This window comes from Parasteatoda tepidariorum, chromosome 10, assembly GCF_982258835.1.
Source record: "Parasteatoda tepidariorum strain Cologne lab strain chromosome 10, Ptep-v5.0, whole genome shotgun sequence".
NCBI classification, from domain to species: Eukaryota; Metazoa; Arthropoda; class Arachnida; order Araneae; family Theridiidae; genus Parasteatoda; species Parasteatoda tepidariorum.
This window is the reverse complement of record NC_141764.1, coordinates 69,794,414-69,866,502: the sequence shown is the minus strand read 5'-3', so window position 1 is coordinate 69,866,502 and position 72,089 is coordinate 69,794,414. Positions and strand designations below refer to the sequence as shown.

The window sequence follows — 72,089 nt, the reverse complement described above, 5'->3', positions numbered from 1 at the left end:
TCAGTGGTAGACGGATCATGGGTTAGAGTTCTCTTGCCGGCAGGCTAACTAAGGAAGGTTTTCGAGGCTTTTCTCTCCATGTAACGCAAATGCGGATTAGTCACATCAAAACGTCCTCTACGAAGGCAAAATTTCTCCCAATACTTGATCCAGGAGTTTCCTTGTCTTCTGGATTGGGTTCAAAATTGCAAGACTACTGAGTTGAACATCGGTAGTCGTAAATCCAAATTTGGTACTGCTTTGGAAATTTCGATTTAGGGCGAATTTAATTTTGACATTAAATGGCGATATAAATCTTGCGTCTAGGGACCGCCATAAAATTATTGAAATTTGTATCGTCATCCGAAATAAAACTCCAGTTAAAATTTGAGAGTGCCAAGCTAGTTCAAAATCTTGATTCTCGATGAATTCCCTTGTCCATAAATTTTGTCAGGAAACGATTGAAATTTATATCACCAGACACGGCATGTTTTTGGCTTTAGTGGGGATTGAGAACTCTAGCTAGTTTAAAAATGATCGAAATTCGGATTGACAAATTCTGCTTATAGTGGTTAGAAAATGCCTGAAACAGGTTGCGTCATTAGACACTGAGAACCACTGGAGATGAAAGCGCTCTGGCTAGTCAGAAACAAGTAGAAATTTAGACAGCAAGATTCCCTCCTCTCAGGCACGAAAGCGAGTTAACAAAAACGCAGTGAAAAGTTAATAACTTTAGTTAAAAGTATTAGTTAGATTATTTAATTAGTTTTAGTCAAGATTTGCCTATTTTCAGCAACGAAAGAATTTAATATTTCTTTTTAAAAGTCAACTTTAATAATTCTTAACCGTAAATTACATTTCTTAGTCAGCAAGGTCGCCAAGATAGCGTGAAAAAAGATAATTTTTGATTTTATCGTCATTACACAATCGATTAATCTCTCTGGTAGGGGCGTTCTTCAAACATTATCAACTAAAAATAGAGTCTTTCTTTTTGACGCATCTCCCGACGCGCTGAGTTATCAGTTGTTTTAACTGCATAGCTAATGAAATATTCGGCGTTAAGGCTCAAAGGGTTATTTAAATAAGTCGATTATGTTATAGAAAAATATTCAAAATGTCAGGAAAAATGTTTGGTAAACGATAGTGTAGTTTAAATTTTTTCATTATTCACTTCTCATTTATGCCTTTTACTTCGCTCAGAAAATTTATTTGTGTGTGTTATGTAGATAAAACTATTATCATGAAACAATAACTAGTATATGTTAGTTATTATTAGTTATCATTTCATGATTCAGTTATTGTTTTATTATATTACAATACAGAAAAGAAAAAAGCATATATTTAAAGAAAAGATATCACCGAATTAACCTTTCTGCTTTATATCAGTTAAATTACTCCCATTTTGGGCCGGGTGGCTCATGGAGGTTAAGGCTCTACAGTTTCGTCACTAGGGGCATGGTTTTGGCAATGTGGTCAGCATTGCTCATCAGTCACTTTTTCTTTCCCCACAAACTTATATTCGGATCTTTTTGCGATTCTTCTACATTGTGCAATCTGAAGCTCTGATAGTTTGATTGTCTTTTTAGCTTCAAGCCACCCCCGAGGATAGAACCACTGTCCTTCACAGTGACAGTTTAGTGCCTTAACCACTTTGCCATCGTGACTCTGAGCTACTCAATTTTATTTCGTTCCCCTTGTGATTTTTAAATAATTGTCTCCTGTTTTTGTTAAGAATTTTTAAATAACGCTTTAGAATATATAAAGATCAATTACAACCTACTTTTATCACAGTAGTCATGACTTAATTTTAATGTCGAAAGTTCGAAGTGACATATATTCCACTATATAGAATTTTCCATTCATATCAATGCTAAAATTTTATCTTTAATTGATATTTCCCCCCCCCCCAAATTTTGACTACTTCAAAGTGTGCTAAGGATCAAATCATAAAAAATATTTACTGCTTACAAAATTTACTAAAATATTTCCTTTTAAAATAGGAAATATTATAAATAGCCTAAACTAAGCTAATTTAGTTCGCGAATTTCTAAATCGTAACAATAATACTATCCGATTTGTAGATCATCCCTAAAATTAAGTCATTTCAAGTTGTATTTATTTCTTGTTAAATACTTAAGTTATATAACAATATAGTGTTGTAGTATTTATTGCTAATTTTGAATCAATGCCTGTTTTCGTTAATTCGAATTTTCGTATAGTTCGTACGACCTTTTTAAATCTGAAGTACTACTAAGAATCCACTGTTTCGGAATCAATCTGTTTGGAATCAATCATCCCTAAAATTAAGTCATTTCAAGTCATATTTATTTCTTATTAAATACTTAAGTTACATGCAATGTAGCGCTGTAGTATTCATAGCTAATTTTGAATCAATGTCTGTTTTCGTGAATTCGAATTTTGTACAATTCGTACGTCCCTTTTAAATCAGAAATACCATGGTTTTAGGAAAGAACTTTTTCCTTCTGGAGAACGGCGCACGACACTGTCCCTAAATATGTAATTTTGATTCTGACAAATTGGCCAAGGTTGTTAACCAATTGAAAATTTAGTTACCCATATAGAGGCACGAAATCATCGTTTGTTATACGACATGTCAGTTGAAAAAGGGAGAATACATCGCTGCAGCTAAATTCAGCCACTATTTATTATAATTTCCACCCTCATTTTCTCTTTTTTTAACACACTCCAATTTAGGCCACGGCCAATTCCCATGATATGCAAACATGCAGTGTTTGACCGATATATTCCAAAAAAAGAAGAAATAAAACAAAAATATTAAAAGAAATTCCAAAGACTCTCGTTATTTTTTTTCTCTCCTTCCATCATGGCGGTCGATGATCTTGGAGATCTAACGCTCACGTGACCTCCGCAGGTGTTCCGTCTTCGACCTGACGATAAAAGTTGTGGAACTCGTTGCTTTTTGAGGGATGAGTTTCGAATTATGAGTGATGGAGAGAAAAAAAATTGCACTTTGATGTGGAATATGCCGGCAAGTGAAGAAAATGCGTACTTTAAGAATGTGGACTTGATTAAACTTTAGAAGATTCTGGGAATGTTAATCATGACCTTTGAAAAATTTAGTTTAATGGTGTGTTAGAGATTGTAGAATTTGCTTTCATTTCAAAAGCAACTACACAATCTTCGATAATGAAAAAAAAATTATTGGTTATTGTTTAGGTATTTTATGTGAAGTCGTTTTTCAGAAATTGAACCATTTTCTAGTTAATTTTCAAGCTGAGTGTCTTCTCAATTATAATTTATTAATATTTTTATTAAGAGATAAGGTGTCAAATTTAAAACGTAATACTTAACATGAGTCTTGAATAATAATGATAATAAAACACCTGGAAATGAAACGTAAGCAAGAATTTAAATCAATGCGCAGTTGAGAATTTAAATGATTATGTGTTGATACAATTTATATTAAAATACTAACATTATAATAGGTAATATTTAACACAAAATATAGTGCTAATTTAAGGTGCGTACGTACGTACTTTATTTACGTCGCACTAGAGCTGCACAATGGGCTATTGGCGACTGTCTGGGAAACATCCCTGAGGATGATCTGAAGACATGCCATTGCAATTTTGATCCTCTGCAGAGGGGATGGCTCCCCTGCTTTGGTAGCCCGATGACCTGCGTGCGAAGTCAAGCAATTTATGGTAGAACAGTTTAACGAAGACCGATACCGCACACCCTCTATCCCTACACAGGCCAATCAAAGTGGTCGCCCATCCACTTACTGGCAGCAAGTGATGGCTGGACTTCAGTGCTCTACTGGGAATCGTGTCTTTAATACCAATTCTCTGCGGGACAGTGCTAATTTAAACAACAAAAATTAATTTAGCAGTGAAGTTACGGATTAGATCAATCCAAATCGCATTCCTTTAGACTTTTTTTAAACTACCTTGACGCAATATCTCTATTCTCTGGACACAGGCTTATAGGAATTCGAGAGAGGTTACGGGTTCGATTCTGCTTAAGAAGTAGCTGACATTTTCTAAATCTCCACTGGCGCGATTTCGGGTGGAAGTTCTGTCATTGTTCTCGTGGGAAACTATAAAAAATTTTATTAATAACCTAATAGCATTACGTCAACTAGAGATAGTTCGCAATATTATACCTTTTAAACTATTGATTTTAACACTAAACCAGTGATCGGAGAAACTAAGTTATTTTTGTGGTTTATTACAACTAAAAGTACTTTGTTATAAATGTTGTTGTTGTTTATTTACGTCGCACTAGAGCTGCACAATGAGCTATTGGCGACGGTCTGGGAAACATCCCTGATGATGATCCGAAGACATGCCATCACAAATTTTAATCCTCTGCAGAGGGGATGGCACCCCCGCTTCGGTAGCCCGACGACCTGCACGTGAAGTCGAGCACTTTACGGTAGAACAGTTTAACGAGGACCAGTACCGCACATCCTCGGTCCCTACGCAGACTGGTCCAAGTGGTCACCCACCCGCACACTGACCGCAGTCAGTGATGCAATAGCATTACGTCAAATAGAGATATTTCGCATTGTATAACTATAAATTTTAATACTAAACCAGTGATCGAAGAAACTACATTATTTTTGTAGTTTATTACAACTAAAACTACTTCGTTATAAATGTAGTTAACTACTACTATAAATGCCTTTTTAAATGTAATGACTACAAGCTACTTTCAAAATGTAGTTACTACTTTGGAGACTAACTTTGCTGGAGAAATTAATTTACACCTAGGTTCAAAATAGTTTTGAATAAAAAATTGGATTATATAAAACATAAGGAATTATTCAGAAATATTTATGTATATTTACAAGAGCCAATTTGTTATTAAAACAAATTTTTTTTTTAATTTGTTCACTTTGCCTTTAACTTTCCATACCTTTCTCGACGGCGAATATTTAAATTAGGAAATGCTTGGAAATTATCAAAGATTTGCAATTTCGTTAAGTATTTAATGTCCTTTTATTTCCTCTAAGAAATTAAGTACATCGAAAATATGTTCGCTTCCTTTGAAATTACATATATGTTTCACCGACGTTGATTCACATGTGAAAGTCTGAACAAAGTGATAAATTATCTATTAGTTGAAATGTCTAGCTTGAATATCAGTTATACGTAATTCTCAATACGCAATTCTCAAAATGCAATTCTTGTTAACGCCAGAGTCTGACTAAGGCAGGGGCATACGGGGCTGTTGCCATCTGACATTAAAATTGCAAAATATCAGTCATTTTAAAATACGATTAACCTAAATTACATCATCGAATAGGTGGCAGACGAACACCCTGAATAACTTTTGAACTAATGAACGGATCTTCGTTCTACGACTCAATCTTAATGACTCAAGGGGGTGATTTCGAATAAGTGCAGAGGATATTTTAAGTTACGAAATCAGAGACAAAAACATACTTTCTCTGAATAAACATACCTTTTTTCTGTCAAACAATATTTTTAACTTAAAGCAAAAATCAAGACATTTTTTTTTCTTTCCCTCTAAAAGATATAAAATTATATGTTTTGCAGAATAGCTTAAAACTGCAAACCAAATCGTGATATTTTTTGTTCTATTTCCCTCCAAGTGATATAGAATTATATGTTTTGCAAAGTAATTTAAAACTGCAATATTTTTTAACTTAAAGCACCAAATCGTGATATTTTTTGCTCTATTTCCCTCAAAGTGATATACAATTATATGTTTTGCAAAGTAATTTAAAACTGCAATATTTTTAACTTAAAGCACCAAATCGTGACATTTTTTGCTCTATTTCCCTCAAAGTGATATAGAATTATATGTTTTGTAAAGTAATTTAAAACTGCAATATTTTTAACTTAAAGCACCAAATCGTGATATTTTTTGTTCTATTTCCCTCCAAGTGATATAGAATTATATGTTTTGCAAAGTAATTTAAAACTGCAATATTTTTAACTTAAAGCACCAAATCGTGATATTTTTTGTTCTATTTCCCTCCAAGTGATATAGAATTATATGTTTTGCAAAGTAATTTAAAACTGCAATATTTTTTAACTTACAGCACCAAATCGTGACAATTTTTGCTCTATTTCCCTCTAAAAGATATAGAATGTTTTTCAATAACAATATTGTGACTCGTTTTGTATGTAGCTTTAGATTCTGAGAAATGTCCTTGGTATACATCTACTAGCATCACCTGCATTGTTTGTTTTCCATTATGTATTATCTTTTCATCTATATATTCTAAGATAACTTTTTTAAAAAAATATGCAATACACTAACATTGAAACAAAACAAAGGATTTCGTATCATCTTTTATTCTCTTTTTATCGTTTGGCTTTAAATATCAAGCAGTTTTATATCAGGAGAATAGTTTAGAAAGCGTATGTTTCATTTTATTACCATTTTCTAGCTGTATAATCACAATCTTCTTGGTAATTTTTGCGGACCACCTTTACGGTTATTATCTTGCCAGATACCGCCGAAGCGAAACAATACTCTATCGTTCCGCTTTTCTCCCCCCCCCCTTCTCTTTAATGCTATGTGATAGGCCTCAGTATTGTTTGAGAACTACGGGAAAGAAGATCAATGCCCCTGATTGGCAACACTATACGATTATTACCTGATTTTCAATGGCCTTTAAAGTTAAATAATGATATGCGGAACGAATTGGATGCTATAACAGGTTAATTCAGTGGCTTGAATGATCTAATTTATTTGCTGACCATAATAATGGTTTATTAAGTTTTACTTTACCAACAATTGTGCTTGTTTAAAAAAAAAGTATTTTGATTACCATGAAATTGTGAATATATTTTATAAAATACGAATACAAAAATTGGCTGAAATTAAAAACTCTTTGATTCAGGTTGTTTACCTTTAAGGATTTTGTGTAATAAACACTACATTCACTGTTTCTATAAAAAAATATGTTAAAAGTAGCGTAAAAATTTTGTTTACTTTACGAACCATTGGCGGAAAATAATTTGTAACAAAATTTATGTTACACTTACTAAGAGAAAAATTATTATTAATATTATTTTAGAATGACAAAAACACTACAAAGTATTGGTGATGGAGCCGTGGTGAATCAGAGGATAGAGCGTTTGCCTTCTTATGAGGTGAACCTGGTTCAAATCCCGGAAATGGCTGTTTGATTTGAATTCGGCCCTCGATTCGCACCGAGCACAATGCTGACGTCAAATATCCTCAGTAGTAGGCGGATTATGGGTTAGAGTTCCCTTGCCATCAGGTTAACCGTCGGAGGTTTTCCTATCCATGCTGTTAGTGCAGCTGCAAATGCGGGTTAGTGCCATTAAAAATAAGTCCTCCACGAAGACAAATTTCTCCCAATACTTGATCCAGGATTTTCCTTGTCTTCTGTCTGGTGTGGGTTGAAAATTATATATATATATATATATATATATATATATATATATATATATATATATATATATATATATATATATATATATATATATATATATATATATATATATATATATATGTATATATATATATATATATATATATATATAGGTGATCATTTATTTATTTTTATAGTAATTTCTTTTTTATTTTCAAATGTTTTCCAATTCTATACGTTTAAATTAATAACTTTGTCTTTGTTGTATGAAATGTTAAAACATTTTAGGGGAAAAAATCCTAAAATAACAGGACTAAATCCTAAATCCAGCATTTTTAAAAAGTGTAAAGTGCGAATATTTATTTCAGATAATTTTTGTTGAAAATACTGTGAATCTAGTGTTTTTATTTACTCTAACCTTTCCAGAACCTCCAATCTCATGATGAGATTGATCTACAACATACACATCTTAATTATTTATTATTACTCATTAGCTATTAAGAAAAATGAATTATTTAAGAAAATCTGAACCCAACTAAAATATAAACTTTCACTTTCCAACGCATGCGCTCTGGCTTAGCGTGATATGATTTTTTTCTTCTTTTTTTTAAAAGTCTGCTGTTAAGAATAATAACAGCTCAAAGAAAAAAATAAAACTTGAGATTAGAACTGAATTTATGGTGATAAGATAAAAGAAATAATGATGGGATGACCATGCATAAAGTGTCATCGCTGTTAATTGGAGACAGTTCCAAGAAATCTGGAGTTTTATAAAAGTAATATTCAGTACTATTGTTTAGTTTTTAATAAAAGAAAATACACGTTTTATTATAAGTTAAAAAAAATTGTAAAGCCTAAAAATTTCGTAAATGATATAGATCTTTGAAGAATTAAAGTTAAAATGTTTCCTTATAAACAATAGAAACTCCATCAGTTATAATCTTTGAAAATTGTTTTTTTTTCTTCAAATTTAATCACTGCTTAGCTTTTGTTTTATAAATTATAATTGAAGACCTTATTTATGTATTAGACTAAAGAGTAGGTTTTATCTTCATGTTCATACAAGTCATTCATATCTTATTTTAAAACTAATGCACCTCTGGCTCGTTTCTGTTGTTTTTTAAATATTTATTAAAACTACTTTTTTTAACTTTAAATATTGATTTACTGTGACCTTGCATTATCTTTCCCAACGACTGTACAAATTTGCAGCAGGTTAAATAGGAAAAGCAATACAGTCATAAGACTTTAAGACACTATTCAATTAAGGCCTTCACAAAACTAAAATATGCAATACATATTTTAATACTTAACTAAAACTGCTCAATGCTAGGTAGAAAAAAACAATACCGTCATTAGACTTAAAATGATTAGAAAAATGAACTAAGATTGAGATTGCCCACTATTTAAAGAAGGCTTTCATAAAAGTAAAATATGCTCTACATATTTTATTTTTATTGAGTAGGGGAGAGTGGGGTCAATTGTAACAGGGTACGATTGTAACAGAGCAAAAATTCCGAGTGTCGGGTTCTAGATGATTTGGTTCCTAGGTGGCGCAGAAGGTGCATTTAACAAGTCTACATGTACACCCCTGATGGCAACCATTTTTATGTACTTTTGAAAGAGTTACATCGCAAAAGATATTTTCATGCCACGCAAGTACTTTTTTTGGTATTAGAATACTATATTATAACAAAGTAATTTTGTTTAAACAAATAAAAATTAGTAACCGAATATGTAAGTGGACACCTTAATTAACATTTCAATAAAAAAAAGATTAGTTTTGATAATTAATTAGCATTGTTTTTAACAAATGAAGCTGAAATGGTGTCTTGGGGACAATTGTAACAATAAGTAAAGGGACGATTGTAGCAGTTGAAAATAAATAATCGTATGTTTACAAACCATTACTTAACTCTTTAAGAACCACCAATAGTTTCCTATAGCATTTATATTATGTTGCATGTGCATTATTTTATTTGTCACCTTTCACAGCATAAATTATAATTTTTAACCCCTTAAAGTTAAAAGTTTAACCCTTTAGGTCTCTGTTCATTATTATTTTTACTCCTAAAATATCACTACTATTTTGATCAATAAAAAAATATATCACAACTATGATAATATGTATAATTAACTATGTTTTAGTTGAATTTATGAACTGTTACAATTGACCCCGTAAGTGGGGACACTTGTAACAAGTGCACGACTGTCAAAAATTGTTAATAACTAATGTATAATAATATTTAAAATACGGTATTTATTTTTCTTCTAGTAGAGGATAGTCTACTTTGCACGTCTGTCAATAAATACTAATAATATATTGGATTTTTTGTTAGTTAAAAATAGTTAAGTAAAAAATTTTACAACTGACCCCACTCTCCCCTATAAATGGGTAACTTCTGTCTTTATACATTTTTGCATTTTTTGAATACCTTTACGTTTTTTTTTCTTTTTTTGCATTGGAATTTGATTTTCTTCTATTGTACTTAATGTTTAAAATATTACTTTAAATTAATTATTGATGGAATTTGATTTTTAAAACAGCATGAAAAAAAAATCCTTCATGCTGTGTTTAATTATTGTTTTACAATCAATTATTAATATTATATTAATTTACTTCGTTTGATACTGCAGCAATCGTATAAGAGTAACTTGATAACAATAACATAACTTAAATAATCCAGCTTGTTAAATTATTCTAAGCTAACATCCCCATTTCATATGAAGTTGCATGTTTAGAATATAATCTGCCCATATCAATATAGTACTTCCGTTCGAATGAAAGATAAATTTTGAAAAAGGATATCCTTTGACGGATCACGACATAAATATGCCAGTAGGCAAGAAAAAAGAAGAAAAATAAAGAGAATAAAAAGCAATAGAAACTTTCTGAAATTCGATTTCTTTACAATTCAGACTTTTGAGCGAACGCAATGACTCTCCATCAGACAATTCTGAAAAGTTTCCGATTGTTTACTCAGTAATTCGTAATTCAATATTTATCAAGAATCTGGCAACCATTTTACGTTTTTCTGACGTCATTTTGACAAGTAGTTTCAAAGTCACGTTTCGGGGTCTCGTAAAAGGATAAAGATTGAGTTAAATGATAACTGTGACTACTTCACAATCACCTCCATGTTCATCATGGAATTCATTAAAAACGGTGTAGTCATGATAGTGAACTTGCGAGGTGGGATTTTCCTGCGATTGGTCATTTGTCTGAATGAAGCGATGAGTCAGAATTACACCTCGTCATTCTTTTAAAACTTATTTTTTAAAGAATTTTTTAAGAATTCATAAGCAAAAAAATATTTCATTCAATTTTTTTTAAATTTGTATTTTACTACTTCAGTTTTAGGTTTTTTCTCTTTGATATAATCTGACCTATTCAAATAATCTGTTACAATTTATACAATCGTATTGATTAATATTTTTTATTTTTTTAATAAAATGCGATAGCCTACTTAAATAATCTGTCTAAATTTTGCAACTTCATTTTTAACTTTTTTTTCGATTATGAGCTTACTCAAATAATCTAAATTTTATGACCTTTTTTTTGTAACCTTTCAGTGTGCGCGCGTGTGATAAAGTGCACTCAAATTACCAGTCAAATATTTGTGACATTGTTTATTTATTTATGCTTTTTTGGCATGACAGTATGCCTACTAAACTAATGCCTATATATGCCTACTAAACTTTAAATTTTATACGATAAAGTACCTACTCAAATGACCAAAATTTTTTTTTGTTACTTCATTTATTTTTGGTATAATGAATCGCTTATAAATAATCTGTCTAGTTTTTACAACTTTTATTTTTTTGCATAATAATGTGCACAGTCAATTCAATAAATCCATCTTAAATTTACTACTTTATTTTCAACTCTATTTTCAATTTTTTTACACAATTTTTTATTCAACAGTTTATTTAAATTTTAAAAAATTTTTGAACTTTTTTTCTATACAATAATCTTATTGAAATAAACCATCACAATTTTGTAACTTGCAGTTTTTAATTTTTAATCTTTTTTTTTTCCTTCTTTTATTTGCAAATGTGTTTATAAACAGTGAGCTGAGCCAACTCAATAATTCCGTCTTATTTACAGCTTTATTTTAAATTTTTTTTCCTGAAAAATAATTTGTTTGTTAATCACAGTTTGTTTAAATATTGAAATTTTATTTTTGCTTTTTTCTTTGATAAAGCTCATTCTAAAACTATACGTCTCAATTTTAAAACCACATTTTAAACTTTTTCCTGTATAATAGTGGATTTACTCAAACAGTTACACACCAAAATATTAGATTGCTGCACAATTTATCAACTTTTTCGTTTATTTGTAAAATAGTTTTAATTACGCTCTGCATCTATTTTTCAGTCTGCCAATTACAAAATTATAAACACTTCATTGTGGAAGTTTTCAATAGAATAAACAATCTTTGTAACCAGTTAGATAAAAAACAAAAGTATTTATGCTAATTTCAAAACACCTTTCCACTTTTTAAAAAAAGTATTATCCTTTAGAAAATTAAATTTTACTTTATGTAAAATCGATGGTATGCTAATTTTAAGGCAGAATTCAAAATCGGAAAAAGAGTTAGTTTGTCGTTTCTTAATGTAATACTTTCACGCGCTTTAACCTTTCTTGATTTGTGCCTTCGAATATTTGATTAAAAAACTCCTTTTTATCCTTCTCATAATTAAAAGGATACTTCAGTTATTTCTGCGCATACTGTGTATTCAATGCAATTTCTTCAAAGAAAAAAAAAACTGTCAAAATACTTCATATAAAATAATTCCTTTGAAAAAAATAAAAATCTTGAGAATGTAATCTTATCGTAAAACTAACAGATAATTTTGGTTCAATTTTAACAGTTCGTTTTCAACAGTTCCGCCTCTTGAGTGAAATTCATTGCCAATATCATTGATAATGTTTTGTTTTTCTTTTTTATTAAAGAAACCATCATAGAAGTGTTTCATATTTTTATCAAATCTTCACACTTATTTGTATAATGATACGTTCGACAAACTTATGATATATATCTTATCCGTTGGGTAACGACACATTCAGACGTTTCATTAGGGTTGTCTAAAAATAAAAGAGGATAGAATGTATTCAGCATAGAGTTGTTGGTCAGTTTGCCGTGTAAACTGACCAACAACTTTAGTGAATATAATATCCCCCCCCCTTTAAATTGAACATTGTAACCAAACATGGCTACGTCGTGCAATAATATTGAATAAATTTGACGAAATCAGACAGCACGTGTAATACCTGGTTGTTGTCAATGCCCATATTATTTGAAATGTCCCATCTTCTAATACAGTAGTTCCCAAATGGCAGTGTTGCCAGATGCCGATAACCGTTTACCCCCAGCTAGCGTTGTAAAATCCCCTAAAAATTTAAAGAAAACCTCAAAATTTTTAACTTAATGTATAAGTATTAAAAAGTAGTACAAAAGTTAAATAATGTACAGAAAACGTTGCTTTAATATTTTTTAATATTTTATTATCAACAAATTAATAATGTGCAGCTAATTAAAAAAAAGGATGAACAATTGTACTATTAATTTACTTTTAAACTGCTTTTCGTGTTCCCAATCTTTCTTGTACTTTTGTACGCACTTCTTTTTTTCTTTATCCTTTTGCATTATTTTTAAACCATGCACATTAAAAATTTTAAATAATTTGAATTCAAATTCACCAAACGTACAGGTTGATCGAGCAAAGTAATAACTTACTACATTCAGCAAAGGGGTTAAGTTCTAAAATTAAATCTTAATCTTTTTGTTTTGGTTTAACATATTGATTTTCATATTACCATCTCACACATTCAGTTATAAAATTTGATATTAGAACGTAACCAAAATGAAACTAGTAAAATTCGCAAATAACCCTAAAACAAACCCCTAAAAACATATTCCCCTAAAATACCCACTGAAGATAAAAAATCCCCCTAAGTTTAGGGGGAAAACCCCTAATCTGGCAACACTGCCAAATGGTTCCGTGAAGAATTAAAGGGATTCTGAGAGTTATATATTTTTTTTAACCCGTAATTATTTTGGAACTTTTAATTACGGATAAATTTAATTGATAAACCATTATTTATTTAATATTTATGTTGCTTTTATGAAATTTTTCTATGTGAAATGCCGCCTAAAAAGAATGACGTTTTTGTAAAAAAGGAATATATGCATAATTTTTTTATTAATATATTGAATAAATTAGGAAAAAGTCCTACATTTAAAACAGTTTCATTCGTATTTACCACTGGGATTTTCAAATCAAAATAGAATAACTAAATTCTCTAATAAAGAAATATGCTTCCTTAATAACCATTTTCAACGTTTATAGCAGTTCTTTTTAGTTTTCATTTCAAAGAAAACCATAATTCGGTTCATTTTATTCGTTTTAAGTCTGTGTATATTCTTCAAAAACAATTTCAATACTAGATTAGATGAAGCTCCAGGAGTGTGAATTTAACTATAGGACATAAAATCTAAGTTAAGATTAGTAAGGATAAAACGATGAAAAAAATTCATTCGCCTTATTAAATAATCTTAAAATTATCTTTATATACTTTTTATTTTATAAAGTTGGGGTTCCGCCGTAAAAAGTTTGATAATTTAAGGAATTCTGGAAAAAATTGGGAACCATTGTTCTAATGTTAATAATTCTAATGTATTCTATAAAATATATTTCGAGAATGAGTGACTTAAATTTGACGCGTTTTATTTATCAAATATCGTCTGCATTTAAATAATAAAAAAATTCTTCTTTTTTTTCGCTACGGATGAAGATTGGAATCGATTTTGTCCAAAAAAAATATTGGCTGCAGTTGCTCAAGTTTGCTAGATAATTTTTAGATATTACTCATACGCAAGCAATATAAAAATTAGACACGTGAAAGTAAATAAAAGATGAAAAATCTTGTTACCACTGAAAGAAGAAATGATAGAAACAACAATCACTTTAATAAGTGTTTAATGAATCACTACAGAATGAATCACCACATTTTCAGTTCTTCAAACTCTCTTCTGGGAGCTAATACAAATAATATCAGCTTTTTCTATCAATTGAAAATTCTGAAAGAAAAAAAAACAATAAATTTGTTTGGTGTATGAATAAGTTTTCTAGAGTATTTTTAATAATAAAAGGCAAAATTTTGGGGGATGCATTAAACAATAATAATAATAATAACAAATGAAACTATGAACTGAATAAAGAACTAAAATTTTATTTATAGGTCTAAAAATAGGTTCATTAAATATGCACTGATTAATGCAGATACGGGATTGTCGTAATTACCGTCCTAATTTATATAATATTTTTTTTCTTCGTTTCTGTGTCTTCAGACAAACATAATTTGCGGCTCCTAATGATTTTACTGTATACTTTAATGGATTTCATATTATTTTAACCGCTGCGTTTTTCTATTTCATAACGGCAAAAAAATGAATAATACTCATTAATTAAATTATGTCAAACAATTTGATATAATTCTAGTGTTAACTATGCTTGATGTGTATGTAATTACTGATTTGGTCTGTTGAGACAACATATTTAATTTAGTGGTAAAAACTTGTTTTGTTACTGTAAAAACCAATGTTTACCGTTTGTTTGTTTGCAGGAAAATCCGTACCAGTTACGGATTTTCATCGTAATATTTATGAAAAAAAGTTGTTATTGCATAGTAAAAAACCGTTGAGGCTACGGATTTACTTAGTGAATGTTACGATTTTGCAAAACTAACCCAGCGGCCATTCCAAAATCTTAAATTATACTTTGTGAAGTAACTATGCGCAGTGAAAAAGTGAGAATTCTATTTAAATTAACTTTTCTAACATAAATTATCTGTAGCACAGAAAGAAAAAAATTTTTTTTCGAGCAAATTACTTTCAAATTTCACGTAATTCTTTTTGTATTAACTACAAAAACATAAAAATTTATATCGAAGTAATATTGTAGAGGACACAGAGACGCTTAAAATATTTACGAATGGTCTCAGAAAAACAGAACTAAATGTTTAAATAAAAATAAATTTGCAGCTTTGTTGCAGATAATATTTCTAAATCAATTCAGCTACATTAAATTTTTAGAAATAATTTATTTTGAATAACTGAATTGGAACAAAATTGGCAAATGAGTATTGGTATGAGCAATAATTCAACAATAACAATTTACAATAATAGAAAAAAAATGGTATTTATTATTGCTTTATTTGTTTGTTTATTTTTATCTATTTGTTTTTGTTTATTTATTATTATTCATTTACTGATTTTTATTTAATTTTATTTTTTCATTTATTTTTTATATTCATGCTATAAAATCTGCTTTAAAAATGGGAAGTACAATTTCACAATTAAAAATTATTTGAACATTTCAGTTATAAGTAAAAAAAAACACAAATTTTCTTTTGCCACTAATTTAGCAGAATTTAGACAGCTTCTTTAACCCGATAAAAGTCAGAAGAATAAAACTAGCAAAAATGCATTTCTCTTCAGATTAAGTTAAACGGTTGACTTACAACAATCGTAATGTTATGCGTTTTCTGACATATTTTCTTGACTAAAACAATATCGATTTAAACATATTTTACGGAAGAAACTAAATCAACCTGAAAAGACCAAATAAAATATATTTAAAAATATAAGCAGCTCTTTAGGTTCTGTAAACAAATAATACTCGCAGTAATTCTATGAGAGAAGGCGTAGAAAAATATAAAAATGTATAATTTGATAAAATCTGGTACATTTTGTAAGAATCTGTTTAGTCCTGGCTCAAATGAACACTTTTTGTTGTTTAGGGAAATATGTATAAAACAAACGAGGCGTTAATTTTTAGTTAAGAGAAGTCGGGTATTTAAAAAAAAAGGATGTAGATTTCAGACTACATAATTGTTGGCATAGACTACATGAATTAGGACTACATAAATTAATGTTCAAAAAAAATTTTTAAGTTTTGATTAGATCTACAATAACTTTTTTTATTTGTTATGTTACTTTTGTTATGAAAAATTATGTTGCTCCTAAGTTTTAGTCTCTTTTTTTGTTAGGTTTAAAGTCAAATTTTTTTAACAAACTATTTATCATTTTAAATTTCAACTTCTTTAAATTTCCCTCTGAATAGTAGACTTTTTCAATCGTTACTCCGAGTTTATTTAGAGTCCAGTTCTATATAATTTGGTTTAAGATGTTCGAGTATTCAAAGTTAAATTTAGAGTTATACAGTCAAACCCCGTTATAGTGAACATGGTTTATAGTGAACTCCCGTATATAGTGAACGAAATGTTCGCTCCCGTGCCTTGCTATACACATATAATATCATTTTTTGTGGATATAGTGAGAGGAAATTGGATATTATAAACTTTTTTCTGTCTTCGACTGATTTTTTTTCTTCATTTTTTGGTATTTTTGAAATTTCTAAATAAAATACATTTACCAGTTTTTAAAACCATCTATTGTTTGGAATGTTGCCATAAGTATTTTTTCTTATTTGCTTCTTCTATCTCAGTTTCCCATCCCTAAATAAAGGCCATCCCTAAATTTTTTGTACGCAAGACGAAGAGTAATGAATAATAAAAGTTAACACATTTTTTGTTACTACATATTCTTTTCTAATAATTTTTGTATTTCTTTTTATTGGTCAGTTATTTAAATAATGTAATAAAAAGGAGCAGTTCGGAAAACTTAGTTAAAATTGTTCGCAGTATGGATATAGTGAACTCCCGGTTATAGTGAACCGAAATTTCCTGTCCCTTGAAGGTTCACTATAGCGGGGTTTGACTGTATTATTATAATTATAGTTCTAGGAGGAAAAACAACACCAAAGTTGTCGATCTTAATATGAGTTGGTATAAAATACTCAACTCTTTTACACATCGCATAGGTTAATTTGTGAGAACTCATCAATTTTTCAAACTGCAACATGGCAAGATTGCCACATAATCTATTTGAAAGGCACCATTTAGAGATCATTTAACCTTTAGAAAATTAGACGTAATTTTTAATGTATCACGAACTTAGAGTTTAAGAAATCCTTGTGTAATCAGTTGTGATAGAATTATACGATTTCCGAGAATATTACGTCTGGAGTTGGAGAAAATACTTCTAGAAAATAGTGAATGTTATGATTTCCTCTGAAATTATTTTCATGAGTTTCATGAATCATCTGATTCTTTGAATAGACACAACATCAATTCGTATTTTCTATTCATATTTTTATAAACTATCTGGTCCTGCTCCCTGCTCGCTCCGCTCATCAATTCACATAATGACTGAAATTATTATTTTTTATTACATTGCTGATTGTTACATTTAAATTGAAAAGTATTCAGTTTGAAGTTATTAAAAGGCTTTATTGCATTTACACACATTTGGTTTTACGGTTTCAGTTCCCGATAAAAATTTAAACCTAATCATATTGCAATTTCCTTTAGAATTTTGTTTTTTAAATTCTTACTATTAGTAACTTAAAAAAAAGTTTTTTTCAAATGATTTTTGCAAAGAGATTATTCAGAAATAGAGCAAATAGCCTAATAATAATTTGCAACTTATTATTTTAATTGTAGTTGTCGACATGAATCAATTTCACACAAAACTTGTGATAAAAATATATTGAAAAATGACTCATAAATTCAGATACCGATTTGAGTATGTTTATCATTAAATATCGCTTGATAAAATAATGTGGTAGGATTACTTAATAATAAACTAAAATCGCTCTTAGTTTTAAGTCTTTAATTTGGAATAATTATCAAAATAAAAAACGTAGTAATAGAGGAGACTAATATGAACAGGTAAAAAATAAATATTTTCTAGTAAATACCTTTAAATTAAGGATAAAGAAATCTTTGAATCATACCAAATGAATTTCTGGCCAGTAAAAATGCGCCTATAACGATCGAACTACACATAAAAGGTCGCAATTTACTGTTTAAGTGAGAAATAAACAGAAATATTATCAGACTAACCACTAATAAGGAAAACAAAATTAAAAAAATCAACGCCTATTTCCTTGAGAAGATGTGGAAGGCAATTATCAAAAAACGCATTCAAATTTCTCCCAGCAGTTAAATGGGTTTTGATGTTTTTAATCCCGTTTTCCTCAAGATGTCGAAATTTGCTTAGCTATTTATTTCTTTTATTAGCTTCGTGTCAAGATTAAAAAACATACGTTAAGAGAGGTGATTAGAGAACACCTTGTATATGATCTGCAAGTCAGCTTCAGTTATTTGCTAATTTTAGAAAAGATAAGACTAGAGAAAAAAAAATTTCTTCTGTTACATGAGATTTTTTTTAGCAGATCTTGGATGCTTCTATCTAGCTGATTTCAAATCTGCAATCTGTTTCTCTTTTCAAGCAACAGCTTTTTTTTCTTAAATGACATTTTTTTGCCGAAATGTATTATATTTGATTAAAAACGTTATCTATATCACAGGGTCACATAAATGTTATGACCAGCTTCAAGGAGAGCTACGGCACATCATCAGGATTAAAATCGCATAGGAACCCATGCCCGGATATGTTGCTATGCGCCGCTAGGGACTTTATCCTATAAGAAAATGATTTTCGAGAGCTTCTGAACAGGTCATAACAGGGAAGTGCCCCTAGTGGTGTATGACTACATTTCCGGGTATGGGTACCTACCTACCTATGAAATTTTAATCCTGATGATGTGCCCTAACTCCCCTAGAAGTTAAACGCAACATTTACTCAATCACCCTGTTATGTATAACGTTTTGAAATTTGTATATTTCGACAAAAAGATAGACTAAAAGAAATATAACTTTAGGAGCAAAACAAATCTCAGATCTAAAATCTCCACACCACAATTAAGCAAGATCAATTTTCTGTTTAAAATCAGCAAAAAATTGATCCCTTGAGTAATATCTATGTTACACAATAGGTAAAAAAAAAATCTCAAATTGGCGACGCATTCAACAAGTGTACAAAAAAGGCGCTGTAACCTCGTACCGACTGAACGTACTAGAACAAGCAATTACAACTTCTACTCCTTGTTTCCTTATTTATTTCAATGACAAAATAAAAAATAATAAAAAGATAGCTGTCAAGAAAGGATGAAGTCAAGGTCTGCAGACACACACTTTCGGTTTCTCTTTCATAACCCAAGTATATTGCTGCGTGGATGCCACTATGGAAGATGGAACTCTGGGAATGTTGCCCTTTTTGGCAAACCCACTTCAACCTGTTTATGCAGCAAGGGACAGTTATTTTCTCACTTGATTGAGATAAATTAATACAAAATGTCAAGAGAGATTAATTGGCGCGAAAGAGATTTGCTGCCCTTTGTTTATTAGGTCAAGCACGGGGTTGTTTTAGTGATTCACCGCGCTTACTCTCTGGCCTTACAAGTCCATGACGATATTCCTATTAAGTTGTGACGTGGATACGTTGAATTTTATTATTAATATTTTTTTATTTATTTGATTTGATCAATGAATCATGGGTTTCCTTACCATGTATAGTGCGCAGATTACAGAATTTTAAGTTGTGGCTTGCATGGTTATTCAATATTTTCTTGGAAATGCGAAATGAAAATTTTATACGGGATTTCTCTGTCAATAACCAATTATAGCCCATGGTTCCGTATTAGGGACGATCATGAAATTCCCTCATGAGTTCAGAAGAATGTTATTTCGACATAAATTTGGAATTTATTATCGTTAACAATTCTTTTCTCTAAAATTTTATCAATTTCAGAACAGGTCAAGCACATGCAGTAATTACTTAATTTATTAATTAGCTATTAATTTATTCTGTATTCAGCAAATATTTTACAAAATACAATTCTATAACCATCGTTGAACAGTCGATCCAATGTCTTGGGTTTACGACTACTAATGTTCAATTTGGTAGCTTTGTAATTTTGAACCCAGTTCAGAAGACAAGGAGACTCCCGGATAAAGTATTGAGAGAAATTTGCTTTCGCGGAGAACTTTTTTGATAGATCTAACCCGCATTTGCGTTACATGGAGAGGAAAACCACGAAAAGCTCCCAACTTTAGCCTAACGGCTAGGGGACTCCAAACCATGATTCCTCAACCACCGAGGATATTTTACGTCAGCACTATGGCTGGTGTGGATAGGGAATTCGTATCAACCATCCATCGCTGGAATTCGAACCGGGTTCAACTCACTGGAAGGCGAACGCTCTACAAAATACAATTGTATGAATATTATTCTTCTTGCTGCTGAAAAGAATGTGACTTTTCATATTTACACCTGTTTTTAGTGCAAAACGCGTGTTTTTTTAGTTGAGCCACTATCGCACAGCACATTAGCGAAATATTAAGTTGAGTTTTCGAGTTTTTTTTCCATATATTAAAAAATAGTTTTCGGGGAGGATTTCATATTTTTACTTTTAGTACTTTCTTTATTCCGCAGAAATATAATACTAATGTTAAGGTTATTATTAAAAAACTGATTCTCACATTGATAGCTAAGAGGAAAATCAAGTATTATGCAAGGAAGGATACGGAATTTATATATTTTTGCTGTCAAAAGGGTAAGGGGAGTATTTTCAATCCTCAGGTATATGGGCAATATACACTACATTCCCTATATAAAAAAAAGTCCCATGTTCTGCAAAAATAATTGAAACTGCTTTTTCCGGGAAGAGATCGCAGTAAAAAATATCTTATGTAAACATTATGGGAGAGTTACGCTTTACTTACTATTGATGACAAATAAAGCCATAAAAAAAAGTTTATGTTTTTTTTTAACGGCATCTTACGAATGTTACATTCTCTCTAAACTATTTATTTTTCCAAGAAATATTTTTTTTCTTCTTTTGATTAAGGTTAAAAATATGACTCTTCGATTTGTTTAGATGGTTCGAATTTAGTTTTTCAGATCAGCTTGATCCAACTGTAAAAACTTCGTTTGCGAGACAAGAAAGCTTTACACATCCAGGCACTTGGATCACGTATAAAAAAACAGTCTGGTTGTTTTAAGATAAATAAATATTATTATATCTACGATTATTTTGGGTAGCTTTTTTCGTCAAAAGCCTTTTAGGTTATGTAAATTCAAAATAGTATTTTAGATTGAGCAAGTTTTGATAAGCAAACCGTTAAACTTGTTTTTTTTTATTTATTTTTTTTATTCACCTACCATTAAACATAACAAGATAAGTAAAAAGTTAATAATACCAGTAACAAGTTATAGTTATAATTACTGGTATTATTAACTTCTTAATTACCTTCTTATTATTATAGTAACAGTCCAAAAAAAATTAAGCACATCAAAATTTCTGATTTGCACTCAGTCTATCCTATATAAAAATTATTTTAAATATTATTTTAACCCTCACCGTGGTCAGCTCAGCTCACTAACTGCAGTTATTTTGCAGTTTTTTTTAATTAAATCAACGAGTACTTTATACAAAGGTTACAATCAGATCACCCAGGTTGGTATCTTAATGATCAGGAATCAATTCATATACAGCTCACACAGTGCTGATGAAAACTATCCATAGCGGTAGAGGGATCATAAGTTATAAGTTCTCTTAACGTTGGGTTATAGGCATGAAAGATTTTCGTGTTTTTCCTCTCTTTGGCATGCAGACATGGGTTACTTTTATTCCAAAAAGGAGGTGAGTTTGCCGGAAGTAAAGGGGAGATTTTATACATAAGTTCACTTGGCTTCTGGGTAGGGTTCAAAATTCCAAGACTACGAAGTTGAACTTTTTTAATAGCTGCAAATCCGATATCAATCGGTTGTTTAACGCTGGCATTAAAGTAAAATGAAACGCCGAGCATTCTGTGAAGTTACCTATCGGGCTATAAATTTTAACAGTCGTGGGTGAAAAGAAAATGGTATTATCATATCAGAGTTTCCAATCTCAAAACTATTTTTTTCTCACAATCATGAGTCTGGTTTTGAATTAAACTATGAATAAACCATTATTTAATTACCCTTAATCCAAAGTCAACAAACCAAGCAAAACCTTTTTTCCACAATTCCATTAATGTCCCACTGATCCGATTTTCATTTCTAAAAATCAAATCGCAGCCATCCACATCACCATTTCCTTTTTCTGCACCGGCTTCATCAATCGCATGCAGAGCGTGCATTTTAAAAGAAGGTACTCCACCCCTCTCTCGATCACTCCCTGAGAAGAAAGAAAACCCTGGCGTTCACGGGTGACAGAGTTCGTATACCGAAACTGGAATCGAAAGTTCAGTGACTCAAGGCCAGGAATAATTCAAGGGCACGCTTCTTTGACCTTGATACAGACCTTGTTCTGGAATTAAATCTAGGGAAAAAAAATATATATATATTTATTAGAGTCCAATTATAATCTCAAATCGGAATATCTTAAATAAACAAAGCTTAATTATAGTTAGTTACCCATTGTCAAAACATTTGACTCAGAAATTTAATGGTTGTGCTGTTTATGTTGTTGTGTTGTTAATAATGTTGTCAAAATAACATCCAGTGCATACGCAGAAGTAAAATTAAATTATATATATTCAATTGAAAATTGAATGAGAAAATTATGCTGTAAGTGAATAAATAATAATTTAAGCCCTCACTCATGCATTTGCGCGAGACAAAATAAAATACCACCTTTATTTTCTGTATCTAGAAATCTTTCATTAAAAATTTAAAAAAAATCGAATTAAATTTAAAATAAATTTTTTGGAGTAGCTTCAAAATAGACTGTTTTTTTTTTCTTTATATATATATATAAATCTTTTTTTTTTTTTTTTAACGGCAGGCACTGAACTTACCTTTCCTCGCTATGGAAAGTGCCAGAAGTGTTATTCATTTTGCGTTGCCTGGTGAGCACCTTCTGATCAAAGTCATGGAGGCGAGTAACATTACTCACCCCACACTTACCCGTTCATAGGGTTGGCAACATTCACACATCTCAAACAACAAAGGATAACACACAGAGAGAAACATCCATGGCCTGAGCGGGATTCGAACCCGTAGCCATTGGCTTCGCAGTCAGGCACGTTAACAGCTCCGCCAACAGCCGGACTTTTTGAATCCAAAATCAAAATTAAGGAAAATAAATTTTTTGTGAACCATACAATTACGGTTATGAGTACTTGACTATGACTCGCACTTAATTTTAAATGTAGAAGACGTAGTTTTCTACGTTTCTAGTAGTTCTAGTAGTAGAAAACGTCATTTTAAACGTAGAAACGTAGATCTTCATCGAAGATATAAAATAGTACTCAGTTAGTTTATTTTATAACCGGTTTTAAACAGATAACTGAGTTTACAACTATCAGAGTTCAACTCCGTAGCCTTGTAATTCTAAATTCGACCCAGAAAACAAGGAAACTCCTGTATGAATCATTTGGATAAACCAGCCTTCGTGGAGGATTATTTGATGGAACTTACCTGCATTGCGTTACTTGGAGCAAAAAACCACGAAGATCTCTTACGGTTATCCCGATGACAAGGGGACTCTAGCCCACGAGGATATTTTACGTGAGCACTGTGGTCGGTACGAGCCAGGAGTAGAATTCGTGTCCACCAGCCACCACTTAAATTCGAACCTGTGTCGCCTCATTAGGAGTCGAACGCTCAATTCCCTGAGCCACTACTGCTCAGTACTCAGTTATAGTACTATTTAACATTTTATAGTATTGAATATCTAGATCTCATTTTTATACTCGACCTAAGCGTTGGCGTACCTAGAATGAGGTGGTACGTGTAATCTTCGATTTGCTAAAAAATAATTAATTAATTATTAAAACTAAAACTATATTATTAAACAAAAGTATTGTGATGAAGAAATATTCAAATTTTTAATAATCAGTGATTTTATTCTAATTTAAGATACTGAAAATCGTATGCGATGAAAGGGCGAAAATAAGTAAAAGGTGCTGGCTTAAACCATTGTATACACTTGCCACTTTAAAATTAAATTTATCTGAATAATACGAAAAAATAACTCACTGTTTTAACAGCAATTAGATTTAAAGTTTATTTGAGAGTTACTTATAAAGTGAATTAAAAATATCTTATAAATAAAAATAATTTCTTATTTAACTCATAGTGGAGTGAGAGTTTTCAAACCTCGCCCGCACTGCGTGGTTTGAGGGGATGTAATTTACGTCTCTGGCTTTCATCTTTACATTTTTATATCGTAACAGACATTGTTTTTGTTTAAGTTCACTTACTTTGCACTAGAGCCGTACAATGGGCTATTGGCGACTGTCTGGGAAACATCCCTGAGGATGATCCGAAGACACGCCATCACAATTATGATCCTCTGTAGAAAGGATGACCGCTTCGGTAGCTCGACGACTTGCACGCGAAGTCGAGCACTTTAAAGTAGAACAATTTAACGAGGACCAATACCGCACATCCTCGGTCCCTACGCAGATTGATCCAAGTGGTCACCCACCCGCACACTGACCGCAGTCAGTGATACTGGACTTCGGAGATCCGATAGGAACCGTCTGTTAACGATCAGTTCACTGTAGAACGAACAGACATTAGTACGACCGTCGTCCCGCAGTGGACTGATCGTTAAGACACGGTTCCCAGCAGATCACCGAAGTCAAGTATCACCGGCTGCGGTCAGTGTGCGGGTGGGTGACCACTGGGATCTGTCTGAGTAGGGACCGAGGGTGTGCGGTATTGGTCCTCGTTTAACTGTTCTACCGTAAAGTGCTCGACTTCGCACCCAGTTCACCGGGCTACCAAAGCAGGGGTGCCATCCCCTCTGCAGAGGATCAAGCAGGGGATCAAAATTGTGATGGCATGTCTCCGGATCATCCTCAGGGATGTTTCCCAGACCGCCGCCAATAGCCCACTTTGCAGCTCTAGTGCAACGTAAATGAACTACTTCAGCAACAAAAATGACGTCATCTCGGAAAAAAACAAAAATTTTATCTAAATCAAACAGTCGAGGGATTAAAAACATTAAAACTTGTTTAATTTCGAAAGAAAAAAAAAAAGAGAAAGTCGGATTAGAAAAACCTAAGTTTTAACCGACAATCAAAAATTTATAGATTCTTTATACTTCCTTGACAGAAATTCATCGATTTCGATAGCGTTTTCGTTTTTCCTTATTTAAATATTAATTTGTGAAGTGTATAATTTTTTATTTCAAAGTGTATAATTTTTTTACTTCATTTTTATCAAGGATACTAAAATTAAAAGGGTATTATGGGCGGCGATTAAAGCATAAGTATTATTTTTGTGGACAAAAGTATTTATACGTATAAATGAAAACTAACCATGCGTTACAATTTATAAAGCTTTGAAAGTGTTTAATTTTTTCACTCTTTTATGGAAATACTTAGGGGCAAGAATAAGCTTGAATTGCGAAGTATATTGCTAATAATATTATTAATATTAATAATAATATTAATAATAATATTAATAATATTATTAATAATAAATAAATAAATAATTAAAAGAAGACTAACCAAAGTAGAATTTTGTATTTTCTGAGCTTGGATCCCCAATTCAAACAGTTCACACTTATTTTGCATTTTTAGAACTTGGTTCCTGTATCAATAATTCGCAGTTTTCGAAAACATGTTTTTAACTGTCTGCTGCATTATAAAATAGAATTAGGTCATCGTTATTAACTGAAGTGTGGGATATGTTGTTTGCATGCGAAACTGTTCTTTAAATTTTATAGTCGTGTTTTTCATTTAACTTACTTACGTTGATTTCTATATTTAATAAAAACCAAAAAGATTAGTGTTCTTGAATTCGGTCATAGAAGATGTGATGTTATCGCCTTAATTTCAATTTTTAACTCTAGTGTTCTGAATTTTGCTGCTTTTCAGTTATCGTCTGCTTCTTCTCTTCCTTTTTCGTCTGCAACTCAAATTATTCTCCTTTTTAACCAACGGATCGATATTTTTCCTACTATCATTTTCGGTCGCCAACCTCATTCTTATTTGGGAATGTGCTATGTAGCGGGTGGGGCGTGGGCGATTTTCCTTTTCATTTTAATTTGAAGTGTAAAATTATTCCTAACGGTAAATTGGAAAAATACACCTTTCTTTTTCTTTTCTTTTTTTTCATTTCTTTTAAAGTTATTTCGAAACGAATTCAGCAGACTAGATTGAAACTACAATTTTAGCGAAAAAGTTTAATACTAAATCATGTAAAATAGGCTAAGCTTCTGCCTATCCTAGGAAAATTAGAAAGCATGCATCTATTAAATTTCGATGAAATGCTCTAATTTTTATTTATTTATTATTTTTTTTAATTAATTTTTGTGGATAGTTATGGAAATTTATTTTACTTTTTTTTCAGTAAATAATTTCTTATTTTACACTTTTTAAACTGTTTTCTATTTATAAATTGATTTTGGCCAAAAAATTGGGATAAAGGCGGCGTTATGTTCTTATTTTTTACTTTTTCACGGTTTACCGGTTTTAATGAATGGAACTTAGATTCTTCATTCATTCAAATCTCAAAATCATAAACTAATGATATAGCTGTGCTGGGATTACTATCAACTATCACGACTTAAAGCATGTTGGAAAATACGATTATTGTTACAGGTCAAAAAAACTTGAATTGCTTGTCAAAAGTTCAACTGGCCGGCAAATCTTTTCTTAAAAATCGATCAGACTATATATAAAATTTTCAGTTTTCATTTTTACATTGTCTTTAACAGTCTTGCGAGGATGAATAATATTGATCTTGATTTTGATGTTTTATTTCATTATTACTGTCGTTGAACAGCCGACCCAATTTTTCGAGTTTACGACTACTAATGTTCAACTCCGTAGCCTTGTAATTTTGAACCCAACCCAGAAGATCAGGGAACTCCTGGATCAAGTATAAGGGAGAAATGTGCCTCCGTGGAGAACTGTTTGATGAAGCTAACCCGCATTTGCGTTACATGGAGAGGAAAACCACGAAAAACTCCCCCGGTTAGCCTAGCGAGGACTCTAACCCATGATCCGTTTACCACTGAGGATATTTTACATCAGCGCTGTGGTTGGAGCAAGCCGTATGCGGAACTCGTATTGACCAGCAATGGCTGGGATTCGAACCCGGTTCACCTCCTTGGTAGGCGAACGCCATCACGGCTCTTGATATTGATAATGTTTAACATACGAATTAAATCTTTGTTTCTCAGAAATTTAAGTAAATGCTTGTTTAGATGTAAATGAATATCGTAGATTATGCACTCCCATAATGACTTTTTTCAATACCTTCGGGCCTATAATTTGAGACCAAAGCCTATGCATATTTGTGGCCTCCTGACCTAAAAATTAAAAATCGAGCTTCAAAACAATTACTGAAAAAAGAAGCTTTTTTGTTTTGCATACTCAATAGATTAAATCTGATAATTCGTTAATCTTTTGGCTTAAAATGGCTGAAACTAGTACTTACTAGTATGTACTAAATAAGATGCTTACAGGCCCGGACGATATTTTTCTTACCAAATAAGATGCTTACATTGTAATTGAAGGCTTCCTTAGAAAATAAGAGCAAAATCATTAGCCCCATAGGCCCTAACGATATTTAAGCTGGCCTTACTAAGAAGTAAAAAATTAATTAGGTGCATTACACTCTTCAGATTAAGTCAGTTGAAATATGAAGAAATTTAGTACCAATATCTTAAACCATATTCACTGCGCCAAACTCATTTTACTTACCAGGCAGAAACTAAAGGAATCGTAACAGATAAATTTCGTATTGTAGAAAACATTAATTCAACACATTATTCAAATTATAATGAATATTCTAGCAAAACTAAATAAATTCTGAATATAACTGTTAATGTAATTTAGTCAAGATGTGACAAATGTGCTGAAAACTAATACTGCCTATTAACTAAGGGAAAATCGTCATTATTGTTAAAATATATAAACAAAAGGCATATAAATTTTAAAAAAAAGATGAATATTTCAGTGCTATTACAGTCTTCATATTTCTACCAAAATCTCGCAAAGTGTCGATTTAAAAAATGTCAGTATTATTACTCGTACCAGCTGAATCTTGTTAGATATAAAGTTTCAGTTTCATATAACTATCGACAACAAGCTCTCGCTAAATTTTGTAAAACAGTTTTTTCCCTTCAAATTACAGTATTATTACTATCAATACCAAAATATACAGCTGACTCTTATTAAACAGCAAGTTAGAAATTTTAAAAATATTTGAGTATTATTACTATCTTTCGCAAATTACAGACAACATTTTTTTTAAAAAGTTTTTTATTACTTATGGATGTTAAACTCACACTCGACATCAGTTTCAACAGATTTTTCTTTTTTTTAAACAGTGTACCACTTCTTGACTAAAAGAAAAAAGAATTGAAGATTATTGGAAAAGCTTTAACCTTTTGAAGCAGATGGGATACAGGTGTCCCTTTTATATATTTCTTGATACTCTAATTACAAGCAAAAAATATTTTTGTATTTTTTCAATTACGAAAAACAGTCTAATCGTTTCTTAAAAAGGAAAAAAATGTTTTAGGCTATTGGAATTATATTTGTACTAAAATATGAGTCCTGCAGTGACTGATTGCAAAAACACGGTTCCGAGTGGAACACCGAAACATCACTGGCAGTGGTCAGTAAGCGGGTGAGTGATCACTTTGATCCGCCTGCGTGGGGACCGAGGGTGAGCGGTATCGGTCGTCGTTAAACTGTTCTACTATAAAGTGTTCCACTTCGCGCACAGGTCTTCGGGCTACCAAAGCAGGGGAGGCATCCCCTCTACAGAGTTTCAAAATTGCGATGGCATGTCTTCGGATCATCCTCATGGATGCTTCCCAGACCGTCGCCAATAGCCCATTTGTGCTGCTCTACCTACCTACTAAAATACAAAACGCAAAAAATTAGGTTGAAAAAATATTTTTTCATTCGTATTCGAAAATTTATAAATGATTGAATTTGTAAATTAAGTAAATTTCATTGATGAATAACTATTTCTCTGAGGTCTATAAATGTGCGAAAAATTCTTGTTTGAAAGTGAGCCATGTTTGGAAGATTTTAAATTAAACGTGAAAAAAAAATTAAATTAAATAAATAAATAAAAAAAATAATAACTGTGTTTCATGCTGTGTTGCATGACCGTAAAATACTAAAATGCTAAATTTATTAATACTTTTCACTTGTTTTGAATTAAATTGGCAATGAAAAAGTGTAAATAATAATGAAAAAGTGATGAAAAATACGTTTAATAAAAATTCTGCGTCAAAGGATGAATAAGAAGAGAAATCATTTTCATAACATTCACAACTTTTGTTTGAAATCAAATTTTATCTGATAATCTTATCGAACATGGGCTTTGTTTTAAATTTTTAACTAAACATCAATACTACCTGTAACGAACGTTTCTTATCACTTGCATGTGACAATTACATTGTATTAGTTGATGAGAATGCAATCAATTTAATTCTATTTCACTATAAAAAAGGATAAAAAAAATTTCGTTTTCTACCTCATTACCTTATATTCCTTATCTGGACGAAACAAATAACAGATACTTCCATATTTGGTATTGTGAAGAAAAAAATGAATCAAATTCATTAATCAGAAGTCATTTTCGCTCGTGGAAATAAATTTTAAGCTTTATTTTTACTATAATCTAGTCAAGATGTGTTGAAAAATGGGTGCTAAAAGTAGCGAAAAAAAAGTAGCGTATAGCAAAAAGTCGCCAAATCATCCGCCACCTTTTCTTTTAAATATTTTTTATTTCATTTTTTAAACACATTAAAAATTAAATAAAATAAAAAAATAATTGAATTTCTTTGCACCCGGCTAATCAAAAAGTATCGCAAAAATGTCGATGCCTAAATGAATAAAGTTTTGAAACTATGCTTGAAAATAACATTATTCTTGAAATAAAAATAAAAAAGACAAAACATTAAAAAAAAGCAATTTAAAATAAAATTGAAATATTTCAGTACTGTTACTGTCTTCAACAAATTTCCACAAATTATTGTATAGCATAAATTAAAAAAAAAAAAACTTAATATACAGGGTGCTTATAAAGTCCCGAACCCATTTTGATGTTTAATAACTCATAAAATAATAAAGATAGATTAAAATTAATAACATAAATGGTTAGATAGATTCAAAAAGTTTCATGACCCTTATCAATAAACTTCCACGTGTGCCCCCTTCGTTGCACGGATAATATCAAGTCGATAGTCAATTTCTCGCCAGTTAGCGGCAAGCATGTCGGCATTCACAGAGGCCATTGCGGTTGCAATTCTGGCTTTTAGGTCATCAATGTTCGACACGATCCTCCTGTAAGCTGTTGTTGTTGTTGTTAATTTACGTCGCACTAGAGCTGCACAATGGGCTATTGGCGACGGTCTGGGAAACATCCCGGAGGATGATCCGAAGACATGCCATCACAATTTTGATCCTCTGCAGAGGGGATGGCACCCCCGCTTCGGTAGCCCGACGACCTGCGCGTGAAGTCGAGCACTTTACGGTAGCACAGTTTAACGAGGACCAATACCGCACACCCTCGGCCTCCTGTAAGCATTGTCCCTTATAAATCCCCAAAGAAAAAAGTCCAGCGTCTTTATATCAGGTGATCTGGGTAGCCAAGGAATTGGACCTCCTCGCCTACAGAAAAGACGGTCTCATCAGTCGTATACTTAGACATCAGTCGTATACTAGTTGTGGAAAACTTCGTATTTCCACAACTAGAAGAGCTTCAGCCATATGTCTTTTTGCAACAAGATGGTGCACCACCTCATTGGGGTATCATCGTTCGTAGCTCTTTGAATAACCATTTTCCAGGAAGATGGATTGGGCGAGGAGGTCCAATTCCTTGGCCACCCAGATCACCTGATATAACGCCGCTGGACTTTTTTCTTTGGGGATTTATAAAGGAAAATGTTTACAGGAGGATCGTGTCGAACATTGATGACCTAAAAGCCAGAATTACAACCGCAATGGCCTCTGTGGATGTCGACATGCTTGCCGCTACCTGGCGTGAAATTGACTATCGACTAGATATTCTCCATGCGATTGACAAGGGTCATGAAACTTTTTGAGTCTATCTAACCATTTATGTTATTAATTTTAATCATCTTTATTATTTTATGAGTTATTAAACATCAAAATGGGTCCGGGACTTTATAAACACCCTGTATATCTGAATTATTAATGTCCCCTATTTTAGTCCCTGACTATCCCTGTGGAACAAGTTGTAAAACAACAATTTAAAAAGTTTTAAACCTTTCAAAGTTTATTATTACTATCCTTCACAAATTTTCTGTCAAACATTCAGTCATAAAACGGCATTTAAAAATATTTTTTTACATGCTAATATTATTACTACCGTATCTTTAATAAATTACAGATGAATTTTGTAATCCAACAAGTCGAGAACAATCCAAGTCCTATCTTGTTCAACAGCATATAATTTTTTTTTTAATATTGTTATTAATTCTGAACGAATTCCGCTAAATTTATGAATCCACCAGGACTTTTAGAGTTAGTTATTAATAAAATGACAGTTATAATCTGTGTGATCTGACTGTTATATATACGTATCACTCGAAAAAATTGATGAAGAAAGCAGAATTATTTTATTCTTAAAATTGTATTTAAGTATGTGTTTCATAAAAATATCACTGATGAACAGTCAAAAGACTATGTGTCAGTTCACAACCTTGTTGGGATAATTTTTTTTAAATGTATTCATTTATTAAAAATAAAAAAATAAAATAACTATCAGCCTTCTTATAAAGTTTATTAAGAAAAGGAATTTACAGTAGTTGATTAAAAAGGTTCTAATAAATTATTTTCTATTAAAAATGCAATAATTGTTTTTTTTTTATTAATTAAAACGTTTAAATGATATTGGTTTCCTTAACATGCCATAATTTTACGGCAAAATAGTATATACATAGTTTAAAATTATAGCTTTGTAACAAAGTTTTCGATTTTCTTTGGCGGTAAAGCTTCAAAAAACAATGTTAAATAATACACAAATGTTTTATTTTAATCCATTTTATGCCAACATTCAAATATTTTATTTTTTAAGGCACCAAATTAAGAAAATACAAGGTATTGTGCTAAGAATAGAAATTATCAATTTGAACCTTTTATATTAAAATAAATGTAGAATCCTGATGATGGCAAAACACGAGTACATATGTAGAACCTTGGCGTATTCTTCCTTGGCGTATCACGTATTATTTGGCCAAGTGTAGAACACATAATTTCCGATATCATTTATTTCAACAAGAATTGCGGATGTGTTGAAACCACGTTCTTCCGAAGTTTCTGTTTTAATGCTGGTATTATTATTTTGGGGGGATAGAAGAAGGAGAAGAAGAAAAAAAATTTGAAACTTTAAATAAATATTTTTAACAAATTCCGCTTTTAAAAAAATCCATTCGGTTCAGAAAAAAAACTACTATAGAAAAAAAGAAAGAAAAATAACTTATTGAACCAAAATACAAGCCTCTTTTTTATCATTTTGTTAATTTTTTTCCCCGCCTCGTTCGTATTCTTATCAGCTGTACAACCATTAAAATAATAACTTTCATTGCCATAAAAAAAGATAATTATGGCAAGAATCCAATTTTTTCCTAGTACGAAGCTTGAACTTTAATATTTTAAGGCTCTAACCCTAGTATGAATTATGCACCAGTTTATTCCAGTCAGTTTATTAATCACGCAAGTTGTTATACACGATTTAAGGAGTAAGAAAAAATGAATAATTCTGAAGTTTAAAAATGTCTGTTTTTTAGTGATTTTTCTTTAAAATGATAGTAAAAGAAATATTCTTTATTTTTATGTTATGATTTTTCATCCCTTACTGCAGTGTTTCCCAAACTTATGACTTTTGTGTACCCTTTCTACATTTTTTGTAATGCTGTGTACCACTAACAAAAAAAATGACTGTATTTTTTTAAAAATATGTTTCTTTTTTGGTACAAAGTTTTGTAGATAACAACCAGCGATCCATATTCTATGTTAGGAATAAAAATTATATTTTGTAAAAATAATCAAAATAAGTAGAATTTATTACAAACATTTGCTATAAAAAAATTGCACGAAAGTTAAAAATCACAACTGGCTGTTGACACCACTAATTATTAACTGTCAACTCTGCAAAAAATAGCCTATAGAAAAATACATAATCGTAAATTTTCATGGCTAGCTTTGTTTTTAAATAAAAGTTTTTGAAATTTTCGCTTGTTGCAAAATATTTCGCATAAGAACGTGTACCCCCGCTAAACTGTTCCCGTACCCCTGGGGGTACGCGTACCACACTTTGGGAAACACTGCCTTACTGAATTGATTTTCGAGCTTCTCACTATAATTTGCACCCTTTGTTAAAAAATAAATAAATAATTATTATAATTATTAAAAAATGAAAAAAATAAAGTTCTAGGAATTCCTTAGAAATATGGGCTTCATTTAAGTTAAATATATTAAGTACGTCAAATGACAGTAAACATATTGGTTTTACATACAGAACTGCTTAAACACAATCTTGGATACAGAACTTCGGACAGAACTGTCCTAAACAGTGATCACATACCCCTACTTGAAATAGTTATACCTCGTTACCATAGTCACCGCCACCGGTCCAGACGAATGGCTAGGGGAGTTCTTACTTATAGACAAACTATATAATCTAATATTATCCTGCATTACCCTTTATAAACTTATCGTAAATCTCATTTCAAATAAATTTGTCTGACTGAACCGTGGTGACTCAGGGGATAGAGCGCTCGCTTCCTAATGAGGTTACCCGGGTTCGAATCCCAGCGGAGGCTGGTCTATATGAATTCCGCACCGGCTCGCATCGACCGTGAAACTTTAAATAAATGTGACGTAAAATATCCTATATATCCAGTGCTTACGTAAAATATCCTCAATTGTAGACGAATCATGGGTTAGAGTCCCCTTGCCATCAGGCTAACCGTGGAAGGTTTTCGTGGTCTTTCCCTCCATGTAACGCAAATATAGATTAGTTTCCTGAAAAATTTCTTCACGGAGAGGAATTTCTCCCAATTCTTTATTTAGGAGTTCCTTTGTCTTCTGAATTGGATTAAAAACTACAAGGCTACGGAGTTGAACAATTAGTAATCGTAAATTCAGAATTGGGTCAACTGTTCTAAGTCGGTCATGAAATAAAAAAATAAAAATATTTCTGACTGATTTGGATTTTAAAATTGAAAAATATTCAGGAACTTAAAATTGTCTGGAGTATAATTCAAGAATTTGTAATTATCTTGAATATATTAATCAGAAACTTATAATTATCTTGAATATTGTTCAAGAATTTGTAATTATCTTGAATATTATTCAGGAACTCATTCTTATAATAAAAAATAATTTCAATTTTGCATACCTAGAGCTATTTAGATACTATCGTTATACAGGACTTCGGATATATTCAATAAATAATCTAAGATTATCATCTATTAGCATTCATAATCATTTTTCTGTAAATCTCATTTTAAATAAATATGACTGATCTAAAGTTTGGCTATTAATCTTGAATGTTATCCAGTTTAATAGCCAAACAGGATTTTTATTATCTGTTTTCACTGATTTGTAATTATTATTATCATTATCTTCTCAAGAAATGAGAAAAATCTGTTTATAAGTTTCAGTACCTGTATGAGGACAACATTTTTCGATTACAATATATGGGTTCAAACAAGTTTTAAATGCTGACTAAGTTTTCATTTCATTTCGTTTCAATTAAGAACTATATTTTCGCATTTTCTCGTTCAAAAATAAATAAAAGAATGTGTGTTCCAACATTCTTATTCTTTTAAAAATGTTCCTGTGAAATAAAATAATTTCATAATTTCATTTTGTTTTGACATAATTTCAGGGTTTCATTTTTACATGAAAATTTCTGCTCTTATTTTTAAAAAGAAGCTAAAAAATAAGAATACAAATTCAGTATTTATTAAAAAGAAAAAATATGAATAAACAAACTTTTGGAATGTTATTTAATAAGTGGTAGTAAAATCATGTGAATTCTCTATTTCTTCTCTGCTTCGAAAGAGTTTGGGGAGGTATTTTAAATAATTAAAATTTATTTCATTTCGAAAAATATTTCAAAATTAAATTAGGATGGTTTAATTTTGTAATATTAACCATTTCAATTAAACGTTTCAAATTAAAGGTTATTTTCATTTAAAAAAAATTCATGAATTTAAATTTTTTTTCCAGCATCTTTTTAAATGCCTGTTCAATAATTAATATCTTTGAACCATCGTTTAACCAAACGATTCTTAAAGAGGCGTTTTTGTTTAGAATGAAAAGAAAAATTAAGCTCGATTGACATGACGTCAGAAGTGTTTTTACTTTCGTGTAAAGGTCAGAAGAGGAGGACACGTCCGACTGCCCTATTTTTTTTTCTGATTTTTTTTCTTCAAATTAGCGCTATTTTTTATTTACCGTTTACGGAAATCGAAACTATGATAACTTTACAAAACTACATTGCCTGTTTAAACTTTGATGCCAATGGTCTAAATCATGAAAAAAGAAAAGAAAAAAATTAAGTTTTCGTTTATATTCCTTAAAATTATTTATAAAGTAAAAGAAATATATTCAAGTAATAATTTAATTAGATAATATTAAACTCTAGTTAAAATAAAAATAGCGGCATTACTCTGTGTCTCCCTATTATATATGGTAATTTTAATAATTTCATTAATTCTGCATTGAGAAAAAAAGTTTAATCAAAACTATCATGAGGTAAAATTTACCGTGCTTCTAGCTCTATAACACTAAAACCTTTTTAATTTTTACTGAAGCACTTAGGTAATATCATCGTACCTTTTGGTAATATCATATTACATTTGGTACTTATCATATTACTTTAGAGCATGGCATAAAAATCATTCATTCGGTTAAATTTACTTTCACTTTTGTATTTTTTTGCGAAATGTGTGGTAATAAGAAGTATAATTTTGGGAACAAGGATTTCCGGTAAACAATTACCACACGGACGGAAAAATTACCAAATGAATGCTTTTGTGACTTGATTCTTTAGATATAGAAAGATAAATAATATTATGTAAATTTCTTTAGTTGTAATAATATTTTAAACTGTTTGATTCTTGATGTTATTTTTAAAGTGATTTATGACTATCAACTATTGTGTTGATTGTTTGACTGTAGTAACTTTATTTCGATAGCAAAAAAGGTACTTTACAAGTTAAAATATTTTACATGTTACACACAAATAGGTACTTCCCATGTAAACACACATAGGTACTTTACATGTAAAGTACTTTACATTTCAAGCAATCGGTTTGCATCAGTTCTAACATAGGGTAAACCAACCAGTGAAGGAACACTACCCAGTGAAGGAACATTTCATATATATTGATTAAAAATAAGAATTTGAAAGCTTTTCTTTAGATGATTGGTAACAATAGCTTACTGCCAAACAATAGGAAGTCATCTAGCAATGTTTTGTATTACCTGGTCAAATAGACTTCTCTGGAAAAATGTTTGAATTTGTTATTATCTCCGCAACACCTTGTTTCTTTGAAAAAATTATAAGGTGGGTGTTTGTATTTATATGTTTGAAGTGCAATTAATTGCATGTAATAGTTTTATTTTTCTCATTGTGAAAAGGAGAATCAAAATATAGTTATTGAAGTTACGTTTTATTTTTTTTAAAGCATCATAGAATAATAAAGTACTGAGATAAGGGGGTGTTTATTCACTGGATCACCAAACGATGAAAAACCAGTGAAGGAACAAGTGTTACTTTACTGGGTTTTTTTCTAAGTCAATGAAAATAAAAGATAAACTTTTATTTTCTTGAACCTTTAGTGATGTTCCGCATCAAAAGTATGTTAAAAATACGAAAAACAACTTCTAACCAGTGAGGGAACAGTTATGCTCCTTTACTGGGCATAGATTTCTCAGTGAATGAACAGTATGTGTTAATATGTTGACACTTTAATTTCCAATTCATGATTACAAAAAGAAGTTAAAATTTTCCAAGTATTTATATGTTATAATTTCAAGAATAGGCTTGTTTTTAAATATTTGTGTGGCTTATAAATTCATAAAGAGCATTAAAAAATAGCCAAAATTAAGTGTTCCTTTACTGGGTGTTCATTCACTGGTAAGAGCTGTTCCTTCACTTGGTCTTCTTACTACTTGTTATTTGAACCTCCAAAACTTTAAAATAATATTATGTAAGTTCTCTAAAACTTTTTCACATAATTTGCAATTAGTAACAAATATGTTGACACTGCCATTTAACTAAAATTACGAATTTTGAAATTAATGTGATTTTTCAAAAGGCAAGCGAAGCTTAAGTGTTCCTTCACTGGTTAGTTCACCCGAGATGATTAATCAAAATATTTGTTGCTTTAAAGGTGAGTGTTTCAAATCGAGTTGTAAAATTTCTTTATTCGAAATTTTGAAAGTTAACTTATCACAAGTATCTACAACTAAAAGATGAAAACTTAAATCTAGTTTTTTTTATCTATTTCATTAATGCTTTTATAAGTGCTCTTTCTTTACCTGCCTTTTTTTATTTCAACAACAAGTAAATACTTAGAGGCGAAAAAAATTAGTAAATAAATAAAAATCATATTAGTTGGTAAAATTTTGCAAAAAATATGTCAATGAAGGTATTTTAAAATAATGAAAGTTATCAACGAAGGTAATAACAAGAGGTATCAACTAATCAATACTGTAGAAACTGAACTAAATCCCGTTTTTGCTTTATTGCCATTTCTAGATATTTTAACAAAGAAATTGAAGTAAAAGTAATTACTCTAGTACCCCACTTCAAGCAAGGATAAAACATGAGTTCTTTTATGTCTCAAATGCAAAACTTTAGAAATTTCAGCTTTGATATTTATAATAAAACTGGCGAACATTTGCCCAACTATGTAAAACTTATAAAACATATAACCATAAAGTAATAAATATGTGAATATGCTAGGTTTTCCTTTTCCAAAATATTGTCAAACATGCTTGAATTTTAACGGCGTTAAAAAAAACTGTTTTTCTTCTTAATGAAGAGAAAAGAATATTTATATGACCTTTTTTCTTTTCTTTCTGTTCTTTAAAAAAAAAAAAAAAAAAAAGAACGAGGGGGAGCATTTAAATATTCATAGCAATGTTTGCACCTCCCACGGTTTGTTTTTATCACCAACTTAAACTTTCTACGCGGAAGCGATTATCAAGTTTATACTTCCTATCCGAATTGAATGTTACTTGTTAAAGTATTTGAACCAAAACTCGTAAAATAAATTTAACATTGCAACGAAGCTCTAATCAACTTACTCACAGAGTTACAGTTAATCAACTCCTCATAGAGCTAATCAAAATCTAATCAGCCTATATACACGATTGTTATAGTATCGCGCAAATATTTTAAAAATGAATGCAGGCTTCGACACTTCGTGATTGCTTAGATTTACGAGTAAAACTGTAATAGTTTATTTTGATTAACGATTACAGGAAATCAATTTTTCTTTCAATCGTGATTACAAGTAATCAAAATTAACGATTACAACTTTAGTCGTAAATATAAACAGTCCAAGTAATCAAAATTAATGATTACAGCTTTACTTGTAAATATTATCAGTGATGAAGTCTTAAGCCTGCCTTAATTTTTAAAATATTATGCTTTTTTTTGTATCGACCAAGCTATCATGGATGCATTAATGATAGTGTTTGGATATGTATCTATAAATTGTGAAATATAGAAGTTTTTTTAATATTACGATACCGATATTAGAAATTGTAATTGTGATATACCGCAGATACTATATTTCATGCTGAATATCTAATATAAGTTTCGACGATAATACCGCAATCATTATTAACAATTTCGATTATAACTAGATTTTTTAGCTATGGTTAAAGTTATCAAATTGTTATAAGAAAGAACAATGTTTTTTTTTCTGAATTACGGCAATAAAAATATTGCCCAATCGAAAAATTACATAAATAGTAAAATTAAAAAAATACATTGATATATCGTTAAAATACAATGTTCAACGACGATATATCGTAATATTCGGAGTCGGACTTGATTCAGCGCCTTGCAATCAATCACCCAGCTTTAGATCTATCGATGCCAGTTTGTCTGTGAAGTAAAGGCGGCTTGTGAGCAATGCAGATTGTGACTGATCACATCTCCACACTCATGCCGTTATACTCTGTTGCAAGTTAAGAAAAATTCACTATCCCTATGGAAGCCTGTTTGCATCTAAATGCCAGCTAAATGGATGCAAAGCTCCAAGCGCGATCGACGATCAACATAACATCGCCTACTCTTGAAACGACGTAGCTTTCATATTGGTTTGAAAGCTCAATTATATAATTTGATAGCTAAATAAAACAGAATTATATGCAGTCACGCATGATTACTTTAATCCTATACCGTTATGGTCTTTTCTTAACTTGCAACAGAGTATAGTCACGAAACTGTGGAGCCTTGAACTCCATGGCCTTAAGCTCCTTGGCCAATACTGGCCTGTTGTGGGAATATTTTACTTTATATCGTGATACTAAAATTCCAATATCGGCAAGCTCTAACTATAAATTTTGGGTCAGGAACATATATTTTCGCAGCACATAAAATGTATGTCAGATGAAAATGCATGTATTGTTATGTATTCAACATTAAATATAACCTATGAGTTGAACTTAGAAGTAGCAAAAAAATAGTGTTGCGCATGTTAGAATGCATAAGGTAGAGAATATTCTAAACTTTATTTGATGTAACTTTGGCATGAAATCAAGTTCCCATTCGGGGAATTGCAACTTCCGTGTGCAAAAATCACTATTTCCGAGTTTACATACATAGATAATGTATGCAGATACAAACTCTTATATTCGTATGCGCTTACCATTACCGCTGCGCGTAAATAACTTCTTTTTTTCCCCTTTTACCTCTCCTGAACGTTCTAAAAGTTCCAACACGACATGTGATTTGTTGCCAGTCAAAAATAAAAATGTGGACTCCTGCTACTGTTTTCAAAAGCTCGAAGCTCCCTTCTAATTACCGCAACATCCATATCTTTTCTTAGCATTCGAACAACTTCCGGTAAATATAAATTGTGAACGCGTGCAACACACCGTCTCCCGAAACATTTCCGGAATGTTGCCGACAAAAATGTCTCTGTTCTCGAGAACACACGTGAGGATGTGAGGGATTTCCTGGAATTTGTCGGCATCCGTCATTTCTTCAGCAGACAGAATGTTGTGGTTTCCATATTCCTCTTATTTCGTCTTTTTCTATTATTATTATTGTGTTTTTGGAAATTAAGCTTTGATTGCTTATTCATAAGCTTGCTTTTATACTTATTGTGTGTTAACATTTTCTATAAGGCGTGAGACAATAAACTTCCATTCTACCAGAATAATTTTTGTCTTAACTAAGCAATTAAGAACTTTTCATGGCAAATTCTTTTTCACCTCCATTGGTTTTTTTTAAATTTAAAGTTTAGTTTGGAGAAAAAGGAGTTTAGGTAAACCTAGAGTAAACGCTGAAGTTTCAAATGATGAAAAAATGTTTTCACAATTTAGTTTAGAGGAAAAAGAGTTCAGGTGAACCAAAATGCTGAAAAAATGTTTTCACAGTTTACTTTAGAGAAAAAAGAGTTTAGGTGAACCAAAGTAAACGATGAAGTTTCAAATGCTGAATAAATGTTTTCACAGTTTAGTTTGGAGTAAAGGTAGTTCAGGTGAACCTAGAGTAAACGATGTAGTTTCACATGCTGAAAAAAATGTTTTCATAGTTTAGTTTAGAGAGAAAAAGAGTTCAGGTGAACCAAAGTAAACGATGAAATTTCAAATGGTGAAAAAATGTTTTCACAGTTTAGTTTAGAGAAAAAAGAGTTCAGGTGAACCTGAGTAAACGATGAAGTTTCACATGCTGAAAAATTGTTTTCAGAGTTTAGTTTCGAGAAAAAAGAGTTCAGGTGAACCAGAGTAAGCGATGAAGTTTCAAATGCTGAATAAATGTTTTCACAGTTTAGTTTCGAGAAAAAAGAGTTCAGGTGAACCAGAGTAAACGATGAAGTTTCAAACGCGGAGAAAAATGTTTTCACAGTTTAGTTTAGAGAAAAAAAGAGTTCAGGTGAACCTAGAGTATTTCACATGCTGAAAAAAATGTTTTCACGGTTTAGTTTAGAGAAAAAGGAATTCAGGTGAACCAAAGTAAACGATGAAGTTTCAAATGATGAAAAAATGTTTTCACAGTTTAGTTTAGAGAAAAAAGAGTTCAGGTGAACCAGAGTAAACGATGTAGATTCAAATGATGAAAAAATGTTACCAGAGTTTAGTTTAGAGAAAAAAAGAGTTCCGGTGAACCAGAGTAAACGATGAAGTTTCAAATGCTGAAAATTTTTTTCATAATATCAAAATGCCAGGAAATGATTGCTGGATGTTTGCTCCATTCCGTAATTCTGCAATAATTTGTTTGCATTTCGATATTTTAAAAACACTTTTTTCTGTATTTGAAACTTCGGGATTTACTCTGGAGTTACCTGATCTCACTTTTTCTATACTTTAAATTTTAAATTGCCACTAAGAAAATTTGCCATAAAGAGTTTGTCCCTCCGTAAAGAGAACAAAGAAACTTCTTTTTGCCATCTTTATTTGAGACAGCAAAGTGCATAAACCAGTTTGAAATTTGCTCTCTTTTTGTGGGAAAAAAACACGCAAACCGTTAATTCCATTACATTAGAACCATGATTCATCTACCTTTTCCTTTCTTCACATGGAGACAGTTATTAGTATCAGTTTTGTGGTCAAATAGCGGGGGAAAGGGGGATACGTGAGGGAAACCCACAGCATCACTAACCAAAAAAGTGCTTGCCTCCTTAGAATTTTTTTTTTTTTTACTCTATCTTTAAAAGTTGAGATTCAGACAATTTTTTTATAGATATAGGGATTGTCTATAAATGATGTTATTCTTTCTATTGAAATATTTTGACCCCCTCCTTACATTTGTCGCTAATTATCAATTCTGCATACCTTTTTGTCAGATGTCATACAATATGATATCTATAAACATATGTTTTATTTTATTTTATAACCGTCGTTGAACAAACGACCCAGTTTTGGGTTAAGACTACCATTGTTCAACTCCGTAACCTTGTAATTTTGAACCCAATCCAGAAGACAGAGAAACTCCTGAATCAAGTATTGGGAGAAAATTGCCTTCGTGGTGGACTATTTGATAGAACTAATCCGCAAATGCGTTACATGGAGAGGAAAACCACGGAAATTTTCCACGGTTAGCCTAACTGCAAGGGGACTCTAACTCATGATCCTTCTACCACTGAGGACATTTTACGTCGGTACTGTGGTCGGTGCAAGCCGAATGGGGAATTCGCATCGACCAGCCCTTGCTGGGATTCGAACCTGGGTCAGCTGATTGGAAGGCGAACGCTCTATCCCCTGAGCCATCACGGCTCTAGAAACGTATGTTAGCAGTTCAGAGAAAAAGCATGTTATTGATTATTTTTCAAATTTTATTTTTAAACTTTAACTGAGTGTTTTAATGATATTTGTGAGCATAACAATAACAATGGTTAGATGTGTGCTTATTTTCATTGTAAAAAAATATAAAACAAATAATCTAAAAATAATTAATGAAATATATTTTTTATATCCAAAATATGAGATTCCACACTTCTTGTTATCTCTTGCTACTCCTTGTTACATACTTTCACTGTATCTCCTCCTTTTCCTCCAGCATTGCATCATTCATGGAAGATCCATTACAGTAATTGTAAATATACATTTTTTATGTAATTATTAATTATTTATTTATTTTTATTAAATATTTAATTATTTTTAATAATTAAATACTATTAATTATTAAGAATAAATGATTAATAATATTTATTTAATAATAAATATTATTTATTATTTATTTAATATCTTATGTGATTATTAATGATATATTATTATTAATTATTTATTAAATAATAAATTAGTTATTTTTTGTAATTATTAATTATTTATTTAAATAATTTATTTTATGCAATTATTAATTTATTAATTATTAATTATTATTTAATAATAAATATTATTTATTATTTATTTAATATCTTATGTGATTATTAATGATATATTATTATTAATTATTTATTAAATAATAAATTAGTTATTTTTTGTAATTATTAATTATTTATTTAAATAATTTATTTTATGCAATTATTAATTATTTATTAAAATAATTTATTAAATATACTTTGCTCAAAATTGGTCAAATAGTTCCTGTGCAGTAAATTTCGAATTTCGACTTTTTTTTAAAATTATTATATCTTAAAAACTATTTCACAAATTTAGCATAAATTTTCAGAATTTTCATTGTGAAATTTTATAGTTTAAGAGTTTACAATTTGTGATTTCTTCCGATATTAAGAAATTAAATAATATTTTTCAATACAATTCTGTCTACTTTTATTTGTTCTTCCCTTGTCATAGAATGTACTATCCTAGGCGTACAAATATTGGAGGGCAAATATTAGTAAACCATAAAAGAATTTGTTTTTTTTTAGACAAAATGAAACGGGGATTGCTACGGCATGTTTTGTGACATACCCCATCTTCTTTTAACATTAAAAATGTATTGAAATAAATCAGAAGAAAATCTTTTGCAATATAATTTGTTTAACATTCTGGCACATGGGAAGGAAAGCGTTTGTTTTTTCATTTTCTAATGAAACATTTAAAAATTAGCTTTTAGTTTTACACGAAAATTATTTATACAAAAAATATTTATTGAACTATTATTTTTCTATTGAACTATTATTAAGGAACTATTTTTTTTTCCCGTAAAACTCTAAATCAGTGTTCCTCAACATTTTTATCACCGCGGACCTGTCAGCGTTTGATAATTTGACCATGGCACTATGGGGGGCGGGGACGCTGATTGCTTTTTTTCTAGATTATTTTGATTTATTAATTTAAATTTAATTGTATTATACATGCCTTCAAAATAAAATAAAATTACACCAAAAAATAAATATAAAGTGATTTAACACTTTAACTTACTAGAACGTTAAATCAATGAGAACCCTGAGCTTGTTTCTTTGAAATGAGACGGTTCCATCTGGGGGTAATCGGAGACAATGATATATTATTATCATCAAAAAATTTATGTCACTACCTTCGGGGCCCCCTTTTTTTTTAAATAAATAAAATTTTAATGGAACACAGATATTTTTAATTTGGGGTATACGCCTAGGAATTTAAATTCAGTTTCAATAAAATGGGCTGCCCAATACTATTTGATCCACGGACCGGTGCCGGTTGGGGAACACTGCTCTAAATGATTTTCAATTGATTCAAATGGCAGAAATATTGTGATAACACTTGCTTCCCCCCTTTACCCCAAATGACACAAGAAATTAACTGATTATCTAATTCCCAAAACAAAATTAGGAAAATATACGAACGTACAAGTAATCACTTTACGAATATATATATAAAAAAAACTCCTTATCCGGAAATAGAATCCATCATTTAAGGGGAACATTTCTTTCTGAATAACAGAGACATGATAAAGTGAGATATGAAAATTTGCTGACGAGACTTGAGGAGAGGAGAAGAGGAGGAAGGGATGCGTCGGTTACCATGGACACCGACCACTGAGGATGTTCTGTGAAAAGCTTCGACTTTTTGTAGTAGTAAGCAACTCTGAAGTAAAAGCGAGGTGAATGACTCAGCTGAGAGAAGTGAGGGAAAGGTCAGTTCGCTGCGGATAGAGAATATTCTCCCCAGCCTCAAGAATGCTCACATGAGGCCAACTGGTAGTTAGGCTAAATTATGGGATGTTCTGGAAAGGGAGTAGCAGTGCAGTAAATACGAATAAATACAATATGAAAGAAGCAGTAAAAATAAATAAATAGATACAAATTTAAACAGAGACTACTGACAGATTTATTATTGATTTTTATTTATTATTTAATCTTTTACATATTTTTTTTACCTTTTTAAACAAAAATTCTCACTCAAAAAAATCAGCTCAACGCTGAACCAACTTCTCGATGCCTTGAATTCCTCGCTGGGTACCTTACTATTTGAGCGTCATTTTCGTTCAAGTTGTAACAGTAGTTATGTGCATTTAAGTTTAAGAAGAATGATAATATCGTTTAAATCAACAGTATAATAAGGTTGCAGAAATTTTTTACGATATCATGGCTTAAGCCGATTCGAAATTTCTAAACTTTTAACTGTTGGAAAAATGCAATTTGCTGCAAATTTAAATTGGTGTATCTATATGGTTCAACTTGAATGGAAACAAGGTGCAATTTAACACCTTATTAAGGTTTGAGTAAATTTGCTCCGCATTACCGTTCAATGTGCAGATATTATGGTTCAACGCTGAACCATAATATTTTTACCCTAAAGTACCATTAAATTTAAAAACATTCGTAGGATTACTTCGTCAGTTATACTAATTAGATGCTGGATATAATAATACAACTTACATTTTTTAATGTGATTATCTCGAATCCACGTCTCTCAACACCTTATTGAGGTTTGAGTCTATTTGCTCCGTATTATCGTTCAATGTGTAGATACTATGGTTCAACGTTGAACCATAATATTTTTACCTTGAAGTACCATTAAATTTACAAACATTCGCCGAATTACTTCGTCAGTTGTACTAATTAGATGCTGGATATAATATTACAACTTACTATCTTTAACGTGATTATCTCGAATCCACTTCTTTCAACACCTTATTAAGGCTTGAGTAAACTTTCTCCGTATTACCGTTTAATGTTCAACGCTGAACCATAATATTTTTACCTTGAAGTACCATTAAATTTACAAACATTCGTAGAATTACTTCGTCAGTTGTACTAATTAGATGCTGGATATAATATTACAACTTACTATCTTTAGCGTGATTATCTCCAATCCACTTCTTTCAACACCTTATTAAGGCTTGAGTAAACTTTCTCCGTATTACCGTTTAATGTTCAACGTTGAACCATAATATTTTTACCTTGAAGTACCATTAAATTTACAAACATTCGCCGAATTACTTCGTCAGTTGTACTAATTAGATGCTGGATATAATATTACAACTTACTATCTTTAGCGTGATTATCTCGAATCCACTTCTTTCAACACCTTATTAAGGCTTGAGTAAACTTTCTCCGTATTACCGTTTAATGTTCAACGTTGAACCATAACATTTTTACCTTGAAGTACCATTAAATTTACAAACATTCGTAGAATTACTTCGTCAGTTGTACTAATTAGATGCTGGATATAATATTACAACTTACTATCTTTAGCGTGATTATCTCGAATCCACTTCTTTCAACACCTTATTAAGGCTTGAGTAAACTTTCTCCGTATTACCGTTTAATGTTCAACGTTGAACCATAATATTTTTACCTTGAAGTACCATTAAATTTACAAACATTCGTAGAATTACTTCGTCAGTTGTACTAATTAGATGCTGGATATAATATTACAACTTACTATCTTTAGCGTGATTATCTCGAATCCACTTCTTTCAACACCTTATTAAGGCTTGAGTAAACTTTCTCCGTATTACCGTTTAATGTTCAACGTTGAACCATAATATTTTTACCTTGAAGTACCATTAAATTTACAAACATTCGTAGAATTACTTCGTCAGTTGTACTAATTAGATGCTGGATATAATATTACAACTTACTATCTTTAGCGTGATTATCTCGAATCCACTTCTTTCAACACCTTATTAAGGCTTGAGTAAACTTTCTCCGTATTACCGTTTAATGTTCAACGTTGAACCATAATATTTTTACCTTGAAGTACCATTAAATTTACAAACATTCGTAGAATTACTTCGTCAGTTGTACTAATTAGATGCTGGATATAATATTACAACTTACTATCTTTAGCGTGATTATCTCGAATCCACTTCTTTCAACACCTTATTAAGGCTTGAGTAAACTTTCTCCGTATTACCGTTTAATGTTCAACGTTGAACCATAATATTTTTACCTTGAAGTACCATTAAATTTACAAACATTCGTAGAATTACTTCGTCAGTTGTACTAATTAGATGCTGGATATAATATTACAACTTACTATCTTTAGCGTGATTATCTCGAATCCACTTCTTTCAACACCTTATTAAGGCTTGAGTAAACTTTCTCCGTATTACCGTTTAATGTTCAACGTTGAACCATAATATTTTTACCTTGAAGTACCATTAAATTTACAAACATTCGTAGAATTACTTCGTCAGTTGTACTAATTAGATGCTGGATATAATATTACAACTTACTATCTTTAGCGTGATTATCTCGAATCCACTTCTTTCAACACCTTATTAAGGCTTGAGTAAACTTTCTCCGTATTACCGTTTAATGTTCAACGTTGAACCATAATATTTTTACCTTGAAGTACCATTAAATTTACAAACATTCGCCGAATTACTTCGTCAGTTGTACTAATTAGATGCTGGATATAATATTACAACTTACTATCTTTAGCGTGATTATCTCGAATCCACTTCTTTCAACACCTTATTAAGGCTTGAGTAAACTTTCTCCGTATTACCGTTTAATGTTCAACGTTGAACCATAATATTTTTACCTTGAAGTACCATTAAATTTACAAACATTCGCCGAATTACTTCGTCAGTTGTACTAATTAGATGCTGGATATAATATTACAACTTACTATCTTTAGCGTGATTATCTCGAATCCACTTCTTTCAACACCTTATTAAGGCTTGAGTAAACTTTCTCCGTATTACCGTTTAATGTTCAACGTTGAACCATAATATTTTTACCTTGAAGTACCATTAAATTTACAAACATTCGTAGAATTACTTCGTCAGTTGTACTAATTAGATACTGGATATAATAATACAACTTACATTTTTTAACTTGATTATCTCGAATTCACGTCTCTCAACACCTTATTAAGGTTTGAGTCAATTTTCTCCGTATTATCGTCCAAGGAGCACTTAAGATATCATGTATATAAAGTGTAATTAAGATATCAACCAAGATATTATGGTTCAACATTAAACTACAACATGTTTACAATTTAATACTGTTAAATTTAAAAACAATCGTAGAATTACTTCGTCAGTAGTACTAATTAGATGCTGGATATAATATTACAACTTACATTTTTTAACGTTATTATCTCGAATCCACGTCTTTTAAATTGGCCAACTCAATGCTTGACTAACCAATGGAACGATTTGCGTAAAATTTTATCAAGATGTTCTAAACATACACTTAGATAGTTTTATTCTGACTCATATGCGAATTACAATTACGATAAAAATCAATGAATCTCACGAAATAAATGTATAAAATTGTTAAAATTAATTTTATAGCCATTTTTTTCACGCGTTCACCATATTTGTCTTTTGTTATATTAGTCAGTTTTTTCATTTATATTCGATTTCCATCATAACTATCAGAGAGGAAATAGTAACTATAATTAATAGGTGATAAAAATTTATTTTATTTTCCACACATTCGACATTTTATTATTTGTTATATTAGTCAGATTTTTTTATTTATATTCGGTTTCTATCATAACTATTAGAGACGTAATAATAAGTAATTAATAGGCGATAAAAATAAATTTCATTTCGTTTTTTCCACGTATTCGACATTTTATTATTTGTTATATTAGTCAGTTTTTTTTTATTTATATTCGGATTCCTTCATAACTATTAGAGAGGTAATAATAAGTAATTAATAGGCAATGAAAATTTATTTTATAGTGAGAAATCATTTTTTTCCACGCATTCGACATTTAGTCATATTAATCAGTCATATTAGTCAGTCATATTCGTCATATTAGTCAGTTTTTTTAATTTATTTTCATTTTTCATGATAACTACTAGATAGGGGAAACCACGATAACTGCAACAGTGCAACAAAATAGAAAATTGTAAATTTATTTCTTGTTTTAATTTTAATGAATAGGCCTTTTTATTATTTCTTAAAGTACCCGAATACCTTCGGAGGCTAAGTTTTGAAATATATAGTTAAGATTTTTTTGCTTTGATTTATTTATGCATTAAGTACTAATATCGACATAATATCGAAATCATGTATCGAATTCATTCATGCATCGATTTTTTTTTTTTAAATTGTGGGGGACTGAGAAGAAAATAACATTTTTTAAAAGACCAAAAATCAGTTACAAATTATTATTTTTAAATATTGCTTGCTCTGTAAACCCCCACGAAGCTTAAAATTGATAAAATTATGCAAAGATGTTTTAAAACAGTACGATTGATATTTGTTTTCCATTTCAGGTTTCAGACATTCTATTTTATAATTATAATTTACGTTTCATTCATCATCATTATATTTGGCACGACAACCCAGGGTGAGCCAAGGTCATCTCTTGAAGATTAGCAACAACCGATTTTTTGATCTGGACTGTCAGTCTTTTATACCAATCACTCTAAAATCTGATTCCACAGCCATTGTTGTTTTGGCCTTTCTCATTTTCGAAGTGAAGGATTAGTTAAGGATTTTGACAAAAAGATTTTTTCCAGTGAAGGGCTTAGACATAAATATTTTCTTTACTGAATCTTTTTCATACATTCTGGAAATAAGAACAGCTCAGTTCGTTCTTTTAATTTTATAACTCTTGATGATATCGGGCTCTTTAAAAGCTCTATAAACTTCCGAATTAAAACATCTTTGCCAAAAAGCCATTTTCTTTCAAACCAAAGAAGGGTTCTCAGAACCTTTCGTTCCAAAAATTTGTACTTTGTGTTCTTATTTACCCTTATTACTTTTAAATTAAATTCTGAATCGTGATGTGATGAACCATGATATAGTAAAAAAAAATTTCAACCTTAATATAGTGTTGATTTAAACGTTATGACCATGCTTCTTAAACTCGAGTACCACAATACTGCAATTCAACATGAGCGAAAACGAAGTTTCTATTTTAATTACAATACTCAAATTAATAACTATACTCAATTTCAAATGAAAAAAGTAATATAACGATTGATATTTTTAATAGTATAACGTATTTTTAATTAAATAAAGTTGTGCTTGATTAGTAAAACATTTTTACTATAGTACCACCACCTTATACCCTTTTGTGTTAAGCTGTGCACTATCGTTCCAAAACACTTTCCTTTATCTAATAAACGAAAAAAAGAAAAAGCTACATTAGTTCGGATTAAATTTTTTTTCCTTGAGAGCTTTCGTCTATGAGACTGTATGGTCGAATAGTTATACTAAAAAATATACTTTAATTCAACGTTTCTCAATATATAGTTAAAAAAAAGTAATCGTCGTATTCACGTTTCGTGTATTGTCATCGGACAGAAAAATCACATAATAAACTGACCATTAATAAACTGACCAGATTCCCAGCTTTCTCTCTAAGCGATTTTAGAAAGGGCCTCCTGCGCTTTGATTCCGATAAATGTGCCCCCTTTTTTTGCCCGATAAATGTGACCATCCCTTAAAAACACTACCTTTTTATTTTATTTTTTCAGAAAAGGGTTGTTTTCTTAACCACCTGTTTCAATGAAAAGTCCACTTCTGATTTATTTCATTATTGATAGTTATTTAACTTTAATTTTTAATTTTATTGCTTCATATTTGTAAGGTTTTTCTTATGTTGTTTAGTTATGTAGTTAACATTCGTTCGGTCCCAGAGATATTCACGCATTTTATTTAGGGGAGGGGGTGTATTAATGAGTTTTTTAGTGTTTTTAAATTTTACCGTTTTTTTTTTTTTTTTAATGAATACCTTTTACTTAAAAATGCACCTTTAAATGTTAAATTCCTTCCAATTTTCAGTTTAAAAAATAAAAAAAAATTCAAATTGTTTGTAAATTAAAAAAAATTTTTTTAGTTTAAATTTTTTGAAGAAAATTTATGCACATAGATTTTTTTTTATTTTTAAGCTTGCATTAATTATTTTTCTTAAACTTCAAATTTTTCTGTTATTTTAATAATGAGTGAGAATTACTATGGGAAATATGCATAAGAAGGTAATTAAAAATTAACGATCAAATTCAGTTATTACATAATATTACACGTTTTGATAAATTTTAACGGTGGTAAGTGAGTGCCCTTTCAAAACTCAAAGTGCCCTTTTCTGGGAGGAGCCCCATTCCCTTTTTAATTCCCAGGGAGAACTCTGGATTCAGATGTCTTTGCCATCGGCATAGAACTAATCAAAGTTACTACAGTAGTTACCTATAAATTATTTACATACTCTAAATTTAACAGCATTTCTTATAGAATATCCTTTCTTAATATTACCCTCTGCTTTTATTGCATTTTCTTTATTGATTATTATACCAAAATCAATGGCTTAGTGCTAAAAGTGTTGTTCTCTTATTATATTATAAAGTAATCTTATTTTGGAAAAAAATTAGATAAAGATAAGGAATTACCGTTTTATTGCATTAAACCATAAATAAGTTATATTTAATTTTCAATACTTTGTATTTTCTTTGAAAATACATTTTATGTGAGTTCAGTTAAGGAGACAAAGGATGTTCAAAATAAAAGAATGCAATTTTTATTTGATCATTTCCGAATTTCAATAGAATATTGATAGCAGTAGTCGAAGTCTGTGTACAATGTTTCAGAGGAAAAATTATAATTAGTTTTTAAATTATAGCCAAAAATGAGGCGCTTAGTTGTTGATAATTAACGAATTGAACGTTTTTTTTAATTAAAATTTACCCAAATACGTTGTTTATAAGTATTTAAATAAATTGAAGTGCTTATGGTAACTGTATTAAAATATAACGTAACTAGGCATTAAATTTTTATTTTGTCACCACAAAATTTGTTCAAAAAACACGAATTATGTTTGTTCGATCATTAAAAAATTAAATTACTCTATTCAGTTAATCAAATGTGTTTAAAATTAAACAAGACACTTCAAAAAGTAACTGAATTTTTTTTTATAGCAATAAAATAAAAAATGGGGAGCAAGGAACTTTTTTGAAGTTTTGAAAACATTGAAAAATTACGTTACGAAAAAAAGCAACTTTGTCAACGTATGTCTTTATGGGCTTTTACAAATTCACAATCTTATTACTCAGTAAGAAAACTACTATTTAAACACTGTTTGTTCCCTACTACTTAGGAAAGTGTGATTCTCAAAAACCAAATAATGGATTTTTGAAGGATTTTCTCCTTATGGGCTTGCAGTGTCCCCTTAACGTAAACTATTAAGATAATAAGCGCAAAATAAAACAACTATTTAAAATTTCAAAACAGTAATAAGAATAATCTGTTAAATCTGGGTCCGGGATAGCCTGGTCGGTAGGGCGCTGGGCCCATATCCAAGAGGTCGTGGGTTCGATCCTCGCCGGCCGAAGACTCCCCGTGTAGTAAATGGTCACTGATGCACGTTAAATCTGTCGAGTCTCAAAGTCCTCCATGTTCCCACAACAAATCAATACCTCTGGGGGTACTGATCCAGGAGTTTCCTTGTCTTCTGGATTGGTTCAAAATTACAAGGCAACGGAGTTGAACGTTAGTAGTCGTAAACCCATGAACTTGGGTCGGCTGTTCAACGACGGTTATAAAATAAAATAAAATCTGTTAAATCTGTCGGGATAGCCTGATTTGCATGGTACTGGACCCATGTTTAAGAGTTCGTGGTTTCGATCCCAGACCGGCCGAAGACTCCCCGTGTAGTAAATGGTGACTGATGCACGTTAAATCTGTCAAGTCTCAAAGTCCTCCACGCTCCCATAACAAATTATTACCTCTGGGGGTACTAATCCGGAAGTTTCCTTGTCTTCTGGATTGGTTCAAAATTACAAGGCTACGGAGTTGACCATTGGTAGTCGTAAACCCATAAACTGGGTCGGCTGCTCAACGACGGATATAAAATGAAATCAGTTTAAAAATATCTAAAATAATCGATCTAAAATATTCTGTTTAACGAAAAATATTTAATGGGAAAAATTAAATATTAATGAAGAATATTAAAATATTTAATGATTTTGATAACCAAATATTCGATAGAGATTTAAAAAAATAAGTTTGCGAATGAAGATGCAATGGCAACCAAGAAAATAATCAGTTTTAAATTTTATCCTAATGAAACCTGAAACTAAATCTACAGAACCAAAGAAGTGTTAATACAATAATAAAAATCGAAATATTTTTACCATATAATTTTTAATTTCGATAAAACATTCTGTTTATCGCCAAGAGAGCAAAATAACTGTGAGAATCAACTGTGGAGGAAGGGGCTTCGCAGGGAAGGAATCTTCAAAAAATAAAGCAAAATAAATAAAACAAATTATTTTCTTATTCATTTAATCTCAAACTTAATAATTGACAGACTGATTTAACATAAAGTTTTAGCATAAATAGAAGTTAATCTCTCTAAATATAAATCATTTATGTGAAAAGTGAAGGAAAAAAAATAATAGTATATAAACTCAGTTTAATAGTCCGGATTTAAATTACTAGAATTCAGACCCTTTCATATCCTGCTGAGGATTTTAAAATTATTTCTCAGAATTACAAATATGAATAATTGTAGGCCCAAGGCAAAGGTCAAATATTTCCTAGAAAACATTTCACAACAGAGAAAAAAAAAGCTCATCGACCTCTCGGTTTAGTACGTTATACTAAAGGAAACGTTTTTCCGAACATTTAGGGCCTAAACGTTTTTTCTTTTTTTCCTCTGTTCAAGGACGTATTAGCATAGGTGAGAGGAAATGATCGGTTAACGAGATTATTCAGAATACCGCCTTTATTTTCATCGAAATCGTTTTCAAGGACACCATATACTTCTTTCCTATATATAGTAGGAAAATCAAATGTGTGGCCCGAGGCCTACGATAACTCCGATAAAAGTAAATATTAATACATTTATTCCACCCTCATTTATCATTTTGCTTTTTTTTATTTTCAGCGATCAAACTAAAATTAAATTCATAATAAAACAATTAAATTTAATTAATTAATTATGAGTTAGTTATTAAATAATTAAGTCCTCCAGTGACTGACTGATCGTAAGGACACGGTGTTGCATCACTGGCTGCGGTCAGTGTGCGGGTGGGTGACCACTTTGATCAGCCTACGTTGGGACCGAGGGTGTGCGGTATAGGTCCTCGTTAAACTGTTCTACCGTAAAATGTTCGACTTCGCGTGCATGTAGTCGGGCTACCAAAGCGGGGAAGTCATCCCTTCTGCAGAGGATCAAAATTGTGATGGCATGGAACATCCTCAGGGATGTTTCCCAGGCTGCCGCCAATAGCCCATTATGCAGCTCTAGTGCGATGTAAATGAGGTACCTACCTACCTATTAAATAATTAAATTAATTTTTAATTGAATTAGAAAGATTTAACGATATAATCTATAGATATCCGAACATCTATTTAATTAATTTAAACAGATAATTTTATTTATTAATATCTAAAAATCAAATTTTCTTTATGACTAAAATCTGCATTAAACAATAAGTAAGAAAATTAGTAATGGGAATATTTCATAATGGGGCAACTTTCTAACGAAATCCTAAGTTAGATTTTTTTTTTAAATTATTAATAAAAGAAAATAGAAGAATAAATCGAAGAAAGCTGATTTTTAAAACTTTCTTTCATATTAAACTTTCTATTGTTTAAAAGAAGGAAATAATCATCGCAAGCTTTAAAAAAAAAAAAAAAAAAAAAAAGAATCGTTGCGCGCGTTTCTCTACGAAATGAAATGTTTATTTATCGTGTTATGTTAACGCCTCCCACATGTTTGCTGATTACTTACATGAAGTCAGACATTTATCAGTCTAAAACGGATTTCCCAGTCTCGTTATACAAATGAAAGCTCTCAGTAAAATAACGTGTTCGTCTATTTAGAAATAGCAGATGCAAGCATTTAGTTAACAGTGATTTGTCGTTGTAACCGAGATATGTAAAAAAAATTAATTCACCTTCATTTACTTTGTTTTAATATTAATTTCAGTTTGATTAAAAGCGCTACAAATTGTATTTAAAAAAATATACTTATTTGTTTTCTTTATACCTTAGGACAGATATGGCTCTCAGCTTCACTACCCACCTCTGCCGGTCAACCACAGTAAATCTAGCTTCGGACCAGCTCACTGGTTTTTATTATTTTCTCCATTTTCCTTCATGTTAACATGGGTATTTTATTTGGGTCTCCCTTTTTTTCCTTTTGCCGTCTGGCGTCCACGTTAATGGAACTAATATTGCAGCTGGAAGCGTTCTTAAAAATTGAAAACTAATTTATTAAAAACATATTTCTACATGTTTTTATAAAAACATCTACGTTTTTGTGTGAAAATGAATAATTGTCTTAAGATAATTGTTCTCTTAATATCTTAGCTAGTGTGTGAAAAAATATTTCTTTTATTTAATTTCAACAGCTTCATTTCAAACGTGAAAACTATTTCTTCAAAATATAGGACTCTATTGATTCACACTATCAATGATTTGACATGTATACAAGCTGTATGTTTGGCAATACACGCATATGATTGTTAATACATGTAAAGCTCCACACCTATGCCTATGAAATGTTTGGCTACATCACTCTACGTGAAGCTTGATACCCATACCTACGACCCTGCGAGATGTTTGGCTCAATCACTTTAAGTGAAGCTTGATATCTATACCTACGACCCTGCGGGATGTTTGGCTAAATCTCTCAACGTGAAGTTTGATACCCATACCAACGACCCTATGAGATGTTTGGCTCAATCACTTTAAGTGAAGCTTGATATCTGTACCTACGACCCTGCGGGATGTTTGGCTAAATCTCTCAACGTGAAGTTTGATACCCATACCAACGACCCTATGAGATGTTTGGCTCAATCACTTTAAGTGAAGCTTGATATCTGTACCTACGACTCTACGAGATGTTCGACTCAAACACTTTACGTGAGGCTTGATATCTATACCTACGACCCTGCGATATGTTTAGCTAAATCACTCAACGTGAAGTTTGATACCCATACCTATGACCCTGTGAGATGCTTGGTTCAATCACTTTAAGTGAAGCTTGATATCTATACCTACGACTCTATGAGATGCTTGCCTCAAACACTTTAAGTGAGGCTTGACATCTATAATGAAGCTTGGTATCTATACCTACGACTCTACGAGATGTTTGACTCAAGTACTTTAAGTGAGGCTTGATATCTATACCTACGACCCTTCGAAATGTTTCGCTCAATCACTCTACATGAAGCTTTAAACCTATACCTACGATACACGTATATGAGCTGTATGTTTGGCTCAATCGATGGTTTGACACATATACTTACGAGTAAACATATACAGTACACACTCGATTATTCGTGCTGGGATTATCCGGCTTACGGATTATCCGTGCTCATTCCGGAGTCATACAAAAATTATATAAAGAGAAACGTTTTCAAGATGAAAAAAATTTGATTCATAAAGTTATAAAGCTACCAAATTTTTGGAAAATAATATCCGTTATTGGATTGCTGTATATGAAATATCAGCTGCATGGTCAAAGGTAAAATCGTCGGCGTTATCACGATCGTGGAGAAAGATCATCGATGAACAATCTTCTTCAGATGTTCAAGAAGAATATGATAACAGTATTCTCGAACAAGCAAAATAAATCTAAAGTTTCGAAATTCTTGATGAAGAAAATTTAGAAGATTGATTTCAAAGTGTGAGCCTGGCTTCCAGTTTTTGACAGATGAAGACATCGTTACTTGTTGTTGTTGTTGTTGTGGCTTCTCCTCCAAATGCCAGACAAAGTCAGACAAGGTCCATCAGACCGCCGACCCTAGAAATCGAGGACCAGAACAGTATATTCCTTACTTGCTAAATCAAATAGTGATGATAGTAACTGATGTAGAAGATGTAGTAAATGAGGGAAATACAATTTCTCATTCTGCTGCTCTACAATCTTTGGAAACGTTATTAGATTATATGAGAGGATTTGATTACGGTGACATTACTGCTGTTCGTAAAATATGTGTCAATATATGGCGCATTACACATTTTTTTAAGCATCAAATGTTGAAAGGAAAATTCCTAGTTTGATGTTATACAGCATGCAAATGTCAGTAATTTTATATTTTTTGTACAGATATGGATTTTTTCTTTAAGAAAAGGGAGATTTCGGATTATCCGTGTTTTTCGATTGTCCGTGCGACCTGTCCCGGTGATTAACCCGGATAATCGGAAGTGCACTGTACCTACCTACGAAATGTTTGGCTCAATCAATGCATGTGAGGCTTGAAGCCTATTCAATTCGCTTAAATATGCAAATTGTTTTTTAATTTCAAACTAAACAGCTATATACTTTAATAATTCAATTAAAACAAAAATTTATGTTTGATGAGAACCAAAATTTATTAAACTTCTTAGTTTTAGAATTATTTTCATAAAAAGCTATTTCAAAATTACTTCTTTAAAATTATTTATGTTAATGCGAAGAAACGTCACAGCGAAATCCTTTGCACAGAGAAAAAATCTACCCTTTCATAGGAACTATCCTAAACCTAAAAAAAATTCTAATACCTAATCCTACTTTAGATCCTAGATCTAATCCTAAAAATTAACCTATTTCTCTGCGAAAAGTAGTTTTGATAGTATGTGTGATTGCTTTATAATTTTTTTTCTTCACGAAGATAGGAATTGTAAAGATCTAAATTCAGAAGATCAATATTTTACCTAAGTGCAAGATAATTGACTCAGAATATGAACCATTAATCAAAGCTATAAATAACGTCTTCTGAATGCCAGAACTCTTAAAGATAAAAAAAAACTGCTTAATTGTCTTTATAAGTGCCGAAATAGTTCCTACTTGTGCCTGAGGAATGTCGTAAAGCCTGTACCAGCGTCTCTAAACTCCAGATATTATTAATGGTCGAAGCATTCCTGGATATTTTAAAGGTCCACACCTATGTCTGACAACAGTTTTACGACACCACCAAAAACAGAACAAAACGTAATCAGTGCGTAGCCGATGCACCTCCGAGCAACTACATGAGAATGACACTTATGCTCGACAACTCATCTTCACTTTGTCTTCTATAAAAATGAGGATACATAAATATTTATGAGCAATCAAAACAGAACTTATGATTGGTCTTAAGAACTATTTCGCTGCCGTTTTGGACACTTAGAGAGCAAATAATTTAAACGATTTCGACGAGATGGCAATGTCCTTGGTTTATCATGTTGATATTGAAATGAGAAAGTCTTATTTTAAGAACGGAAAATAAAAGTAATTTTATTCACTTATTGCCTCCATTTAACATAATTTTTTTTCTTTACAAAATGGAATACATAAATTTATTTAGTATAATGTATTGAGAGAACTAGCCACTTTGTTTCCAGTCCATTGGAATCAGAGCAATGATTCATGTTTTTTAAAAAATTGGTATAATCTTGAGCTGTTCTATAAAATTGGAAATAAATTACACAGAAAACAACCGATGTCTTTTAAGGAAAAAAAAGCCCTCTATTAAAACAAAATGATTCTTAAATGCAAATTTGAGGGTAGGCAAATGCTATGCAACAGAATATGTAAAAGAGTACTTGCAACTAACCATATGCTTGTGTTTTCTTCACGTGGTGTTGCATAGCGTGTTACGACTTAAGGGCTTGGGCATATTACGTGATAATATTCTATTCCATATTAAATTTAATTGGTAATAACCTGTAAGTGACGTCATGAATGTGTGTTGAACTTGATTGACTGACTGACCCATGCTTGATGTCGCTTGCAAGTATTCAATTGAAACTTTTGCAGGCAGCATTTTTAGAAAATATACAATGTTAAAATTTTCTGAACGTGTTGAACTACAACATTGTTTAAATTTGCTTCAACTTTAATATGGTGCTAAGTTGCACCATATTATCGTACATTCTAAATTTTATTTCAAGATACTATAGTGGTTCAGCTTGAACAGAAACAGGCTTCATGTTAACACCTTATGAAGGTTTATGCCAAAATTTCACTATATTATGGCTCAAGGTACCAAAATCATGTTTCATCATTGAACATACTTCCTGGGTCTAACAACAGCCTGAAATATATTTACAAAACCTCCTTTATTATTATTACCCGTTTTTGACGAGCTTGGATACATTTTAAAATTATCTTGTGAACATATAAACTTTATTTATTTATTAATTGAGACTTTAATTAATTATAAACTCTAATTAATTGAACTTATAAACTTTAATTGTATTCAAGGCAATGCACAACGCATCAGCACTGCCTAAATTTTTACTTCAGATAACATACCAAAATGAACCTAAAGAAATAAAGAAACCTAGGGTTTAAGCCATAATATCTTTTAAACTTGCTAGAACCCTAATATAGTGTTATTAAGATGATTACGCAATACAAAAGATAGAGATAGAAGTGATTTCTAAGTATTAATGGTGAATCATGAATTACCAAAAATAAATTTGATTCATAGGCGATTGAAAGGTTATTGGTGCGGAGTTACTCTTCACTCGGAATGTCACCTGTTCAAATGTGCTTCATCATTTCACGCAGCATTCTTTTGAGTCACGGCGATTACATGTCCTAAAGCACGAAAATGATTCTGGTTATATTCACAATTTAGAATCACATCAGTCCTTAAGAAACTTCATTTATTTATGATTTTAGCAACCTCGAAGATTTCCATTTTTCTCTTCAACGAGTATTCTGAAACGATAAAATAATAATAATAATAATAATTGTTATGAAGCCGCCGTGTCCAGTGGAAGAATAAAAGACTGTGATCAAGATTGAACCTCACAAATCTATAAACCAACGTACTTTAATTTTGAATCTTAAAAAATAATTAATATAAAATAAAAGGCATTAACATGAATTACAAGATGAATTACAGATTATTATAGAAATGAAGATTTCCCTTCAACGTGGATTCTGAAACAATAAGATTAAAAACATTTAAAAAAATGATAATTATTATTAAGTAGTCACTGTATCTAGTGGAAGAATCAAAGACTAAGCACAAGATTGAGCCTCACTAATCTATAGACCAGTGGTGGCCAAGCTCCTTGATAGTCGAGCCATTTTTCAAAATTTGAAATTTTTCGCTAGCCGCAATTAAATACGGATTTAAAAGGTGTGAAAAAAGGTATTAAAAAATTTATTTTACATAAATTATATTTATTGAGAACATATAAGTAGAAGTACAAAATATGTGTATTGAATGTAAATATTAAAAATTAAACACATTTATTTGGCTTCTCTTGATAATTCTTTGAAATTTGGTGAGTAATTGGTGACAGCACTTCTCAGTAATTCTTTGAGATGCTGGTTAGTTAATACTGATCGGTTTTTGGATTTCACGACTTCTAAAGTGGAATAAAATGATTCACATAAGTACGTTGTTCCGAATATTGAAATAATTCTACAATCAGCCTTTTTTAATTCATGATGCTTCGATTCTGGTACAAATGTCCAAAATTCAGTAATCGGCGTCGACTTATATTTTAATTGTGGAGCTTGATCTTCTTGCATCTCTATTAATTTTAATTCTCCAGATGCTTTTTGGTTCATAATTATATTGGAAACGGAAAACTCACCTTGAATTGAACAACGTTGCACTTAGTCTTTCATATTTGTTCTCAGTAATTTAAAAGACATTTTGAAACACATACGGAACGATAATAATTTTCCAAAACATAATAGCACAAAAATTAAAAGGGAACTCGGGTACATTTATCGAGAGCCACAAATAATCCTTCAAAGAGCCGCATGCGGCTCGCGAGCCGTAGGTTGGCCATCTCTGCTATAGACTAACATACTTCACAAGATACTATCACAAGATGAATTACAGATTATTATAGAAATGAAGATTTCTCTTTTCTCTTCAACGTGGATTCTGAAACAATAAGATTAAAAACATTTAAAAAAAATGCTAATTATTATTACGTAGCCACTGTATCTAAAGGAATAATCAAAGACTACGCACAAGATTAAACCTCTTTAATCTATAGACTAACATACTTTTATTGTAAATCTTAAGAAAAGGAATCAGTATGAAAGTGAAGGCATTAACATGAATTAAAAGAATTACAGATCATTGTAGAATTGAAACTTTGCCCTTTCTCGTCAATGAATGTTATGAAACAATAAAATTAAAAAAATAATAATAATTGTTGCATAGCCGCCGTATCTAGTAGAAGAATAAAAGACTACGCACAAGATTAAACCTCATAATTCTATAAACTGACGTACTTTTATTATAAAACTTGGAAAAGAAATACATGTAAAAACAGTTGCTAACGTCCTGGGTCACATGTGTGGGCATCCGTGATTTCCTTCTTGAAGTGCAAGTACCTAATTGAAATGTTAAATCTTAATAGTTAATATGATGCAAAACATAATAGCATTTAAACATGTTATTGTTAAAAACAATACTTAAAATATCATAACCGCTTTGGATAAATTCTGTATTTGAAAGTAGAATTTAAAGGATGCATAAAGCGTATTGCCTTCATAAAAAATGATTTCTTTAAAAAGGTTATCTGAAGCAAACATTCTAAAAAAATCTATTATCAGCAATATGATTTCTTATTAAAAAATCATACAAATAAAAAATCATAATAATTTAATTCATAAAAAAAAAATTACAAATTTGAAGTCTATTGCAATTTTTTTTAATGAAAAATATGCAGATTTCTGAAAAATGTGAGGCCTTAAAGATGCCAATAATATAAAAATGACTAATCTTCATGATCAAGTTACGAATTCCTTGTTCTAAATCTGATGATGCACTGCTTGTGAAGTTCAAGATTAAGCTAATTCTAAATAAAGGAAATAAAAAACAATGACCTACATTTTTAAATATTATCATCCATGCATTTTAAAGAAAATTCTGATTAATGCGATTATCGACACTATTCCTCGATTTTAAAAAGCAAAATTAAGGAAGATTGATATTAATTTGCTTAAACAGAATATTTGAACAAATCATTAATCTTGAATAATGCATAAATGAAATCAAATATTGAAAACCGGCTTAAGGGTGTGTAATGTTTGGAAAATATCTGATAATAAATTCTCATATTAATTCAATAAATAAATAATTAGTTTGTATCTTAAAAGTGAAAAAAAATTTTTTTTCTTCGATAATTTGTTTTTAATGACGTATATAGATTAAAAATATATAATAAGTTAAATTCTTGTCTTTTATAAAGCATATTTGATTTAATGAATCATAAAATCCTGTTTTTCAAAAGTTTTTATAAAATTAGGTTACATAGTTTTTAGAAGATAATTTGATTTGATCAAATATTAAAAATGTTGTTTTTTTAAAAAAAAGAAGCAAATAAAAAATAAATAAAAATAAATGTAATAAATTAAAAATAAAAGTATAAAAAATATTTCTTTTCTTTCTATAAAGGAGATTTAATTTGATCTATTATTAAAAATACTTAGAATAAGATACAGTTAAATATTGGTTTTTCTTCCAAAGATCTTTTACTTCGATTTGTCTTGAAAAATACTTCATATACGCTTTTCATATGTCTGTGATCTCTTCTATTTACATCAAAATTTTTTAAATAAATAAATAAGCTTCAAATATATTATTGATGTAGTTATCATTACATGAAGGATTTTTTAAATGTTATTTTGTATTTAATGTTTGATATAACTCAATAAACGTTTACTTTTATTATGTTTTTCGTTTAATATAACACCCTTTTGTCAACTATTTTTTTAAAAGCATGGGTGCAATAGAAACTACATTAATAACTATATTTCTATTATAAACTATATTTCTATGTGTAAGAGAAATTACATTAATAATCAATTTCATATACATGATATTAAATTCCTAATTAAAAAAGTTGAAAATTCAACATGTTATCGCTCTAGTTAGGAGTGCCTTATGTTATTAACCATAATTTTGCAGAGTTCAAGCTCACGCGCATTTCACACAGTTAAAATAGTTTATTTATAAACTATTTCTATAAAAAAAATTATGTTTTTATTTAAACAATAAATTTTTGAATATTTTTAACTATAAGTAAAATATAATCACGCTTTTTAAGAGTTATTGCAAGGTAGTTTTAAAAGAACGCTGTCGAAATACTCAGTTTTATTTGAATTTTTTCACCTCTAATCAAGATATTTGTGCCAAAAGGTTTAATGATCTATTATCTAATTATTCTTATTATAAAAGTAGCAAATCAGATAATGGAGAAAATGTTTTTATTTATTTATTAAAGAATGAGGAATATTGGGTCAATATACTTTAAATCAGTTTGGCAACGCAAAAAAATACTACCATTGTCATTATCGCCTTACTGAGGCACATCCTTTCTTAAAGCCTTTCGTGTCATTTTATCTACCTAAATCGCGAATTCTGTTAATTGAAAAGAAATTTATATGTCGACCTTACTATCGTTTCACTTGACTGGCGTTTAGAAGGTCTTTTACCCCCGTCAAAAATGCTTTCGTTCATCATTTACAGTTCGAAGCAAACAATGCCTATCTTCCAATCGTTTGAAATCGCCATTTTTTATTGATTCCAATCACCGTTGCTTAGCAGACGATGAGAAGATTGTTGCCATTTCGAAGTTAAAAATATGCCATAAAAATCGTTTTCTTTCATGTAAATCGTCACGAAACAGTTAAATGAAGAAAAAAAGTGCAAGAATTTTATAAAAATACTATTTTTTTCCCTTCCATCTTAACCTATTTGATAATTATCTAAATTCGTAAGACAAGTGTCTGTTTTATTCATTTATCCTTTTCTTTCGCCGAGTATTAATCTTCCGACCTCATTCTGTTCAGTTTTATTAATTGATTGCCTGTGTCTTTGTTCTATTCTTATTCTCCAATTAGAGATAAGCTTTTATATTAGAGAACTGTTCGATTTCGCGGTCTCACAGTCAGAAATAGCGAAACTGAAAATCATTAAAATGTATCAACAGGAAATTAAACAATGATGCCTAATTTTTTATGCATGTTTATTTAAATATGAATTAGGAAAACTGATTTAATATTGGTGAGAAACTTGCGAATCTCAATTGTTAATAAATTTTAAATGTTTAAAAGTGTAACGCTACATTAAGAAGTGTAATCGGCTTAAAAATTTATGAAAACTCGAGAAAAGTAATTAAATTCCTCCTTTCGAATATAGTATTAAAAATGACTAAAAAGCATTTTTGTTATTTTGTTACTATTGTATTTTAATGGATTTTATAGTCTTACGAACAATACTTTGAGTACTTCTATTATTGTTAGAATTATTATAAGTTCATGCAAAACAGCATGCGTATAAAATGTTTTTGATGTTTAATTCAGCTGAGCTCTTAAACGAAGACTTACTACATTATGCTGCCAGAAGTAATAGTTTTTAATTGTTATTTCAGGCATGTAAGTCATTAATTTTTGAAAAAACGTTAAGCAATTAGTTATGGAACCCCAGGAAAACATAATCAATGGTACTTTTCGGTTAGTCAAGCGAAAACTGCTTTTAATATTTTTTTAAAAGGAATTTCTTTGAATTTCATTAAATTTTTTTTCTGATCGTCCATTTTTTTCGGTGTTTAAAAAAGTAAAAAAAATTTTTAAAAAAATAGTAATAAAAAAAATTGATGGTGGATCGAATTATTTTGGCGACATTTTGCTTCGCCCAGCCAACCGAAAGACAACCCATCAACAATTTAACAAACATAACGAGCATAATAGTGTATTAAAGAGCCGTGGCTGCTCGAATGATAGAGCGCTCGCCTCCCAATGAGGTGAATAAAAATAATTAATTTAAGCAATTTATGGTCCATCTAACATAAAGGCTTAGGTTGAGTTACTAACTATTAACTTAAAGTGACTGTTTTTTAAACTTCTAAGCTAATATGTCATTTTCCTGGCATTCAAGATTTGGTGAATTTCTATTTTATTTATTTTTTCTCGAGCAAATGTCAATAAACTACACTGCTGTCTGTAAGATATTAATAAGTGTAATTAAAGAAGTATCCAAAAAAAAATTTTAGATTATTTTGAAGACTTTAAATTTGAAGAAATTTTTTGGTCCGAATTGTCATGTTTAAAAAGAATCACTCATGTATATAAATATTCCTGCTTGTAAATCAAAAGATTTAAAAAAAATAATAATATGTATTGTGATGCTAATAACTTATTCATATACTAATCTTTCATTTTCACAAAAACCCTACGTGTCATCAGATCCCCCCCCCCAACGGAACGATGCTAAATAATCCATTCGTACAATCGAAAATAGTGTGTTGGCCAGGATAGGCTTTTCTGTAGGAAAATGATTAACAAGAAATCCTGATCTCCAATCCTATAAAAATGTTATGCTCTCCCCCAGACAGTATGTAATCCCCCTCCCCATTTACCTTCCACTGAATCATTCTTTCAATGCGAACGATCGATGAGGATTACTCGGATGAGTCACACACCCTCCTCGTCGGATATCATAGCAGAAAGGGGCCATGGCCAAGGGCGCCATTGTCCATGTGGGTGGGGCACCCGATTTAAAATTACAGCGGAATCCTATGGTTGTCTCCTTTATACATTTTCATGCATTTTAAAACAATCTGATTGAAAATATATTGAACTGAGTTTCGATTAAAATAATAGAAGAAAAAAAACGTATATGAGTTGATTTTGACTGTTAGCTTAAATGTAAAGTTTCATTATAACTTTCATAAAGTTAAGTACAGTTTAAATTATTAAGTATGTTTAAATTGAAATAACTGATTGATAATACATTGAATGGAGTTTCTATTCAATAATAGAAAAAACGTAACCGTTTTATGTTTATTTTGACTGTTAATATAAATGTAGAGTTTCATTATAACTTTCATATTTAAGTTAAGTAGGGGAGAGTGGGGTCAATTGTAACAGGATACGATTGTAACAGAGCAAAAATTTCGAGTGTCGGGTTCTAGATTTAGTTCCTAGGTGGCACACAAGGTGTGTTTAATAAATCTACATGTACACCCCTGCTGACAACCATTTTTATGTACTTTTGAAAGAGTTACATCACAAAAGATATTTTCACGCTACGTAAGTACTTTTTTTGGTATTAGAATATTATATTGTAACAAAGTAATTTTGCATAAACAAATAAAAATTATTAACCGAATATGTAAGTGGACACCTTAATTAACATTTCAATAAAAAAGAATTAGTTTTATTAATTAACTAGCATTGTTTTTAACAAATGAAGCTGAAATGGCGTCTTGGGGACGATTGTAACAATAAGTAAAGGGACCATTGTAACAGCCGAAAATAAATAATCTTATGTTTACAAACCATTACTTAACTCTTTAAGAACCACCAATAGTTTCCTATATCATTTATATTATGTTGCATGTGCATTATTTTATTTGTCACCTTTCACAGCATAAATTAAAATTTTTAACCCCTTAAAGTTAAAAGTTTAACCCTTTAGGTCTCTGCTCATTATTATTTTTACTCCTAAAATATCACTACTATTTTGCTTAATGAAAAAAATCTATCACAACTATGATAATATGCATAATTAACTATGTTTTAGTTGAATTTATGAACTGTTACAATTGACCCCGTAAGTGGGGACAATTGTAACAAGTGCACGACTGTCAAAAATTGTTAATAACTAATATAATAACATTTAAAATAAGGTAATTATTATTTTTTTCTAGTTGATGATAGTCTACTTTACTCGTCTGTCAATTAATACTAATAATATATTGGATTTTTTGTTAGTTGAAAATAGTTAAGTAAAAAATGTTACAATTGACCCCACTCTCCCCTACAGTTTAAATTATTAAGTAAGTTTAAATTGAAATAACTGATTGATAATATATTGAATGGAGTTTCTATTCAATAATAGAAAAAACGTAACCGTTTTATGTTTATTTTGACTGTTAATATAAATGTAGAGTTTCATTATAACTTTCATATTTAAGTTAAGTAGAGTTTAAATTATTAAGTAAGTTTAAATTGAAATAACTGATTGATAATACATTGAATGGAGTTTCTATTCAATAATAGAAAAAACGTAACCGTTTTATGTTTCTTTTGAAGGTTAATATAAATGTAGAGTTTCATTATAACTTTCATATTTAAGTTAAGTAGAGTTTAAATTATTAAGTAAGTTTAAATTGAAATAACTGATTGATAATATATTGAATGGAGTTTCTATTCAATAATAGAAAAAACGTAACCGTTTTATGTTTCTTTTGACTGTTAATATAAACGTAGAGTTTCATTATAACTTTCATATTTAAGTTAAGTACAGTTTAAATTATTAAGTAAGTTTAAATTGAAATAACTGATTGATAATACATTGAATGGAGTTTCTATTAAATAATAGAAAAAACGTAACCGTTTTATGTTTATTTTGACGGTTAATATAAATGTAGAGTTTCATTATAAGTTTCATATTTAAAGTACAGTTTAAATTATTACGTGAGTTGAAACTCGACAGTTTGCTGGGGAATCGTAAAATAAAAACATCAATATGTTTTAGATTTAGGCAAGGCCCGACTTACCTTGATTGGGGCCCGGGGCAAAAACTCCTCTTGCCCCCCCCCCATTTGCTTCCCTCCTTCAGTAATGAAGAACCGAACTTTATGGACGCATTTAAATTTTTCACCTCATTATAGATATATAACAAGAAAATTTACTATAGCCTTAAACAGTTATAAAATCCCCTCCACCCCACCTTCACTCGTCAGACAAAATATCATTCTGTCCATTTCATTGATTTTCTGATTATTCTATGTCCATCATTCGAAGGCAGTTTCCGAAATGCAGTTTTCTGATGGTTAACTTTGTCATTTAGCTGCGAAGAATTCATATCCTTGCTGACATTTAGGCGGAATTCAACTAAATTTTCACAATTACGATATTAAGCCAATCAGAAGCCTGTATTTTTGTAAACATATCGCATCTTGCGATTTGTAAAAATGCAGGGTTTTGATTGGCCAAATTAGCTCTAGAAAGACAATGGATTTACGAAATAAAGATTTTTTGTGTTCATACGATAGATTAATAAAGAATCTAACATACATAGAACTGACGGATTTTACACTGTTCTGATATTTTGTTTAACGAAAGTTCAATAAAGAAGGAAACATAAAATAAATTTTCCATTCGATTTGGGGCCCCCTCTGATAAGGGGGCCCATGGAGGGGGCCCCAGGGCAACAGTCCCACATGTCCCTGCCTTAATCAGGATCTGGATTTAGGGAAACAAATGCTAACTCCGGTTATTTTTCCACAAAAAAAAAAATATTTTTTAGCAAGATACATTTTCATGTTGTTTTTACGTTAAAAACACAGTTTTGAAAAAGAAAACGTTTTAATACGAAAAATAATGTAGAGTGCACACGAAATAAATAAATTCAAAACTGACCACTTTAAGCAAACCCCATAAGCAAACAAAATACAAAATTTGAGCAAAATCGGTCGAATAGTTACTGGGATATCGAATTTGGATCATACGACTTTTTTAAATTTCGATTTCTCAAGAACTATTTGACCCATTTCGTTCAAATTTTTTATTTTGTAGTGTAAAATTGCATTATTTAAAATGATATTAAAAATTGCATAGCTTACAATTCAAAATTTTTTCGAACATTAAACGAAATAATAAAAAAAATTGCCTGCAAAAGTTTTTTAATTCGCTTAAAATGTTCTCGACATGTAGCAAATTGAGAAAAAAATAAAATCTAGAAACGTTTCGAAGTGCAAGTGTGAAAAATAAATTTCTTAAGTGTAACGCAAAAATTCAGTTCTTTTACACCAAAAATTGATTTTGACTACAGTTTTCGGACTGAGTCTAAGTTGAACTTTCTTGGAAAAAATTCTTTTTAATATTTGTTCTTAAAAACCAGAAATACATATCGAAAATTTTGAAGGTCAGAAAAGGGTACATTAAGAATGTTTTTATATCTTCCTCTGAATAAATTATACTTCAATCGTCTGCATTCCACTGACTTACTGCTCTCAAACATGCTTCAATGAACTTTAATAACCAACAAAATCGTTTTTTCTCGCTCTTCATTGCAGACGATTTCTTCTTTTCTCTTTCAACTCAACTTCGCTCAGACGACAGACATGATATACGAGTATCTTTTCGGAGGCGGGGATTACAATGTCACAGTCTGTCACTTCTTATATTCCGAATAACCTATAAATGTTAAGATGCGACTTCAGGGTATCCTTTTTAAGGATTAATATCGTCAGGAATGCATTGAAACCCTCGTTCTAACTTGCTAAATGAACTCAACCATGAACAAAAACTAGAAAGAGTAGTCGAATCAATATAAATTGACATAAAAATGTTCATTTTAGGCTTCAGGGAAAAGTGTCTCTGTTTCATTTTGAAGTTTTCTTGAAAACTTTATGCCTTGGGGAACAGAAAAAGAAGAACTGAACAGATTGTTTTCTTGTCGACATCTGGTTTTGGAAGCTATCCAAACTTACCTGCGTACGAACATTTTCGAATGAAATGTTATGGAACGGAAAGTATTTTAGTGAAAAATCATTGCGAACAAAAATTTTATCTTCTATGGGAAAAACATCACTAGGTTTCATTTCTTATAGAAAAATTTTGACAAGAATCGACTTTCGCGTTTATCATAACAATTTTATTGCCTGAAAGCTTTTAATCTAAAAAATATTAGAAAACCCGTGCTTGAATTATCTCTACTATTTTGTTGTAAAGAACGGTATTAATTTTAAAACGAGAAAATAGTCCATATATTTAAAAAGTTATTAAATTAAAAAGAAACCCGCCAATTGAGCGATATTTTAATTTTTTCACTTGCGTTAACGAATATTCTCAATTGTATGTTTTTATGAGTTCAAACAATGAAGCGTAGCAGTTTAAAATATTTTATTTTATTTTATAAGTGTTTAAAAAAAAGTCGATCAAATTTTTAGTTTACGACTATCAATGTTATACTCCGTAGCCTTGTAATTTTGAACTCAAACAAGATAAGGGAACTCCTGGATCAAACACTGGGACAAACTAGCCTTCGTGGAGGACTTTTTAATAGAACTGACCTGCATTTGAGTTACATGGAGAGAAAACCTTCCACAGTTAAAAGAAAAGTAAAGGGATTTTAACCAATTATCCATCTACTACAGTGGATATTTTCAGTCAGCACTGTACTCGGTACGAACCGGTTGCGGAATTAGTATTCGAACTCGGTTCACCTTATTGGAAGGCGAACATTCTATCCCCTGATCCACCTTGGGTCTCAACCAATAATTTTATGTTATTTTATAACCGTCGTTGAACAGCCGATCCAATTTCGGGTGTACGAACTACCAATGTTCAACTCCGTATTCTTGTAATTTTAAACCCAATCCAGAAGACAATGGAACTCTTGGATCAAGTATAAAAAAAATTTGCCAGCGAGGAGTACGAACCCGGATCACCTCATTGGGAAGTGAGCACTCTATCCCCTGAGCCACCACGACTCAATGCAGCAGAATAGTAACTTTTCAAACATCGAAAAATGAAATCCTTTTGAGTAATCATCTTCACAAAAATGTAGCTTTTCCTCATGTTGATATTTTGAGTCCCTTTTTGAGAAAACTATCTAGAAATAGACAAACTAAACTTAACAGTTTTTAACAACTGTTACGAACTTGCAACACTTATAAAAAATATCACATTATTTTCTGGAAAAAAAATGTTTTTCATGAAGCGAAAGAGACTTCGAAGAACAACTGGTGTGCTTATAAATTTTTATTACTATTTCATTACATATTCAATGAGGTTAAACGGGTTCAAACGGGCTCCTTTCAATGAGGTTAAACGGGTTCGAATTTCAGCGCTGACTGATCGATACGAATTCTGCATCCGGCTCACACCGACCACAGTGCTTACGTAAATCCTCTCTATATAACGCAAATGCGGATTAGTTCCTTCAAAAAGTCCACCACGAGGGCATATTTCTCCAAAACGTGATCCTGGAGTTCCCTTGTCTTCTGGATTCGGTTTAAAATTACAAAGAGAGTGGACGGAATTTAAAATGCCCCTTGACTGTGAGTCAAAAAAAAATTGTGAATTTAGAGACGCATGTAACTAATATTTAAGGTAGCCATTATGAATAATAGATAATTTATCACTTTGGTCACACTTTCTCAATCGAAATGTTTACTTGTGAAACACTGATGTTATTTTAAAAGAAAAGCAATATATTTTCGATGTACTTAATTTCTTGGAGGAAATAAAAGAGCATTAAGCCCTTAAGAAAATTGCTAATATTTGATTATCTCCTAACATTTCTCAAATTAAATATTCGCTGTCGAGAAAGGCATAAAATGTTGAAGGTTTTCTGAACTAATTATCATTTTATACTTTATAACCGTCGTTGAACAGCTGACCCAATTTTTGGGTTAACGACAACTAATGTTCAACTCCGTATCCTTCGAATTTTGAACCCAATCCAGAAGAAAAGGGAACTCCTCAAGTATTGGGAGAATTTTTTTATTCAACATGGGTGTAAATTAAGTTCTCCAGCATAGTTCGTCTCCCTAAATTAGGACTTTTTGATGAAACCAACCTGCATTTGCGATACACGGAGAGGAAGACCGCGAGAACCTCCCACGGTTAGCTTGACGGCAAGGGGACTCGAACTCATGATCCGTCTACCAATGAGGATATTTCACGTCAGCACTGTGGTCGGTGGAAGCCGGATGCGGAATTCGCATCGACCAGCCATCGCTGGGATTCGAACCCGGTTCACGTCATAGGATGGCGAACGCTCTATCCCCTGAGCCATCGCGACTCTTACTGAACTAATTGAAAATCAAATATTTTAGGATACAAACTGGCTCATGTGATCATGAATAAATATTTATTAATAATTCCTCA

At 30.8% G+C, this 72,089-nt stretch overlaps 1 long non-coding RNA gene across 2 annotated transcripts; it reads right to left on the bottom strand.

The window, feature by feature from the left end:
• Positions 1-14,294: 14,294 nt before the first annotated feature.
• Positions 14,295-65,888, bottom strand: LOC139426196 (uncharacterized). Of its 2 annotated transcripts, XR_015430056.1 has the most exons (4): positions 61,470-65,888; positions 58,065-61,113; positions 22,278-22,618; positions 14,295-14,424 (listed from the first exon to the last, which is right to left on the bottom strand). It is a non-coding gene; the product is annotated as an uncharacterized LOC139426196 (long non-coding RNA). The 2 variants fall into 2 exon arrangements; XR_015430055.1 differs by lacking the exon at positions 61,470-65,888 and having other exon boundaries at positions 58,065-59,950.
• Between the last annotated feature and the right edge of the window lie 6,201 nt (positions 65,889-72,089).